The sequence below is a fragment of the Globicephala melas genome, chromosome 17 (assembly GCF_963455315.2).
Source record: "Globicephala melas chromosome 17, mGloMel1.2, whole genome shotgun sequence".
Classification (NCBI taxonomy): Eukaryota; Metazoa; Chordata; class Mammalia; order Artiodactyla; family Delphinidae; genus Globicephala; species Globicephala melas.
The window spans coordinates 35787912-35860000 of NC_083330.1; the positions used below are offsets into that span (position 1 = coordinate 35787912).

Below are 72089 nucleotides of genomic sequence, written 5' to 3' on the forward strand. Positions count from 1 at the left end.
ACATGCAGACTCTAAATAACCCCAAACTGACTGTCAAATGTGTTGTGTCACTTGGCTACAGGGAAAATCCTGAACTAAATTGGTCAAAAGTAGAGTTGTTATTAAAAACCTAAAGGTTCTGTTTGTCTTCACTATTCATCAAATAAGAGCTTCCTTTGGGAGCTTTAGAACAAACTGCTTTAAAACCTCGATTACCTGTATTATTTACACAAAAACATCTCCACAGTTTCCTCCAGTACTCACACTGATCCACTCACCAACAGCATGGAAGCTACTTGGAAAGTCATTTTTTTTTCTTTTTATTCTTTTTCATCTTGTGATTTTTTAAAAAAGAGTTTAACTATTCACTGTAGGCTATCCAGATGTTCTTCAGACTATCTATAAACTCATTTTAGAACTATGTCTTAAAATCTTCTTTTTGCTTTCATTTGTTTCTCTAACCAAACAATCTTCTCTTTTCTATGTTACTTTTTGTCTTGAATGAATATATCAGTAATAATCTCATTCTTAGTTGCATGAGCAGAAGAACTTATTAAATAATTCTTTGTGAAATTTCCAGTGGCTTCCCTCAGGCTTAGAAATAGTATTCTCCCTGACACATCTGCTACAGTATGCTTTAATCACTTTTTTTTCACACCATGAGTGCAATGTCATGTATCTCATTAAGTCAGAAGGTAGTAAAAACTAGCGTAGTGTGATGATCTAGTTGAACAGGGTAAAGAAAATTTGGGAGCAAAAAGTGAAGGGCAGAGAGTAAGCATGTTTGTTTCAAATATGCAAATAAAGATTAACCCACTCCCTGTCCTTTAGGAAGAAGTCCCTTTTAGATTATTTTAAAATTAGAATCAAATGAGCCAGGAGAGCATAAACTCAAGCCTGTACGAAAAGACACAGAAAGTTCTAGAATAAGCCCATCTCTTGTTTAATAAAGTGGCTCACTGACTTCACTTCTCTCTTTGCAGAAGCACTTTTGGAATCAACAACAACAGAGTAACTATAATAGAGAGACCAGAAATGCTCCAATGGAGTTCTCTCCCTAAATAGGTCAGAGGTTAAACAAGATGATCTCTCCAAAGAGGCCTCTTTGGATTTTTGCCCTCCCAGAAGATTAATTACTTTCCAGAAGTATATAATTATTTAATCTCTAAGGCAGATGTAGCACAGATCAAGAAATCAAGGAGGTGACTTTGTCAAATAAATTTTCTCTTTATCAGCCACTTGTAGCAAGAGTATGTTAAGAGAATTTGAAGTGAGAATCACAATAGTGAGATTATTAACTACTTAAAAGGTGGATGGAACTAAAACCATACTAAAGTAGCAAAACTACTTAACAACATTGCCTTAGTGCAACCAAGTTTCTGCAAGTGTCATCAGTTTATGTATTTTATGTAATTCATTATTATATAATGAACTCTGATACAGAACCAAATCAGATGTCACTGGCATTTGTCACTAAGTACTCCTGTCAGATCTTTGATTTCCTAGGAAGGTGCCAACTACCCCAATAAGAGACCCCAGAGTATCATATATGCTTATTCATCAATAAGTTTTTCCTTCCAGGTGTTGTTGCTATTTCAACAGGCATTCCAACAGCTGTTTCTAGGTTGACTCTCTTTGGGGTCATTTTCCCATTAGAGGTATTTGGAGTCTGGATAGTACCAAAGTCCTCTGTGGAGAAGAAGGGCACAGTGGACCTCCACTGGGTGCCACCATGTTCCCAGTCCTTTACAGGGCATTCTGTCTGTCCCTCCCAGGTAGAGTGCCAGATTAAAAAAAAAAAAAAGTCAACATTCTCCAGATTATAACAAGTCCTAGAGTCTACACAATATGAGTCACAAGGTTATATATGCTACCATTAACATACCAATAAATAAATAAACAAAACAAAACAAATGTGACAGATTCTCAAGAGAAAAGACAACCAACAGATACCAACCCTGAGATGACCTGGATGCTGGAGCTGTAATACAAGGATTTTATAGCAGCTATTACAACTATGCTCATTGAAGTAATAGAAAACACACTTGAATTTAATGAAGATAGAAACTCAGCTGAGACATGGAGACTATAAAAAAGGGATAAGTGCAGGTTTTAGGACAAAAAATACAATATCTGAAAATTTTAAAAAGTCTCACTGTGTGGACTTAATAACAGAATTAAAATGTCAGAAGGAATAGTGAGTGAAATTGAAGCCAGGTGAATAGAAATTATCCAATCTGTAAAACAGAGAAAAAATACTGAATAAATGGACAGAGCCTAAATAATGTGAAGGACAATATCAAATGTCTAATATGAATGTAATTAGAGTTTCATGTGAAAAAGAGAAAAACTAAGTCAGGAAAAGTATTTGAAAAATAATGGCTGAAATTATCCCAGATTTACTAAAAGACATAAATTTACAGACTCAAAACATTCAACAAACCCCAAACAAATGAGATCAAAGAAAATCACACCTCAACACATCATAAACAAACTGAGAGAAAATAAAAATACAGAAAAAATTAAGCAACTAGAGAGAAATTATAAGGTACTTACAGGGAAACAACAATTCTAATGACCCTGGATTTCTCATTAAAAACCACAGAGGCTATAAGGTAGAACATCTTCAAAGTGAAGAAATAAAGGAAATGTCAAACCATATTTCTATAGCCAGTGAAATTATCTTTCAAAAATAAAAATAAAGATATTTTCAGATAAAGAAAAATTAAAGACAAATTTCCTATGAATTGATCTACAAAAGATGCTAAAAGAAGTTCTTCAGGATGAATAAAACTGATACTAGAGGAAAATTATATCTTTGGGAATGGAGGACGAGCAATAGAAATGGTAAGTATTGGGGTGCTGTGAGTTGAATTATTGTGTGCCCCCCCAATAGTAAAGTCCTAACCTCTGTGAATGTTGGAACTTGCGTCTTTACAAATGTAAGTTAAGATGGGGTCATAATGGTGTTGAGGGAGTGCCTAATCTAATATTGCTGGTGTCCTTATAAGACAAGAAAGGCAAAGAGATCAAGGTGGCAGAGTAAGAGGACGTGGAGTTCACCTCCGCCCATGAACACATCAACAATGCATCTACATGTAGAACAATTCCCACAGAAAACTAACTGAAAGCTGGTAGAAAGACTCTTAAACAACTGAGGCTATTAAAAAAAATATACACATAATCAGGTAGGATGGGAAGAAAAGCATTGGGTCAGGACCTGTACCCCTGAGAGGGGACTAAGCGGAAAAAGATCACACTGGTGTACACTTGCACTAGAGAGTAAGTGGGTTGAGCTACATACTGGGCATCCCAGTTCTGGGTCCTATGCATAGGAAATAAGCCCCCTTGGCTGCTTGGAAACCCACTGGGACAGATAGAAAGACTGAAGAAGACTAGATTCCACTTGTGAGGAGCACATAGGTGCTGCCTTGCCTCCAGGCAGGCAGAAAGTGATCTGCCCTAGTAGCTGCTGCCTCACCACATTCTCCATTCCAAGCTGAGTGAACATCACTCTATGCCAGGACTTGGCACTGCATCTAGGGTAGAGATAACCTGGCAAAATACTTTATCTAGGGATGCAGAGGTGACCAGAAGCCTGAGACATAGTCCCAGTGGGGTAGCAGAAGCCACTGTCAGCACTTACTCAAGCAAAGCCCCAGAATTAGCTCATACTTCTGACTGTAGCACATCTGCCAGAATTCCTGCGACTGCCTTGCTGTAAGCCTCAGCCCAAGCTGAGGCAATGCACTATCCCCACCCACTGCACACCACAGCCTAGCACTAGAGCTGGGGCAGCCATGACAGGGGAAAAGATGCAACCATGTACTGCATCTCAGCAGAGCTGCAGATGCATACACAGGTAGTGCATCAGACTTAGTAAGTTCACAGGCTGCACTTTCTTCAGCACTCCCCTCCTTTGGGACAGAGGCCCCAGTGCAGGGAGAAGGAAAAACACATACTTAAAGGAAACAGAGCCAACTTCAGCTCAACCACCAGGGCTTCTGCTACAGCAACTTGGGAGCAGACCCCACCCCTGACAAGGTGGGGATGACCACTGAGCAGAGAAGTCCTGCCGCACACACTGTGTAGGCTCTAGCTCCTCCATCACCAGCCACAACCCCTACTGAAGTAATAGTGATCAGCACACCCTGAGGAAAGATGTGACTGGTGTCTACATCAAATCCTGCCCTCTTACCAAAGGCATTGGGCAAATGCAGTATACACAGGGGACACTCACACATAAGAAGCCCCCTTCAAGACCACAGTTGTTTTCACCTAAATTCATTGAGACAGAGAAAGTTAAATAAAATGAAAAGGCAGAGGAAGTACTCTCAATTGAAATAGTAAGAGAACACGAATGAAAATAAATTAATAATGAAACATAAATAAGCAATCTACGTGACAAAGAATTCAAACATTGGTAATAAAAATGAACTGAATTAGGGAAGAGAACTGATTTAAGAGAGCTCATTTTAACAAGGAACTCAAAACTACAACGAAGACCCAATCAAAAATAGATAATTCAATAGCTGAGATAAAAAGCACCCTAGAAGCAATGAATAGCAGACTAAATGACAAAGAATGCATAAATGATCAGGAAGACAGAATAATGAAAATCACCCAATCAGAACAGCAAACAGAAAGTCAGATTTAAAAAAAAAAAAAGAGTGCAACATACAAGATCTATCGGATAACATTAAACATGGCAGCAGTCACATTATAGTGGTTCCAGAAGGAGAATAGACAGAGAGAAGGGTATCAAAATATATGTGAAGAAATTATGGCTGAGAACTTCCCAAAACTAAAGAAGGAAACAGATATCCAGATTCAGTAAGCATGGAGGGTCCCAAACAAGATGAAGCATAACAGACTCACACTAAGACATATCATAATTAAAATAGCAAAATTTAAAGATATAGAGATAACTCTAAAGGCAGAAAGAGAAAAACAAGGAGTCATATATATACAAGGGAATCCCCCTAAGGCTATCAGCTAATTTATCTGCAGAAACATTGCAGGCTAGAGGAAGTGACATGATATATTCAAGGTGCTGAAAGGGAAAAACCTGCAATCTATGATACTCCATCCAGCAGGTTTATCATTTAGAATGGAAGGAGAGATAAAGAACTTCTCAGAAAAGCAAAAACTGAAAGAAATCAATAATACTAAACCATCCAAAAGGAAATTTTGGCGCTTCCCTGGTGGCACAGTGGTTGAGAGTCCGCCTGCTGATTCAGGGGACACGGGTTCTTGCCCTGGTCTGGGAAGATCCCACATGCCACGGAGCAGCTGGGCCCGTGAGCCATGGCCGCTGAGCCTGTGCATCCAGAGTCTGTGCTCCACAATGGGAGAGGCCACAACAGTGAGAGGCCCATGTACCACAAAAAAAAAATAAAGGAAATTTTGAAGGATCTTTTCTAAATGGAAAGGAGGAAGAACATATAGGAAAGGGAAAGTCCCAACAGGAAAGGCAAATATATAGCAAAGATTAAAGATCACATAAATAAGCCAGTACATAGACTAATAGACAAAAAATTGTAAAAGCAACTATAACTACAATAAACAGCAAAGGAATATACATGAAGATGTAAAATATATCAAAATTACAAAAATGTGGAAGAGTAGGGTAAAACATGTAGCTTTTAGAATGTATTTGAACTTAAATGACTATCAGTTTAAATTAAATAGATAAAACTATGGATCAGCATATATGAACCCAATGTAACCACAAATCAAGAATGTAGAATAGATATACAAAAGCCAAAAAGAAAGGAACTCAAACATACTAGAAAAGAAAATCATCAAATCACAACAATAGAAACAAAAACAAGAAATGAACAGAAAAGGACTACAAAAAAAAGCTGGAAAACAAGGAATAAAATGGCAATAAGTACATATCTATCAATAATTACTCTAAATACCAATGGACTAAGTGCCTCAATCAAAAGACATAAGGTGGCTAATTGGATTAAAAAGAAAGACCCTTCAATTTCTGCCTACAGGAGCCTCACTTCAGGATAAAAGACACACACAGACTAAAAGTGAAAGGATGGAAAAAGATATTTCATGTCAGTGGAAATGACAAGAAAGGGGGTAACAATACTCGTATCAGACAAAATAGATTTTAAAATAAAGGCTATTACAAGAGACAAAGGAGCATTATACAATGATAAAGGGATCTATATAAGAAGAGGATATTAGACTCACTAACATATATGCACCCAATACAGAATCACCTAAATATATAAAGCAAATAGTAGCAGATATAAAAACAGGAAATTGACAATAATACAATAGTAGTAGGAGACTTTAACATCCAACTGACATCAGTGGACAGATCATCCAGGCAGAAAAATAAAAAAAGGAAAGAGCGGACTTAAATGACACAATAGACCAGCTGGACTTACTTGATATCTGCAGGACATTTCATCCAAAAACATCAAAATACACATTCTTTTCAAGTGCACATGAAATGTTGTTGAGGAATAAGTCACAATCCTAAGTGACAAAACAAGCCTCAACAAATTTAAGAAGTTAGAAATTATAAAGTGTTGTTTCTGACCCCAAGAGTATGAAAATAGAAATCAACTACAGAAAGAAAAACAAGAAAAGAACCAAGACAAGGAGAGTAAACTACATACTGCTAAAACACCAATGGGTCAATGATGAAATCAAAGAAAAAAATCATAAAATACCTTGAAACAAATGAAAATGAAAACAAATTGATCCAAAATTTATGGGACACAGAAAAAGTAGTTTTAAGAGGGAAGTTCACAGTGATACAGGCCTTCCTCAAGAAACAAAAATATCTAAAATAAACAACATAACCTACCACCTAAAATTAGAAAAAGAATAACAAACAAAGCCCAAAGTCAGGAGAAGGAAGAAAATAATAAAGATTAGAGAGGAAATAAATAAAATAGAGAAAAAAGATAGAAAAGATCAATAAAACCAAGAGCTGGCTTTTTGAAAAGATAAACAAAATTGATAAACCTTTAGCCAAGGTCACCAAGAAGAAAACAGAAATCAACAAAGTAAGAAAGGAAATAGGAGGACGAGCAGTACGAGCACCCAAGATGGCATAGTAGAAAGACCCTGAGCTCACCTCCTCTCATGAACACACCAAAATCACAACTATCAGCAGAACAACTATTAATGAAAAAGACTGGATCATACCAGATAAGATCCTCTACAACTAAAGACATAAAGAAGGAACCACAATGAGATAGGTAGGAGGGGCAGACTCACAATATAATCAAATCCCATACCCCTCGGTGGGCAACCCACAACCTGGAAAATAATTATATTTCAGAGGTTCTCCCACAGGAGTGAGGGTTCTAAGCCTCACATTGGGCTCCCCAGTCCAGGGGTCCTGCACTGGGAAGACAATCCCCAAGAGCATTTGGCTTGGGAGACTAGCAGGGCTTCATTTCAGAAGCCCCATAGGACTGGGAAAAAACAGAGGCTTCACTCTTAAGAGGTGCAGACAAAATCTCACATGCACCAGGACCCAGAGCAATAGAAGTAATTAGATAGGAGCCTGGGCCAGACATAACTGCTCATCTTTGAGCGTCTCTGGAGAGGTAAGGTGAGGAAACAACTCACCCTAGAGACATAGACATTGGTGGCAGCCATATTTGAGAACATATTACATTGTGAACACTGCTGCTGGCAGCTGCCATCTTGACCCATTCTTGCCAAGCCCTGGCTTCACCCAATAGCCTCAGACCAAACAGTTAACTGGGCAGTCCACTCGTCAGCAGAAAGACTGCCTAAAGACTTACTGAGCCCATCTAGACATGCCTGTAGATGCAGCTCTTCCCACCAGAAAGCCAAGACCCAGCCCCACTTACCAGTGGACAGGCACCAGCCCCTCCCTCTAGGAAGCCTGCACTAGCCTCTAGACCAGCCTCATTCACCAGGGAGCAGACACTGGACACAAGAAAACTACAGTCCCACAGTGTACAGACCTAGCCTGCTCACAGCAGGCAAGACCCTATCCTAGAACCAACAGGGCCCTGGCCCTGTCCAACAAATGCCAACATAAGCTTCAGGACATCCTGGACCCCATACACTTCTGCGTCAGGAACTGGCCCCCCTCAACCAGCTATCTGACACAAGCTCTGGGATCCCTTGGCCCTACAGCCAGACTCCACAAACTGGCTCTCTTTGCCAGTAGTCCAGCACTAACCCCAGGATCTGACTTGATTGTCAGTTGGTGGACAACAGCTCCAGAGACTTCAGGACCTTGACTCCACCCACCAGTGAGCCAGCACTAACCCCAGGGGCCCATAGTGTTCTGCAGCCAGCCACCTCATGACCTGGCCCTGCTAAACAGCATCCAGCAGCATCCACACAAGGCAAGGCCTGGCACTCAACTGGGCTAGGAGCCAACCAATCCTACCAGACTGTGCACATAGCCCACCACAAGAGAAGGACACTCACAGCCCTTTAAGAGATAATCCCCAGAGCAAATAGCTTGTGTGACTAGAGGTGAATGCACTGCTAGGAAACATAGAACATCTACAGAAGGCCACTTCTCTGAGGTTGAGAAACATAATCAACCTACCACATATGTAAAATTACAAATATCAACTTAAGACAAAATGAGGTAGCAGAGGAACATGTTCCAGATAAAGGAATAAGATCAAACCCCAGAAGAAGAAATAAGTGAAATGGAGATAGGCAATCTATCTGAGAAAGAGTTTAGAGTAATGATTGCAAAGATGATCAAAGGACTTGGGAGAAGAATGGATGCACAGAGCGAGAAGTTAGAAGTTTTTAACAAAGAATTAGAAAATATAATAACCAAACAGATGAAAAATACAATAACTGAAATGAAAAATACACTAGAAGGAATCAATAGGAGATAAAATGATACAAAGGAGTGGATCAGGAAGACAGAATAATGGTAATCATTACCACTGGACAGAAAAAAAGGAATGAAAAGACATTAGGATAATTTATGAGTCCTCTGTGACAACATGAAGTACAGTAATATTCACATTATAGGGGTCCCTGAAGAAAAAGAGATAGAGAAAGGGACTGAGAATTCTTTCCAAATCTGGGAAATGAAACAGTCACTCAAGTCCAGGAAGTTCAGAGTCCCATACAGTTAGAACCCTAAGAGAACCACACCAAGACACAGTGTAATTAAAATTACAAAAACTAAAGATAAGGAGAAAATATCAAAAGCAGTAAGGGAAAATAAATAAATAATATACAAGGCTACCCACTGAATTTTCAGCAGAAATTCTGCAGTCCAAAAGGGAGTGACACAATATACTTAAAGTGATTAAAGGGAAAAATCTATGAACAAGAATATGCTACCCAGCAAGACTTTTGTTCAGATTTGATGGAGAAATCAAGAGTTTTATAGACAAGCAAAAGATGAAAGAGTTCAGTACCATTGAACCAGCTTTACGACAAATGTTAAAGGAACTTCTCTAGGTAAAAAAAAAAGAAAGGGCCACAACTAGAAAAAAGAAAATTATGAAATGAAAAAGCTCACAAGTAAAGGCAAATATATAGCAATGGTAGTAAATCATCAACTCACAAAGCTAGTAGGGAAGTTAAAAGACAAAAGTAGTAAAATTATCTATATACACAATAAGAAGTTAAGAGATACACAAGACAATTAGGTATAAAATATAATATCAAAAAGAATAATTGTGAGGGGATGAGAGTATAAATATATGGTTTTTGAAATGCATTTGAAATTAAGAAAGCAACAACTTAAAATAATCAAATATATAAAACATACTGGTCTACAAAAATCTCATGGTGACCAAAAACAAAAATCTATAATAGATATACACACAAAAAAGGAAAAGGAATCCAAACATAACACTAAAAATAGTCATAATATCACAAGAGAAGAGAAGAAAAGAAGAAGAAAGGGGGGAAAAAGACCTACAAAAACAAATCCAAAACAATTAACAAAATGGCAATAAGAACATACATATTGATAATTACCTTCAATGTAAACAAACAAAACGCTCCAACCAAAAGAAATAGAGTGACTGAATGAATACAAAATCAAGACTTGTATATATGTTGCCTACAAGAGACCCACTTCAGATCTAGAGACACATACAAACTGAAAGGGGTAGAAGAAGGTATTCCATGCAAAAGGAAACCAAAAGAAAGCTAGAGTAGCAATACTTATATCAGACAAAATATACTTTAAAATAAAGACTGTTAGAAGAGACAAAGAAGGACATTACATAATGATCAAGAAATCAGTCCAAGAAGAAGATATACAAATTGTGTATATATATAGAAGCACATCAATATATAAGGCAAATATTAACAGACATAAAAGGAGAACTCGACAGTAACACAATAATAGTAGAGGACTTTAACACCCCACTTACATGCAAGGACAAATCATCCAGAGAGAAAATCAATAAGGAAACACAGGCCTTAAATAACACATTAGACCAAATGGACTTAATGGATATAGAGAGAGCATTGCATCTGAAAGTAGTAGAATACACATTTCTTTAAAGTGCCTATGGAACATTCTCTAGGATAGATCACATACTAGGCCACAAAAGAAGTCTTGGTAAATTTATGAAAATTGAAATCATATCAAGCACCTTTTCTGACCACAACACAATGAAACTAGAAATAAACCACCAGAAAAAAAACTGCAGAAAACACAAACACATGGAGACTAAACAATATGCTACTAAATAACCAATGGATCACTGAAGAAAGCAAAGAGGAAATCAAAAAATACCTAGAGACAAATGAAAACCAAAACAGGATGATCCAAAACCTATGGGACGTGGCAAAAGCAGTTCTAAAAGAGAAGTTTAGGGCTTCCCTTGTGGCTCAGTGGTTGAGAGTCTGCCTGCTGATGCAGGGGACACGGGTTCATGCCCCAGTCTGGGAAGATCCCACATGCCATGGAGCGGTTGGGCCCATGAGCCATGGCTGCTGAGCCTGCACGTCCAGAGCCTGTGCTCCACAGTGGGAGAGGCCACAGCAGTGAGAGTCCCACATATCACAAAATAATAAATAAATAAAAAATAAATAAAAGGGAAGTTTACAGTGGAAAAAAGCCTACCTCAGGAAAGAAGAAAAATCTCAAATAAAAAAACCCTAAACTTACACCTAAAGCAACTAGAGAAAGAAGAACAAACAAAACCCAAAGTTAGTAGAAGGAAAGAAATCATAAAGATCAGAGCAGAAATAAATAAAATAGGACTAAAAAAAGAAAAAGTCCAATGAAACTAAAACTTGGTTCTTTGAAAAGAAAAACAAAATTGACAACCCTTTAGCCAGACTTATCAAGTAAAAAGGGAGAGGGCCCAAATCAATAAAATCAGAAATGAAAAAGGAGAAGTTACAACTGGCACAACAGAAATACAAAGGATCATAAGAGACCACTATGAACAATTATATACCAATAAAACAGACAACCAAGAAGAAATGGATAAATTCTTAAAAAGGTACAAGCTCCCAAGACTGAACCAGGAAGAAATAGAAAACATGAACTGACGAATTACCAGTAACAAAATTGAATCAGTAATTTTGCAATTCCCAGCAAACAAAAGTCCAGGACAAGATGGCTTCACAGGTGAATTCTACAAAACATTTAGAGAAGAGTTGACACCTAACCTTCTCAAAATATTTCAAAAAATTGCAGAGGAAGGAATATTTCCAAACACATTTTATGAGGCCACCAACACCCTGATACCAAAAACAAAGATATCACAAAAAAAGAAAATTACAGGGCAATATCACTGATGAACAATGATGCAAAAATCCTCAGCAAAATATTAGCAAACCAAACCCAACAATGCATTAAAAGGATTATATGCCGTGATCAAATGGGATTTATTTATAACAGGGATTTAAGAATGCTTCAAATAGCCACAAATCAGTCAATGTGATACATTGCATTAACAAATCGAAGAATAAAAACCATATGATTATCTCAATAGAAGCAGAGAAAGCTTTTGATAAAATTCAACATCCATTTATGATAAAACTCTCCAGAAAGCAGGTATAGAGGGAACATACCTAAATATAATAAAGGCCATATATGAAAAACTCATAGCTAATATCATACTCAATTGTGAACAGCTGAAAGTGTCTTCACTAAGATCAGGAATAAGCCAAGGATGTACATTTTCACCTCTTTTATTTAACATAGTTTTGGAAGTCCTTGCCAGAGCAATCAGAGAAGAAAAATAAATAAAAGAAAGTCAAATTGGAAACAGAGAAGTAAAACTGTCACTGTTGGGAGATGACATGATACTCAACATCAAATATCCTAAAAATGTTACCAAAAAACTAGTAGAGCTCACTGATGAATTTGGTAAAGTTGCAGGATACAAAATTAATATTCAGAAATCTTTTGCATTTCTATACACAAACAATGAAATATCAGAAAGAGAAATTAAGGAAACCACCCCCTTTACCATTGCATTAAAAAGAATAAAATACATAGGAATAAATCTATCTAAGGAGGCAAAAGACCTGTACTCTGAAAACTATGAGACACTAATGAAAGAAATTGAAGATGAGACAAACAGATAGAAAGATATACCGTGTTCTTGGATTGGGAGAATCAATATTGTTAAAATGACCATACTACCCAAGACAATCTACAGATTCAATGCAATCCCTAACAAAATGCCAATGGCATTTTTCACAGAACTAGAACAAATAATTTTAAAATTTGTATGGAAACACAAAAGACCCTAAATAGCCAAAACATTCTTGAGAAAGAAGAACAGAGCTGGAGGAATTACACTCCCAGACTTAAGACTATACTACAAAGCTACAGTAATCAAAACAATATAGTAATGGTACAAAAACAGGCACATAGATCAATGGAACAGGATAGACAGCTCACTCACTTATGGTCAATTAATTTATGTCAAAGAGGCAACAATATACAATGGTTATAAGACAGTCCCTTTCACAAGTGATGCTGGGAAATCTGGACAGCAACATGTAAAAGAGGGAAATTAGAATTTCTCTAACATCATACACAAAAATAAACTCAAATGGTTAAAGACCTAAATGTAAGACTGGCTACTATGAAACTACTAGGGAAAAAAATAGGAAAACACCCTTTGACCTAAATTGCAGCAATAAGTTTTTTGGATCCATCTCTTAAACTAAAGGAAATAAAAGCAAAAACAAACAAATGGGACCTAATTATACTTAAAAGGTTTTCACAGCAAAGGAAACCATAAACCAAATGAAAAGGCAACCTATTGAATGGCAGAAGATATTTGAAAATGATATGATCAATAAGGGGTTAATATCCAACATATATGAACAGCTCATATAACTCAACACAAAAAAACCCCAAACAATCCAATTAAAAAATGGGCATAAATAAACTATACTCCAATAAAAAATTTTAAAAAGCAATTTAAAAAAATGGCAGAACTAAATAGACATTTTCCAGAGGAGATGCAGATGACCAACAGGCACAAGAAAAGATGCTCAACATTGCTAATTGTCAGGGAAATGCAAATCAAAACCACAATGATATATCACCTGACACCTGTCAGAATGGCTGTCATCAAAAAGAACACAAATAGCAAATGTTGGTGAGGATGTAGAGAAAAGTGAACACTTGTACACTGTTGGTGGGAACGTAAATTGGTGCAGCCACTGTGGAAAACAGTATGGACGTTTCTCAAAAAACTAAAAATAGAACTACCATATGACTGGCAATTTCAATCCTGTGTACATATCTGAAAAAAACAGAAAAACTAATTGTAAAATATATATGCACCCCAATGTTCATAGCAGCATTATTTATAATTGCTAAGAAATGGAAGCAAACTAAGTGTCCATCAACAGATGAATGGATAAAGACAATATATATATATATATATACATATATACATATACATATATACACACACACACACATACATACAATAGAATACTGATCATCCATAAAAAAAGAATGACATTTTGCCATTTGCAGCAATGTGCTATTAAGTAGCAGACACGGGAGTCAAACCAATGGAGTCCAGCTTCAAAGTCTATATCTTAATTGCCTTACCTAGTCACTGTTGGTTCAGCTATTAAAAAAGATGAGTATCATGGAATTCTAAAAATTCTCTGAAGAAAATACTAGGCCTGAAGCAAATGTTGAAAGTATTACACTTATTTAGCATCTTTAGTTGAATTCATTCAGGTGTAATATAAAGGGAATTGAAATAATTTCTATCCGGAAAATATCAATATATATATAACAAGATCTATTCTTTGATTCTTAGGAAACCATAATTAGAGAATCATTACATTGCCATAAGGTTTCTTGTGCTTTATTATAAGGTAAGTATTCTTGAGAGTAACAAAACATTGATCTTAAACTTTGTGTTTTGTTACAATTCTATAAAATCCTCTCCTGAGTTTGGGGTTTGATTAAGAATGTGAAGAACTGTAGACAGTTTTGATACAGCAGGCAATTGAAGTGGGTTAGGAAAGAGTGAGAATACCATTGGGTAGGAAAATGGAAGAAAAAAATAAGTTGGGGATTTCCAGAAGTCTTTTCCTATTCAACAATTTATCCTAGACAGAACCAACTTTGAAGAAGTTTTTTTTAAATTTAAACATGGAAAATGAACTTTTTGTCATAAATATTGCAAATTCAATGCTTGATTAAAAGCAGTGGAAGCTAGATTACAGCTAGGATTACCAGGAGTTGCTAAGGATGCTTGAAATGATGACTACAGTAGGTATACAATTTGTTTCTGAACACTATCTGCTCTCTACATCCTGCCTTTAACCTATGAGCTATCTTTCGTAAATCTCAGAAAAGTGTGCAATATGCACGCAGTATTCATATGGCAGTCATGCTTCAGCCAGTCACAGTTTTGCCAAACTAATATTTTCTTGAATATTCAAAGATCTTCCCAGGCATTAAGTCACTATTCTCCACGATAACAATGGGTGGGCTAACCTATTGTACAGATGGAAAGATGGAGACTCAGGCTCTGATCTAAATGTTCCTGGCCAGAAACACAACGGGAAATCTTCCTGAAAATAAATGTAACTTTAAAAATTAACTGAAAAAGTAGTTTCAGATAGTTGAAAAGAGTTTAGTATATTTAAGAAGCTACCTATAGCTCAGCTCCGCATCTTAACATTTTTCACTTGTTATAATAGAAAACCTGAAAAAAAAAAAACAGGTATAAGAAAATAATTAGAATCAAGAGCCAAAAGTGAAAAGGAAAAAAGAAAATAGAGATTTAAACCTTCCTAGAATCCTGTGGGACAATCAGGTTAAAAAAAAAAAACATATAAGAGAAAATCTTAAAATGTATATGTCAATAGTTTTAGTACATTAAAAGAATAATAAGCTGTATTGTTTAAAGAGATGTTATCCAAGCAAGTCAGGAAGAGTATTGTTTCTGGCACAACAAATGGCTTATGCAAACCTCAGGGAAAAACTGGAGTGTATGAAGTATAGAATGTTCTTTAAATAGCCAGTTTATTAAAAATTGAGTAAAGCAAGCCTTTCAACACTACCCCTAAAATACATAGGAAAATAAGAAAGATGTATTTTTTTCCCAAATGACTTAGAGTTTGGAGGAAGAGTACTTAAATTTAAGTCGGTTCCATTCAACATGCATTTGAGCAACCCAATATACCTAGTAGCATGGGTTAGGAAACTTGGAAATACCTTTGTGATTTGCACTTTCCCCTAGAAAACACATATGTGAAAAAATCCAAGGGCGATACATGAAACGTGAAACAATATAGAATGCAATGTGGTACAAAAAGTAGAGGTTCAGAAAACTCTGTGCAGTGACATCAGAAAGGAAGGAGTAGCTTTGGACTGATACTCTCTGGGCTGGCTATGCAGAGAACAGGAGGTATCTTCCAGGTTCCATTGTGGTTGGAGGCTGCACTGAGGTTGGCCCAAGCCCAGAATGTCAGATGAATAACATGAGACTGGAAAGCCATGTGTAACTTTCTGGGAGGAAACAGAGGTTTGTACAGATTTTGAAACGAATCATGGTAATGAAAGAACAAAACCAAAGGGACATCAGTGCTGTTATGGAAAAAGTGCTGAACCAAGGTTGGGAAAACATGGGTCCTACCCATCATGCAGCCACTATTGCACTGCGTGATTCTAGTCCAAGGACTTAACCAATTGTGGTGGAGTGGCGGCACTGTTTCCTCGTCTATAACATAAAGGCATAGAGCCAAGTGGGCTTGAGATGTTCCTTCTCACTTCTAAGAGTGCTTTCCTCAGCTAAATTTAATTCTCAGCTGTAATAATCATTTTATACTAGATTCCTCTTATTTAAGTTGATACCTGAATGCCAGACTTATGCAGAGTGGGTAAAAAATAGCTGGTAGTTCTCTGAGTAGATTTCAAACAGATTAAAACAACAATCTCAATGGTTCTACAAAATGTAGAAGACTGCTGCTTCTTCAAAAAGTCTATGTTCATTTTATGCATGTCATAGAATAAGCCACACTCTTTTATTACTGTCTGGTTATGTGTGTTTTCCAACAGATCATGAAATTCTTGATGGCAGGAGCTGTGCTTTATGCATTTTTGTGTCTTCACTATCTAAGCTTAGAGCTTGGCTCCTAGAAATAGTTAATCATTAAGATGATGGTGATGATTATAATATGGCTAAATATTTTGAGTTATTAATATGTTATGGATACTTTTAAAATAATTTTGTTATTTAATCTGCCCACAAACCATGTAAGATAGGCATTATAATTATCCCCATTTCACAGAGGAGGAAACTGGAGCATACACAGAAGTTAAGCAAATTGCCCAAGTTCACATAACTACTAGATCAGTCAGAGAGCGCTCAAACCCAAGGCATACGGCCCCAGAACTCATGCTTTTAAGTACTTGAAGAGGCTTGATTGATGCTTGTTGAATAAATAAGTGGAGCATCTTTATTACAAAGGGTAAGAGCATCTAACCCAGGGTGGGAAGAGGTGGACTGGGGATGGCAGCCAGTAGAAAAAGCATGTCAGTCAGAGGGGAGGCCATTAAAAAAATGCATGGAGAGAAAAAAAGGCATGGTAGGAAAGAAGCAGCAAGCATTCTGGTGTTGTTGAAGATGGGTACAATGTTGTTGTTAAAGAGATAAACCATGGCCATATCACGGAGGGCCTTATACTTTGTGAGTTGTCTGGGAAACCAGGACTATTGAAGGATCTGACAAGTATAAGAATTCTTATGAGGACAATGAGACAAAATATTTGAGAAAAGAGATGCTCTGAAAAATCTTAGCTATGCCCAAATAGTTGCCCACAAAATTTTTTAAAATTCTTCCTTTTACTTTGTATCTTTGCTGTTTCCTCTGCCTCTAGCATCCTTCTTCCTATTTTTCCTTACTCGTTACTCCTGGGTTTTTGAAATGCAGCTCAAATGTTGTCTTCTCTAAGAAATTTCCTTTCTCTCCTTTTCCCCAGTTTCTGACCTACATAGCACCTTGTCATAACATTTATGACATTTCATTGTAATTATTTGTTCACTTGCTTTTTCAGTCTTTTCTCCCTGGCTGTGGACACTTTGCAAGCCAGCATCATACTTCATTCTCTTGTCTATAGGTTTTTGGAGCAAAATAAGGAGTAAGTAAATGCTGTTTAATGAATCAATTGTTAATCTGATTTTTAATAAATTTTTAATAATTGTTAATCTAATTTCAAATTTACAGTCACTTCACTATGATATTTGTATATAGCCTTGGTATAAGATATTCAAAATAATTTCCCTACATTATGTCTACCTCAAGACTACCCCTTATGATATCAAAAGGCCTACACAGCACAAAATAAAATTTCAACGGTAAGCAACTATATTGCAAGTGCATGGAACATCCCAATTCAGTTTGAACATTTAGCACAGGAGAAAATAGTCAGCCCAGCCATCTAAGCTTTACTGACCAATCTCTTCTTTCTTCTTTTCCAATAAAGGCTTATTTCTTGTCAAGACACTGCAGTTTAAAAAACCACCCTTCTCTTCTCCTTTTATTCAGCTCCCAATTGAGTTTACTCCTCAGTTCTTCTTAGCTCAGTCAGGGAGAAATGTCTCCAAGGATCAGAATGATCTCAACTCATCCCCTGTGGTCCTGATATCTTCCTGTGGTCATTCCCAACCATTTCTCCAGGTTGTTATTTATGTATTGTCCACATTATTTATTCGGTGTTCAACAAATATTTACTCTCACTGTGCCAAGAACTGGAGATATGAAGTGGACAAGATACCTACAGACCTTACCCTCATAGAATGTACACTCTCTAGGGTAATTACATAGACGGGAGAAATACAGTGCGACAAGGGCACTTTGCCCCATATTTATCTGTCAGGGAAAGTTCTAGCATCTGAATAATAAATTCAAACGAGTTAGAAGAAGGGAAGGAACGAGATGATAGGTTTGGGAAGAAAATGTGAGCAAAAGCAACCAATGCTTGAAGGTTCAGAGGTGGATAAGGGTTGGCAAAATGAGAAACTGAGGATAGCTGCAGTATCTAGAGCACAGATGCAGTTAGAGAGACAAGAGTAGAGGCTCAAGAGGTAGCCAGGCCAGAATACTCTGAGCTTTATACACCAGATTAAGGGATCTGGTCTTTGCCTTATTGCAACCACAGCGCAGGATTTAAACTGGATTTGACAGTTCAATTTTTGTTTAAAAAAAATCACTCTGGCCTCCCTCCAGAGATAGGATTGAAGAGGGACAAAACTGAGGCAGAGATACCAGTGAAGAGGCTATGGTAGTAATACAAATCAAAAATTTTTATTCACTAAAGTTATGTTCATAAGGATGGACAGGGCTTCCCTGGTGGCGCAGTGGTTGAGAGTCCGCCTGACGATGCAGGGGACATGGGTTCGTGCCCCGGTCCGGGAAGATCCCACATGCCGCAGAGCATCTGGGTCCGTGAGCCATGGCCGCTAAGCCTGCGCATCCGGGGCCTGTGCTCTGCAACGGGAGAGGCCACAACAGTAAGAGGCCCGCTACCGCAAAAAAAAAAAAAAGATGGACAAAATAGATCAAATGTCAGATATTTCATATATAGAACACACTGGAACTGGTGAATAATTGGGAGTGAAGAATGACAGAGAGGGGCTGGGGATGATGCTCTGGACCCCAATAAAATCTCTCCTGTCTGGTTGCCCCAGTCCAATCTGAATCTTCTCCCTTCTGGGTTTCTGGAAATACCTCACATGGTCTCCTCATTTGGTTTGTGTGCTAAATTCAATGCTTTCACTATACTTATCTGCATATGTATATATTGCTAATTCGGCCCTTAAAATCATATGAAATATGATAAGGACTATGGTTGGATTTATTGGTTATGCTTATTTTCTCTGTACTAGGATATTTAAAAACCTCTCTTTGTGCTGGTCACTTCCTCTGTGAAGCCAGCCCTCATTCTCCTGACAGACATTCCTCTAACCTCCCTCATTACAACATTTTGCTGCAATTGTCTGAGTCCCCACTAAATTATAAGGTTTTAAGGGATGATTTCTTTTTATCTTTACATGGCCATTGACTATAAGAGTGCTGGAGAAATAGGTGCAAATTTAATATTCATTCGTTGATTTAATATATTACTTTGTTTCACTGGTATTGCCATTGCAGTTTAGAAAAACTTTTTTCCTGATACTGTGAGGAGCTCTGCTAGAGCAAATAGCTGCCCTATGTCTCTTAAGTCTATTAAGCATTTGTATTAATTTAAAATGAAAAAAACCATCAGGGGAAATAGTCCTAAATTTTTTCCCCAGCTATTTATTGTGCATGCTGATGGAACCAATAATAAGAAGGGCAATGGGTATGAGTAGGTTATGGTTTCCTAATGTGCACACGAATCAGATAACTCTCAATATAGACCATTTATAATGTCCTTCACTTTGTGTGCAGGCATTGACAATCAGAAACTAAAGCTGAAAGGCAATGATTCATTCAAAGTAGATCCGACATCCAAACCTTTCCTGAGGTGCTCATCTACATAACTGTATGTGTTATTCGTTTTCTCTCTCAGTCACTCCTCACTCTCTACCATGAAAATGCCATGATAGTCCATTGGCCATCATGACCCCCAAAGCCTAAAAATCAGAGCTGGGGGGAGAGAGAACAACACAACTAAAAACACCCTGATAGCAGCATTCACATCTTCATGTCATTTCCTGCCAGGCTGGCCTTCCACTTATGTCTGGGTGCCAGTTCTATCAAACTTCTGCCTTGTCTCAATTTTTAGCAGCGTGGATAATTTATTGCATCTAGGATGATAGCAAACCAGCTTTATACATCATTCAGCTTGCAAAAGATGTGTAGCTTCAGTTCCTTAATGGTGTCATTTTGGCTGAATGCTATTAACAGATTACCCCTGCCTAGGGCAGTGGAGCATGTGCGGCAGAAAGATAACCTTGTGTTCATAATTTAATATTAACTGTTTTCTCCATAGTACCTCTTTCCAGTACATTAACAACAAACCAATATGGCCTTGTCCCCTGCGGTTGTATTCTTCAGCGAAAAAAAATGGATTACATGATAGCAAGTTCCTGAAGATTTCCAATGATGTATTACAAATCACTCAACACTCACTCTGCAGAAATGAAAAATAAACAGGCTTAGATTCAATCAAATTTAATTCCTCCAATTTAGCTTTACCACACTTCAAAGGGTGCTCTTATTAATGTCTTGGGGAACAAATTTAACAGTCATTTTTCCTCATTTTATACGAAAGATTTCAGTTGTATTCAACATATAGTGAGATCAAGAAACTATTTTATTTTATTTTTTTAGCAACTACTCTGCCACAGTTTGATATAAAAGTGTAAGCCATTTACAGAAAACTCTTTATGGAATTTCTATCCTATTCCATTCCCGGGAGCTAAATTTATATCCTGCATTAGCTATCATAGCACTAGAGTATTAGTCTTCTCCCTTTGCAAGCAGTTCAGGGCAGTCCGAGGCCCTATCACTCTCCACCACTCACATCCACAGGCATTATGAGTTTATCTCATCTTCTGCAGCAAGTACCAGCCCCAATTCATTCCTTTAGGCTACTTTACTAATAACCTATTCCTTATCAGGGCCTCTCCACCTCAGCTTGTGATCAAAGACCCAATTAATGGAATGGAGAAAGGTGAAGCATTCAAATAATGGAGACAGCTGTTTTTCTCTGTTAGAGAAAATCCATTTGTATTGTTATCACACACACAAGTTCTGCAGCTCCCATTTAATTCAGTCTCCCTCTATTTCTGCTGATGATAAAAAAAAGTCACAATGAACTCCGAAGAGAATGGCAGAAACATCATCGTGTTTCAACTCAGTCTGGGAGTTATCAACTTGAAAGTGAAAATACAAGCAGATAAGGGGGAAAAATGTCCAACGAAGACCATATCAAAAAAAATTTTAAGTTTTTCAAGCAGCATTCTCTATTCATCATTCTGATTTTTTTTGTTCATTTTCTGCCCTCTACTGTATTGCCCAACTGTCTACCTCAGTAAAGCAGAGGCTGATAATATCTTGAGTTCCACATCAGTTGAAAACTAATTAAAGGCAGAGAGTAATCACAATTGGTTGGTGGGGACTTTTTTATGAACTTCATGCACTTATGCGCCCAGGAACTGACTTGAAGTTGGATATTTCTCCACAAGTCATGTCATTTTCCCCTAAAATGGATTATTTTTCCTTTTTTTTTTTTGTGGTACGCGGGCCTCTCACTGTTGTGGCCTCTCCCGTTGCAGAGCACAGGCTCCGGATGCGCAGGCTCAGTGGCCATGGCTCACAGGCCCAGCCTCTCCGCGGCATGTGGGATCTTCTCAGACTGGGACACAAACCCGTGTCCCCTGCATCGTCAGGCGGACTCTCAACCACTGCGCCACCAGGGAAGCCCCCTAAACTTGAATTTTAAACAGTTTATCTTTTTTCCCTGTGCTCAAGGACATGGATACTTTTCTTAACTGAGCCCCAACATGAAAATATTATACAATTCTTAAACACAAAGTATGACCACGACCCCATCATGCCTCTGCTAAGAAATTTTACTTGTCTGTAAATGCTCTGTCCCTTCCACCTGGCAATTGAGCACAAAAGACCTCTTGATTTTAGAGTTAATGCTATGCTGCCTATATTTTCTCATAATAAAAGTCAATCAGTTTCAAAAGCTAGAAGAGAAACAACGATAGTCCTTCACTCTTACTTTGTGTGGAACATATTTCCTTGTAAGGGTCTAAATCCAGGATTGTTTTTGGTTTTGTCAAATAAGAAGAGAAACATGTACATTGTTTTTTCTCCCCTCAGGAGAATTCTCTTGAAAAGCAAGAATGAGAATCACGTATTTGAATTCCTGCCTGAACACATATAACTGAACACATGTTTACAAAATAAACATGTACAAAGCTATAGTATATGCAATGAACAGAGACAGCAAAACCTTAAAGGACTATATTCCCAGGCTGATAGCACACAGGGGATTCCAGGATGTGTGTGAGACTGAGTGGGAAAACAAGCATTATACATTTGCATGTAAGATGAACATATAAAAAAGATTTTAAGAAATAAAGAATATGGACTGGTAAACAAGTCAGGTTTTTCCATCATTTTTCCTTGACTTCAACCTTTAGAAACAAATTTTTTTTAATTGGCTTTTTACTTCTGTATTAGAATAAAGCAAACCTTCTTTTATTTGCATGTCATAGATCCTTATATCCTTTACTTAATGTTGAACCTAGAGCAAAGAAATATGAAATAAAAACAAATTGCAGGGGCTACCCTGGTGGCGCAGTCGTTGAGAGTCCACCTGCCGATGCAGGGGACACAGGTTCGTGCCCCAGTCCGGGAGGATCCCACATGCCGCGGAGCGGCTGGGCCTGTGAGACATGGCCGCTGAGCCTTCGCGTCCGGAGCCTGTGCTCTGCAACGGGAGAGGCCACAACAGGGAGAGGCCCACGTACCGCAAAAAAAAAAAAAAAAAAAAAATTGCAGGAGGACTTTCAAGATGGCAGAGGACTAAGATGTGGAGATCAACTTTCCCCCGACAAATACATCAAAAATACATCTACATGTGGAACAACTCTTACAGAACACCTACTGAATGCAGGCATAAAGCCTCAGACTTCCCAAAAAAGCAAGAAACGCCCCCACGTACCTGGGTAGGGCAAAAGAATAAAGAAAAAACAGAGACAAAAGAATAGGGATGGGACCAGCACCACTGGGAGGGAGCTGTGAAGGAGGAAAAGTTTCCACAGACTAGGAAGCCCCTTCGTGGGCAGAGACTGCGGGTGGCGGAGGGGAAAAGCTTCGAGCCACGGAGGAGAGCGCAGCAACAGGGGTGCGGAGGGCAAAGCGGAGAGATTCCCGCACAGAGGATCGGTGCCGACCAGCACTCACCAGCCCGAGAGGCTTGTCTGCTCACCCGCTGGGGCGGGCGGGGGGCTGGGAGCTGAGGCTCAGGCTTTGGTTGGATTGCAGGGAGAGGACTGGCAGCGTGAACACAGCCTGAAGGGGTTAGTGCGCCACGGCTAGCCAGGAGGGAGTCCGGGAAAAAGTCTGGACCTGCCTAAGATGCAAGAGACTTTTTCTTCCCTCTTTGTCTCCTGGTGAGCGAGGAGAGGGGATTAACAGTGCTGCTTAAAAGAGCTCCAGAGACTGGCGCGAGCCGCGGCTATCAGCACAGACCCCAGAGACCGGCATGAGACGCTAAGACCTCTGCTGCCGCCACTAAGAAGCATGTGTGCGAGCACAGGTCACTATCCGCATACCCCCTCCTGGGAGCCTGTGCAGCCCGCCACTGCCAGGGTCCCGGAATCCAGGGACAACTTACCCAGGAGAATGCACGGTGTGCCTCAGGCTGGTGCAACGTCATGCCAGCCTCTGCCGCTGCGGGCTCGCCCCACATCCGTGCCCCTCCCTCCCCCGGGCCTGAGTGAGCCAGAGCCCCCGAATCAGCGGCTCCTTTAACCCCGTCCTGTCTGAGCGAAGAACAGACGCCCTCCAGCGACCTACACGTAGCGGTGGGACCAAATCCAAAACTGAGCCCAGGGAGCTGTGTGAACAAAGAAGAGTAAAGGGAAATCTCTCCCAGCAGCCTCAGGAGCAGCGGATTAAAGCTCCACAATCAACTTGATGTACCTGCATCTGTGGAATACCTGAATAGACAATGAATCATCCCAAATTCAGGAGGTGGACTTTGAGAGCAAGATATATTATTTTTTTCCCTTTTCTTGCTTTTGTGAGTGTGTATGTGTATGTTTCTGTGTGAGATTTTGTCTCTATAGCATTGCTTTCACCATTTGTCCTAGGCTTCTCTACATCCATTTTTTGTTTTCTTACTTAAAAATTTTCTTTTTCTTAATAATTTTTATTTTAATAACTTTATTTTATTTCATCTTACTTTATTTTATTTTATCCTCCTTCTTTCTACTTTTTCTCCCTTTTATTCTGAGCCGTGTGGATGAAAGGCTCTTGGTGCTGCAAATAGGAGTCAGTGCTGTGCCTCTGACGTGGGAGAGCCAACTTCAGGACACTGGTCTACAAGAGACCTCCCAGCTCCACGTAATATCAAATGACAAAAATTTCCCAGAGATCTCCATCTCGACACCAACACCCAGCTTCACTCAATGACCAGCAAGCTACAGTGCTGGACACCCTATGCCAAACAACTAGCAAGACAGGAACACAACCCCACCCATTAGCAGAGAGGCTGCTTAAAATAATAATAAGGCCACAGACACCCCAAAACACACCACCAGAGGTGGACCTACCCACCAGAAAGACAAGATCCAGCCTCATCCACCAGACCATAGGCACTAGTCCCCGCCACCAGGAAGCCCACACAACCCACTGAACCAACTTTAGCCACTGGAGACAGACACCAAAAACAATGGGAAATATGGACCTACAGCCTGCAAAAAGGAGACCCCAAACACAGTAAGATAAGCAAAATGAGAAGACAGAAAAACACACAGCAGATGAAGGAGTAAGATAAAAACCCACCAGACCTAACAAATGAAGAGGAAATAGGCAGTCTACCTGAAAAAGAATTCAGAAAAAAGATAGTAAAGATGATCCAAAATCTTAGAAATAGAATAGAGAAAATGCAAGAAACATTGAAAAGAGGAATAAGCAATGATGAGCAACACAATAAATGAAATTAAAAATACACTAGAAGGGATCAATAGCAGAATAACGGCGGCAGATGAACGGATAAGTGACCTGAAAAACAAAACAGTGGAAATAACTACTGCAGTGCAGAATAAAGAAAAAAGAATGAAAAGAACTGAGGACAGTCTCAGAGACATCTGGGACAACATTAAATGCACCAACATTCGAATTATAGGGGTCACAGAAGCAGAAGAAAAAAAGAAAGGGACTGAGAAAATATTTGAAGAGATGATAGTTGAAAACTTCCCTAATATGGGAAAGAAAATAGTTAATCAAGTCCAGGAAGCACAGAGAGTCCCACACAGGATAAATCCAAGGAGAAACATGCCAAGACACATGTTAATCAAACTATCAAAAATTAAATACAAAGAAAACATATTAAAAGCAGCAAGGGAAAAACAACAAATAACACACAAGGGAATCCCCATAAGGTTAACAGCTGATCTTTCAGCAGAAACTCTGCAAGCCAGAAGGGAGTGGCAGGACATATTTAAAGTGATGAAGGAGAAAAACCAACAATCAAGATTACTCTACCCAGCAAGGATCTCATTCAGATTTGATGAAGAAATTAAAACCTTTACAGACAAGGAAAAGCTGAGAGAGTTCAGCACTACCAAACCAGCTTTACAACAAATGCTAAAGGAACTTCTCTAGGCAAGAAACAAAAGACAAGGAACAGACCTACAATAACAAACCCAAAACAGTTAAGAAAAGGGGAATAGGAACATACATATCGATAATTACCTTAATAGTAATTAGATTAAATGTTCCCACCAAAAGACACAGACTGGCTGAATGTATACAAAAACAAGACCCATATATATGCTGTCTACAAGAGACCCACTTCAGACTTAGGGACACATACAGACTGAAAGTAAGGGGATGGAAAAAGATATTCCATGCAAATGGAAATCAAAAGAAAGCTGGAGTAGCAATCCTCATATCAGAAAAAATAGAGTTTAAAATAAACACTATTACAAGAGACAAAGAAGGACACTACATAATGATCAAGGGATCGATCCAAGAAGAAGATATAACAATTGTAAATATTTATGCACCCAACAGAGGAGCAACTCAATACATAAGGCAAATACTAACCGCCATAAAAGGGGAGATCAAAAGTAACACAATCATAGTAGGGGATTTTAACACCCCACTTTCAGCAATGGACAGATCATCCAAAATGAAAATAAATAAGGAAACACAGCTTTAAATGATACATTAAGCAAGATGGACTTAATTGATATTTATAGGACATTCCATCCAAAATCAACAGAATACACATTTTTCTCAAGTGCTCATGGAACATTCTCCAGGATAGATCATATCTTGGGTCACAAATCAAGACTTGGTAAATTTAAGAAAATTGAAATCATATCAAGTATCTTTTCTGACCAAAACGCTATGAGACTAGATATCACTTACAGGAAAATATCTGTAAAAAATACAAACACATGGAGGCTAAAGAGTACACTACTTAATAATAGTGATCACTGAAGAAATCAAAGAGGAAATCAAAAAATACTTAGAAAAAATGACAGTGGAGACATGACGACCCAAAACCTATGGGATGCAGCAAAAGCAGTTCTAAGAGGGAAGTTTATAGCAATACAATCCTACCTTAAGAAACAGGAAACATCTCGAATAAACAACCTAACCTTGCACCTAAAGCAATTAGAGAAAGAAGAACAAAAAACCCCAACGTTAGCAGAAGGAAAGAAATCATAAAGATCAGATAAGAAATAAATGAAAAAGAAATGCAGGAAACGATAGCAAAGATCAATAAAACTAAAAGATGGTTCTTTGAGAAGATAAACAAAATTGAAAAACCATTAGTCAGACTCATCAAGAAAAAAAGAGAGAAGACTCAAATCAATAGAATTAGAAATGAAAAAGGAGAAGTAACAACTGACACTGCAGAAATACAAAAGATCATGAGAGATTACTACAAGCAACTATATGCAAAAAACATGGACAACCTGGAATAAATGAACAAGTTCTAGAAATGCACAACCTGCCAAGACTGAATCAGGAAGAAATAGAAAATACGAACAGGCCAATCACAAGCACTGAAATTGAAACTGTGATTAAAAATCTTCCAACAAACAAAAGCCCAGGACCAGATGGCTTCACAGGCGAATCTATCAAACATTTAGAGAAGAGTGAACACTTACCCTTCTCAAAGTCTTCCAAAATGTAGCAAAAGGAAGAACAATCCCAAACTCATTCTACGAGGCCACCATCACCCTGATACCAAAACCAGACAAGGATGTCACAAAGAAAGAAAACTACAGGCCAATATCACTGATGAACATAAATGCAAAAATTGTCAACAAAATACCAGCAAACAGAATCCAACAGCACATTAAAAGGATCATACACTATGATCAAGTGGGGTTTAACCCAGGAATGCAAGGATACTTCAATATATGCAAATCAATCAACTTGATACACCATATTAAAAAATTGAAGGAGAAAAACCATATATTCATCTCAACAGATGCAGAGAAAGCTTTGGAGAAAATTTAACACCCATTTATGATAAAAAGCCCTGCAGAAAGTAGGCATAGAGGGAACTTTCGTCAACATAATAAAGGCCATATATGACAAACCCACAGCCAACATCATCTTCAACGGTCAAAAACTGAAAGCATTTCCACTAAGTTCAGGAACAAGACAAGGTTGCCCACACTCACCACTCTTATTCAAGATAGTTTTGGAAGTTTTAGCCACAGCAAATGGAGAAGAAAATAAAATAAAAGGAATCCAAATAGGAAAAGAAGAAGTAAAGCTGTCATGTTTTCAGATGGCATGATACTATACATAGAGAATCCTAAAGATGCTACCAGAAAAATACTAGAGCTAATCAATGAACTTGGTGAAGTAGCAGGATACAAAATTAATGCACAGAAATCTCTGGCATTCCTATACACTAATGATGAAAAATCTTAAAGTGAAATTAAGAAAACACTCCCATTTACCATTGCAATGAAAAGAATAAAATACCTAGGAATAAACCTACCTAAGGAGACAAAATACCTGTATGCAGAAAATTATACAAAACTGTTGAAAGAAATTAAAGATGATACAAATAGATGGAGAGATATACCATGTTCTTGGATTGGAAGAATCAACATTGCGAAAATGACTCTACTACCCAAAACAATCTACAGATTCAATGCAAGCCCTATCAAACTACCACTGGCATTTTTCACAGAACTACAACAAAAAATTTCACAATTTGTATGGAAACACCAAAGATCCCGAATAGCCAAAGCAACCTTGAGAACGAAAAATGGAGCTGGAGGAATCAGGCTCCCTAACTTCAGACTATACTACAAAGCTACAGTAATCAAGACAGTATGATACTGGCACAAAAACAGAAAGAGAGATCAACGGAAGAGGATAGAAAGCCCAGAGATAAACCCACACACATATGGTCACCTTATCTTTGATAAAGGAGGCAGGAATGTACAGTGGAGAAAGGACAGTCTCTTCAATAAGTGGTGCTGGGAAAACTGGACAGGTACATGTAAAAGTATGAGATTAGATCACTTCTAACACCATACACAAAAATAAGCTCAAAATGGATTAAAGACCAAAATGTAAGGCCAGACACTATAGGCAGAACACTCTATTACATAAATCACAGCAAGATCCTTTTTGACCCACCTTCTAGAGAAATGGAAATAAAACCAAAAATAAACAAAGGGAACCTAATGAAACTTCAAAGCATTTGCACAGCAAAGGAAACCATAAACAAGACCAAAAGACAACCCTCGGAATGGAAGAAAATATTTGCAAATGCATCCAACTAACAAAGGATTAATCTCCAGAATTTATAAGCAGCTCATGCAGCTCAATAACAAAAGACAACCCAATCCAACAATGGGCAGAAGACCTAAAAAGACATTTCTCCAAAGAAGATATACAGACTGCCAACAAACACATGAAAGAATGCTAACCATCATTAATCATTAGAGAAATGCAAATCAAAACTACAATGAGATATCATCTCACACCAGTCAGAATAGCCATCATCAAAAAATCTAGAAACAATAAATGCCAGAGAGGGTGTAGAGAAAAGGGAACCCTCTTGCACTGTTGGTGGGAATGTAAATTGATACAGCCACTATGGAGAACAGTATGGAGGTTCCTTAAAAACTAAAAATAGGGCTTCCCTGGTGGTGCAGTGGTTAAGAATCTGCCTTTCAAGGCAGGGGACACGGGTTCGAGCCCTGGTCCGGGAAGATCCCACATGCCGCGGAGCAGCTGAGCTTGTGCGCCACAACTGCTGAGCCTGCACTCTAGAGCCCGCGAGCCACAACTACTGAGCCCGTGTGCCACAACTGCTGAGGCCCGCGTGCCTAGAGCCCGTGCTCCACAAAAAGAGAAGCCACCGCAATGAGAAGCCTGCACACCACAACGAAGACCCAACACAACCAAAAATAAAAACAAATAAATTAATTAATTAAAAAAAATTTAAAAAATGGAGACAAAAAAAACTAAAAATAGAACTACCATATGACCCAGCAATCCCATTACTGGGCATATACCTGGAGAAAACCATAATTCAAAAAGAGTCATGTACCAAAATGTGCACTGCAGCTCTATTTACAATAGCCCGGAGATGGAAGCAACCTAAGTGTCCATTGAGAGATGAATGGATAAAGAAGATATGGCACATATATACAATGGAATATTACTCAGCCATAAAAAGAAACAAAATTGAGTTATTTGTAGTGAGGTGGGTGGACCTAGAGTCTGTCATACAGAGTGAAGTAAGTCAGAAAGAGGAAAACAAATACCGTATGCTAACACATATATATGGAATCTTAAAAAAAAAATGGTTCTGATGAACCTAGGGGCAAGACAGGAGTAAATACACAGACGTAGAGAATGGACTTGAGGGCACGGGGAGGGGGAAGGGGAAGCTGGGATGAAGTGAGAGAGTGTCATGCACATATATGCACTACCAAATGTAAAATAGATAGCTAGTGGGAAGCAGCCGCATAGCACAGGGAGATCAGCTTGGTGCTTTGTGACCACCTAGAGGGTGGGATAGGGTGGAGAGAGAGGCTCAAGAGGGAAGGGATATGGGGATATATGTATACATATAGCTGATTCACTTTGTTAGACAGCAGAAACTAAAGCAACATTGTAAAGCAATTATACTCCAATAAAGTTGCAAAAAATTAAAAGAGTATGTAGCTCATAGGATTAAATGGATTAATTCAAGTAAAGTTCTCAGCACAGTTCCTGGACCAATAGACATTAGCAGGAGCCAGATCTTATAGGCCATGGTGAGGGGTTCAGATTGTATGAGAGACAGTTCTAGTGGTAGTATGGAGAAATAAGTAGAAGACAGGCAAGAAGCAGGGATACTAGCTAGAGAGCTTTCGCAAATATTCGGTCAAGAGCTGGTGATAGAACACGGACCTGGTTAACGGAATCGGAGGTAGTTCAAGTTTGGAGAAACTAGAGCAGGGTTCATGGAGGGAAAATATTTAAGCTGAGCCTTGAAGGAAAATATTTCCAAGGGAACCTTGGAGAAAAACACAGATGACATGTCTTGAGCAGTAAATAGTCAATGTGGTAATGGAAAAAGAAATGGAAGAGGAAGTTGAAAGATTGAGACCAGAAAGGTGAGTACTTTCAGAGCCTTACTTAACCTGTTTATTTGATGCATAAAAGAGCAGTGAGAGAAATTAATAGAACAGAAAGACATGGCTATGTCTTAGGAGTGACAGAGGAAGACCAATCAGATAAGAGGATCAAAGAAAAAGGGGTTATCAACCATGTAAATATTTTGGTAGGATAAAGATTAATGCCACTGATGACTTGAGGCAGATTCAAACTGTAGTGGCTGAAGACAGAATGCAAGCAACTAAGCAGGTGGGGAAAACTGCAAGTCTTCATTTCACTACAGGCTCTTTCTTGGATTTCAGCAGTTAAATGTAAAGAACTTTAGCTTGAAAAAAGTACTAGGAGTCTAGGAGGGAGTGGAAGTGGTGGAGGTTGACAAAGGGAAAACCAGAACATGACTGTAGGAGAATGCTTGAAGATTAAGATGCAGGGCAAGAGAAAAAGCAAAAAAAAAAAAAAAAAAAAAAAGCTGCTGGAGCTCTGTACCAGAGAATGAACATAAGGTACAGTGTGATCCAAGACAATGATGGAAACCATGCTTTGTGAAAAGAAGGCTATCAAGCTTCAAAATGTGTTTTTGCCATGGCAATTTTAGAGACTCATGTTTTTATATAAACACCACACTAAAGAAGGAATATCACAAGTGACTTCATGAATCATCAGAATGAGAATTTGCTCTTGAATGTGAACACTTTACTGAATATAAAATCTCTAGATAAAGTTTCACTTTTGTAGCAAGGTCTCTTTGATTATAAGATCACTTATAGAAATTAAATCATTTCACATTATTTTACCTTTTTATTTTCTAAAAATATGTTAGGTAACATGCAGAAAATATGTGAATTTGGGGGCTACCTAAAGTCTTAAATTTCTTTGAGTAAATAGGAAATAGACTCTGGAAGTACCTATAATGAATACCTGTTATATGGCTGTCCAGTATCTATTTTTCTTCCTTCTTGGAGTAATAGCCTGAATTTCTTTTCAGTACCTACCCCGTCCCTCCATTCTCACCGTTGTGATTTAGATGGAAAATGGGCCTCACCTGCCCCAGAGAAAGGCCCTGATTCATAGAGCCAATCTGAATGTGTCATCTCTGAATGTTTTGGAATTGGCACGATTACCTAAGTTGGTCCAATCAGTAACTCTTAGACACTTTCGCTGAATATATGATATAGATTCTCTTTGTTTCACAAAAAGGATTCATGTAATTCTTAGAGTTCCTCAAAGTCAGTTTAGGATTATGAACTGGGGGGTGGGGGGAGGGAGGGAGTTTGTCCAAAAACAGTCAACACCAGGGAAGGGACAGTTAAAAACTGAAAGAAACTAGGTTCTAAGTCACATTATGTGAGCTTCTAGTTTCACTCCTAGCAACATGTATCTCTGTAGTTTCAAAGGAAGTTAATTGGTTCACTCTATGTAAGCCATTCTCAGTTGGGTTTTTCTATTACTTGCTGTACTTGAAAGCTTCCTAGGTGACAGAATCTGTGATCTAGACCCTAAAGCCTAAGTGTCACTTTTCCATCAGCTGTCAGGATGTTGATGAACTCGTCTATGGAAATAGATGTCATTTTTATGAAAAGTGAGCATTTTGAGACCCTTATGTATGTTGTATATGTTCTTTAAAACGTTTAGTTTTACAGAGAAACCTTTTTTTTATAATAAAGATATTCAACTCACCATGAAAAGCATAAGAAACTTAGAAAAATAACTAAAACCTGCTTATAGTTGAAGGCCCAACTACACAAAAGTTGGATTTGAAGGTTGTCCCTTATCTATTTTCTGACAGCAAATATTGCAGGATTGTCTGTTTATATTAATGTAAGTTTCAATATATGTTAATTATGAATAGAACAAGCCTAGGAAGTGATAAAACCAATTCACACTCAACTTGTCAAAAGAAATAGTAATAAGATTTTTCCCTTAAGTGAAGCATGTTAACCTCTTCCTCACCCAGGTTCTAAAGTAATTCATAAGTAGACAAGAGGTATGTGGAACATGATGTATTGTCTTTATTACTAATAATGCTCATTCTCTAATTTCAGCCTTATATCTGTGTAAAAGAGGGCTTCCTTACACTGAGGCCCATAATGATACAGACATATGCATCCAGCCACAGACAGCACTGGACACAGACTATTTTGCCACCTGCCCTTGTAATATTTATGGAGAAATGGGGCCCAATGCATGCTTTCTGTGTGCAGCTTATTCCCAAAGAGAGGGGAGAAAGTGCTACTCATGCTCACTTCTTTGTCCCAAACTCAAACAAGTCATCACACCTCTACCAATCTAGGTCCAACCAGGAGACAGACCACGGTAAATTTAACCAGAAATGTTAAGCTATAATAGAGTGAAATAAATACAATTACCCCGCTGTATCCATGGGTTCTGCACCCCGGATTCAACCAACCGTAAATTGAATTGCAGTAGATTGAATCCTTGGATGCAGAATCCTCCAATGTGGAGCCCCGGGGTACTGAGGGCAGACTGTATTACTCCATTTTATATAAGAGATTTCAGCAATCACAGGGGACTGGGGGGGGCAGGGGGAGCCTTAGAACCAATTCCTTGCTCATGCTGAGGGATGACTGCATGTTGAGAACTCTTAACAGTACCCTAGGGCAGAGGGAGAGCACCCAAAAAAGGCAAGCTTGGAAGAGGATCCCCCTCTGGCATTCATACCTCTGCTGGAATAAAATTTAAAGGCAGGACAAAAAAAATTAAACACAGAATTCTGTTCGGGCCTTCTCCCTCCCTAATGTCCAGTGTGCATCTGCATTACACATTAAGCAGAGCTCCTCAAATCTTCACAATCTAAAACAGAGAGAGATGATAAATATTTTAGCTACTCAAAACTTGAAAGAGATACTTGTTATATATCTTCTCGCTGTAGACCAGAGAGAGAGCGAAGGTAGAGCAGGTTTCGTTTTAGATCTGACAGAGGTTCTAGAACTACTTCACCCTATTCTCGGTCAGAACGATCCCATTATGACGACTCTCATTATGATGGTCGTTACCATAGGAGTTCCCCTTATCGAGAGAGGGCACGCTAGTCTCTTCCATATACAGATAACAGGTCAAGACAAAGTTCTGACTCGGATGGTTAGTATAAGAAGACATACTCAAGGCACACCTTGTCTCCTCCTTGCTCTTACAGAGACATAAGACGCCATCCTCCTATTCTAAATCTGATGGAGACTGTAAAACTGAGTCCTCTTACTTAGAGATGGAAAAAAGAGGAAAGCCTTCTTCAAAATTAGAAGGAGAATCCAAAAGGACTTCAGAAAATGAAGCAATGAAAATATGTTATTCTCCCACTAATGAACAGGGATTCCAACACGGGTCATCATATTCCAAGCACAGTAAGAGTGCTTCCCATTATAAGTCTGCCCTTCAAAACCTGCAACCAAGTCTGATAAATTTAAAAATTCTTTATGTTGTACAGAATTGAATGAGGAAATCAAACAGTCTCATTCTTTTAGTTTACAGACTCCTTGTTCAAAAGGTAGTGAATTAAGAGTGATTAGTAAAGTTCCTGAAAGAGAGAAGATTGGGTCGCCATCTCCATCAAATCGATTAAATGATTCACCTACTTTTAAAAAGCTAGATGAATCACCTGTTTTTAAGTCTGAATTTATAGGACATGATAGCTATGACAGTATTAAGGAATTAGACTCTTTATGTAAAGTGAAGAATGATCAATTAAGAAGTTATTGTCCCACCGAATTTAATATAAATGGATCTCCTGGGGCAGAATCTGATTTGGCAACATTTTGCACTTCTAAACGTGACACTGTTTTGATGTCTTCTGATGATAGTGTGAATGGATCAGAGGTATCCCCTTTGGTCAAAACGTGCATGCTTTCATCAAATGGATTTCAAAACATTAATAGATGTAAAGAAAAAAACTTGGATGATACTCGCATGCAGCATAGTAAGTCAGAAAGCCCATTTAGAGAAACAGAACCTCCAGTGTCACCACACCAGGATCAATTCATATCTTTGCCAGTTATGACTATAGATTATTCCAAAACAATAGTTAAAGAACCAGTTGATGTGAGAGTTTCTTGATGTAAAACCAAAGATTCAGATATATACTGTACTTTAAACGACAACTGCCCTTCTTTGTGTCATTCGGAGCTGAAAATACTGAGCCTTTAGTAACGAAGATTTCTTCAAATAGCTTTATGAATGTGCATTTGAAATCAAAAACAGTTATATGTGATAATGGAAGTCTGACAGATCAGCACTCAAAATTTGCATGTGGAGAATATATGCAGAGTGTTGGTAGTACTAGTTCAGCTTCTGTTAATCATTTTGATGATTTATTTCCACCTACAGGGAGCTCATGTATTGCTTCATCTCTTCAGAGTCTTACACGAGGGACAAACGTAGACAGTTTAACTCTCTTGCAATGTGGAGAGAATACATCTCCAGTTTTGGATGCTGTGCTGAAGAGTAAAAGCTCAGAGTTTTTTAAAGCATGCAGAGAAAGAAATAATAGAAGTAGCTAGTGGTCTTCCTCATTCAGGAAGAGGATTTACTTCCTGGGAAAACAGGCATAATAATGGACTATCTGGGAAATGTGTGCAAAAGACTCAAGAAAAAGGGAACTCCATACTGCCTGATAGAAGAGGAAGACCAGAAATCTCTTTAGATGAAGAAGGTGGAAGAGGACATGCACGTACTTCTGATGACTCAGAAGTTGTATTTTCTTCTTGAGATTTGAATTTAATCATGGAGGACAGTGATGGTGTAACATATACCTTAAAATGTGACAGTAGTGGTCATGCCTCAGAGGTTGTATCCACTGTCCATGAAGATTATTCTGGTTCTTCCAAAAGTTCAAGTGATGAAAGTGATTCGGAAGATACAGATTTTGATGATAGCAGTATCCCAAGAAACTGTCTTCAGTCTGTTGTGGTTGTGCCAAAGAATTCTACTTTCCCATGGAAGAAACAAGTCCTTGTTCTTCTCGGAGCAGTCAAAGTTACAGACACTATTCTGACCACTGGGAAGATGAGCGATTGGAGCCAAGGAGGCATTCATATGAGGAAAAATTTGAGAGTATAGCAAGTAAAGCCTGTCCTCAAACTGAGAAGTTCTTCTTTCATGAAGCAACAGAGAAGAATTCAGAAATCTCTTTTACACAGCCCAGCCAAAAACAGATAGATAATCACCTGTCTGAAATTGCTCATCCTCAGAGTGATGGGGTTGATATTACAGTCATACAGACATAAAATATGATCCTCTAGGTCATCCAAACTCTGAGGAAGCAGTGAAAGCCAAAATAACTTCTAGGCAGAAAGAAGAGCTGCCAGTTTATTCTTCTGATGATTTTGAAGATGTCTCAAGTAAGTCTCGGCAACAGACCACTTTCCCTAACAGGCCAGATAGTAGACTGGGAAAAACAGAGTCAAATTTTTCTTCTTGTGAGATCTCCCAAGTGGATGGTTTCCGTTCATCATCAGAAGAGCTCAGAAATCTAGAGTGGGACTTCTCTCAACAAGAAAAGCCTACTATCACATATCAGCAACCTGACAGCAGCTATGGAGCCTGTGGTGGACACAAGTATCAGCAAAGTGCAGAACAGTATAGTGGGACTGGTAATTACTGGCAAGGCAATGGCTACTGGGATCCAAGATCAGCAGGTAGACCACCTGGAACTGGGGTTGTGTATGACCGAATTCAAGGGCAGGTACCAGATTCCTTAACAGATGACCGTGAAGAGGAGGAGAATTGGGATCAATGTGGAGGATCTCACTCTTCAGGCCAGCCCAATATTTTTTTTCTGTCCCTTCAGAAGGACAAGGGGTCAGTGCAAGCACCTGAAATAAGCAGCAATTCCATTAAGGACTCTTTAGCTGTGAATGAGGAGAAAGATCTTTTGAAAAACTTAGAAAAAAATGATATGAAAGATAGAGGGCCTCTTAAAAAAAGGAGACAGGAATTGGGGAGTGATTCTGAAAGTGATGGTGAGCTTCAGGACAGAAAGAAAGTTAGAGTGGAGGTAGAGCAGGGAGAGACAGCAGTGCCTCTAAGCTCAGCATTGGTTGGGCCTTTGTGTGTCATGAAGGACTTCAGGGACCCAGAGTGGTGGAAGGAGTGTGCCAAACAAGGGAAGATGCCTTCTTACTTTGATCTGATTGAATAAAATGTTTATTTAACAGAAAGAAAGAAGAATAAATCCCATCGGGATATTAAGCGAATGCAGTGTGAGTGTACACCTCTTTCTAAAGATGAAAGAGCTCAAGGTGAAATAGCATGTGGGAAAGATTGTCTTCATCATCTTCTCATGATTGAATGTTCTTCTCGTTGTCCAAATGGGGATTATTGTTCCAATAGACGGTTTCAAAGAAAACAGCATGCAGATGTGGAAGTCATACTCACAGAAAAGAAAGGCTGGGGCTTGAGACCTGCTAAAGACCTTCCTTCGAACACCTTTGTCCTGGAATATTGTGGAGAGGTACTTGATCATAAAGAGTTTAAAGCCCGGGTAAAGGAGTATGCACGAAACAAAAACATCCACTACTATTTCATGGCCCTGAAGAATGATGAGATAATAGATGCCCCTCAAAAAGGAAATTGCTCCCGTTCATGAATCACAGCTATGAACCAAACTGTGAGACTCGAAAATGGATGGTGAACGGACAACTGAGAGTTGGGATTTTTACCACCAAACTGGTTCCTTCAGGCTCAGAGTTAACATTTGACTATCAGTTCAGGAAGGAAGCACAGAGATGTTTCTGTGGGTTGGCTAATTGCCGGGGTTACCTGGGAGGAGAGAACAGAGTCAACATCAGAGCAGCAGGAGGGAAAATGAAGAAAGAACGATCTCGGAAGAAGGATTCGGTGGATGGAGAGCTAGAAGCTCTGATGGAGAATGGTGAGGGTCTCTCTGATAAAAACCAGGTGCTCAGCTTATCCTGGCTAATGGTTAGAATTGAAACTTTGGAACAGAAACTTACCCGTCTCAAGCTCATACAGAACACACATTCACAGTCTTGCCTGAAGTCCTTTCTGGAACGTCATGGGCTGCCTTTGTTGTGGATCTGGATGGAAGAACTATGTGATGGCCGGGAAAGTAACCAGAAGTTTCAGGAAGAGATTATAAAGACTTTGGAACATTTACCCATTCCTACTAAAAATATGTTGGAGGAAAGCAAAGTACTTCCTATTACTCAATGTTGGTCTCAAACCAAGACTGCTGTCCCTCAGCTGAGAGAAGGAGATGGGTATTCTACCGAGAATACATCACGTGCTCACACACGTTCTCTAAGCTGAGCATAGAAGCTGACACAGACACCCTCAAGAAGCTAATGTTTCGCAGACTTAAAATTATAAGTGAAAATGGCATGGACAGTGCGATCTCTGATGCTATCAGTGAGCTAGAAGGCAAGGATGGCAAAAAGGACCTTGACCAGTTAGAAAACGTCTCTATAGAAGAAGAGGAACAACAGCTACTCACACAACAGCTGCCTGAATCAAAGTTGATAGTGAAATTGCTGTGGAGGCCATTAAGCTACCCACATCTGAACCAGAGGCTGACACTGAAATAGAGCCTAAACAGAGCAATGGCACAAAACTAGCCGAACCTATTGCTGAGGAAACACCATCCCAAGATGAAGAGGAGGGTGTACCTGATGTGGAGAGTGAGAAGAGCCAGGAACAGCCACATAAAACAGTAAATATAAGTGATTTGGCCACCAAGCTCCTGGACAGTTGGAAAGACCTAAAGGAGGTATATCGAATTCCAAAGAAAAGGCAAACTGAAAAGGAGAGCACAATAACCGAACAAGGAAGGGATGCTGTTGGCTTCAGAGATCAAAGTTGCCCCAAAAACTCCTAACAGGTCAAGAAAGAGAGACCCAGACAAACAAACTCAAAATAAAGAGAAAAGGAAATGAAGGGGCTCCCTCTCACCACCTTCTTCTGCCTATGAGCGGGGAACAAAAAGGCCAGGTGGCAGATATGATACACCAACTTCTAAAAAGAAAGTATGAATTCAAGATCGCAATCAACTTTCTACAGAGGAGCATCGAAAGTTGTTTGAGCAGGAGGTAGCTCAGCGGGAGGCTCAAAAACAACAGCAGCAGATGCAGAACCTGGGAATGACGTCTCCACTGCCCTATGACTCTCTTGGCTACCATGCCCCTCATCACCACTTTGCTGGCTACCCACCAGGTTACCCCATGCAGGCCTATGTGGATCCCAGCAATCCTAATGCTGGTAAGGTGCTCCTCCCCACACCCAGCATGGATCCTGTGTGTTCTCCTTCTCCTTAAGATTATTCTCAGCCCTTGGTGGGACATTCTACAGAACCCCTTGCTGCCCCTCCACCTGTGCCAGTGGTGCCACATGTGGCAGCCCCTGTGGAAGTTTCCAGTTCACAGTGTGTGGCCCAAAGTGATGGTGTGGTACACCAAGACCCCAGTGTCACCATCCTGCCAGTGCCAGCCCCAGGCCCAGTCCAGGGACAGAATTATGGTGTTTGGGATTCAAACCAACAGTCCATGAGTGTACAGCAGCAGTACTCTGCTGCACAGTCTCAAGCAACCATATATTATCAAGGACAGGCTTGTCCAACTGTCTATGGTGTGATGTCACCCTATTCACAGACAACTCCACCAATTGTACAGAGTTATGCCCAGCCAAGTCTTCAGTACATCCAGGGACAACAGATTCTCACAACTCACCCACGAGGAGTGGTGGTACAGCTAGCCACAGCCGTGACTACAATAGTTGCACCAGGGTAGCCTCAGCCCTTACAGCCACCTGAAATGGTTGTGACAAATAACCTCTTGGATTTACCACCCGCATCTCCTCCCAAACCAAAAACCATTGTCTTACCTCCCAACTGGAAGACAGCCCGAGACCCAGAAGGGAAGATTTACTACTACCATGTGATCACAAGGCAGACTCAGTGGGATCCTCCTCCTTGGGAAAGCCCAGGAGATGATGCCAGCCTTGAGCATGAAGCTGAGATGGACCTGGGAACCCCAACATATGATGAAAATCCCATGAAGACCTCAAAGAAGCCTAAGACAGCAGAAGCAGATGCCCCCAGTGAGCTGGCTAAGAAAAGCAAAGAAGTATTCAGAAAAGAGATATCCCAGTTCATCGTCCAGTGCCTGAACCCTTACTGGAAACCTGACTGCAAAGTGGGAAGAATTACCACAACTGAAGATTTCAAACACCTAGCTTGCAAGCTACTCACGGCATAATGAATAAGGAGCTGAAGTACTGTAAGAACCCCGAGGACATGGAGTGCAATGAGAATGTGAGACACAAAACCAAGGAGTACATTAAGAAGTACATGCAGAAGTTTGGGGCTGTTTACATACCCAAATGGGACACTGAATTAGAGTGACCTTCAGGGCCAGGGTGGGAGGATGGGCAAGCTGGTAGGAGAGACTCTGAGGAGAAGAAATCCCGTGGGCCCTCTCTCCCCACCCCACTGTCAGGGCTGTGCTACTGATGACACATCACCCTGGGGAATTCAAACCTGCAGAATGAGCTTACAAAAATGAGCTCCATCTACAACAAGTGGTCCCTGGTTGTGAGCTGTTGGTAGAGGCCATCTGATGCAAGGGTTTAGGCCCTTGAGACCTTCCCTTCTGAGACCCCGGCCAGGCCTGACCCCACTCTCAAGGCTGGGTCTCCTCTTTGGCAGTGCTGTCAGCGCACAGACTCATGTGCATCCTCACCCACGACCCCTTACCCTGACGATCTGTATTATATTTTAAGGTATATGTGAATGTATTGAAAATAATTTGTCTTTCCTGGTTTTTGGCTTTTGTTTTGCTTTTAAGCCTCTGCTTGCTAGGATCACAGAAGACTTTTAAGTAAGGTTTAAGTTCTCCTGCAAGGTTTAATGTGTTATCATGTAAATATTCCAGAGCAGGCTGCCTTGTGGTTTCAGCCAGCCTTGTGCTATGTTGATAAGATTGATTTACTGCTTAAAATCACTTTACTTGGGCTTCCCTGGTGGCGCAGTTGTTGAGAGTCCACCTGCAGATGCAGGGGACACGGGTTCATGCCCCGGTCTGAGAAGATCCCACATGCTGCAGAGCAGCTGGGCCCGTGAGCCATGGCCGCTGAGCCTGTGCATCCAGAGCCTGTGCTCTGCAACGGGAGAGGCCACAACAGTGCACTTTACTTTATCCAATTTTTACTGAACTTTTTATGTAAAACATAGAATCAATTAAAGAAAAAATAAAAAGGATGTCTATGCCTTCAACTTCTAACAGGTAGAAGAGTTCTCAGTGCTTTCTGAGAATCTGCTTCCCAGGTTATAATAATCAGTTTGGCTCCAACAGAATCCCTTTTTTCTTAACTTGATAGTTAATTGAATTTTGGAGAAGGTGCAGTTGCAGACAACCACTGGCTGGTGAGAAAATTTGCTGGGTTGCCTGTGCCAGAACTGGTTTATGGTCATGTGATAAAGAGGAAACAATCACCTAAGACACAGGCAAGCCAAGGCAGGTAAGCAGGTTGCTGAGGAAGCTGGGATGTTTCTGCAGATGCCAAGCCAGAGTGGACATTGCCCACCTTGGAAAGGTCTCAGGAACAGCCCTGCAGGGAGAAGGAAAGTCAGGCCTGGTCATGCTTGGGAGTGTGCATGGTGAGGGCTGTGGGTTGCTACAGCATGAAGCCAGAAGCACGCGGTGTGCCTCTTAAGACCGCAGCAAGGTGATCACCAAGGCTCCCGGGCTGGGGCTACAAGGTGGTCAAAGGACTGAGCACTCTGGGTGTGCAATTGGAGAATGAATTTGGAGCTGGGAAGCAATAAGTTCATAAGCAGCTCAGTCGACACCTTTGACTTCTCAGCTTTCATATGCACCATTCTACACACATTTCAATGCCTGCCCAGCAAAGAAACTACATTTTAGCAAGAAACAGCTAACCCTCTGATAAGTGAAGTTCTTGCCCTTCCCCCAGGTAAAACACAAAGCCCCAACGGTCATTGAATCCATTTCTGCCTATATTAATTAGGCCTCAATTTCAGTCTTAGGTCCCACCAAAGACTACATTGTAAAGTTGACCTCCACCTAGTGTTATATAAAATTAAAATGGGAAGGAGAAGTTAGAATAAACACATATATATAACAGAAAATATGCAAAGCTACCAGTCCTGGTTTCTGTAGTTATTCACGAGGTCAGAGTTGACGTCTATAGCTTCCACCTTCACCCACTTATTCCCTGTTTTCCTTGCCCACAGCCAGAACCCACAGCTCCATCCAGATTCCTTACTGGTAGAATGATTCAATCCTTCCCTTCTGAATGGTCTGAATCCTCAATTATCCTGCCTTTTTCCAGTTCCTGTAGCTTTCCATTGATCTTTACTGTTGGCATGGAAGTGTTGAAGGGAACCTCAGAAAATCTCCTGGGTTCCAGAGAAAATCTCCTGGGTTCCAGAAAAAATCCTCCTTGCTTCCATTATAAAGGCAACCAATTTCCTATAGTAACTGAGTTCATAACACCAGTAGATTAACCTTTTTCACCTGTTGGCTCAGTGGTATAAGAAGTGTAAGATGGCCAGGGGGCAGTCTGTGGTAGGCAGAATTCTAAGATGGCTCCCACAATTCCTTCCCCCTGGGGTAAACACCAGTGTAATTTCCTTTGAGCATTGTAGGGATGTGTAAATACAATTGGATATCACCTTCATAATTATACAACAATATGGCAAAAGGAATTTTGCAGATGAAATTAGGGTCCCTAATAAGCTGACTACAATTCAAAGGGAGATTATCCTGGGTGGGTCCAACTTATCTAATCAGGCAAGTCTTTTAAAAGCAAAAGTTCTATTCTCCAGGATAGATCACATGCTAGGCCACAAGACAAGTCCCAGTAAATTGAAGATTAAAATCATATGTTGGGCTGCACCCCACAGGCCTGCAAGGCTTGTAGTTTCCAGCCTCAAGCCTGAAGAAAGAGCCTAGAGACAGCAAGAGACATCAGTGACTTATTGGACAAGGGATCTTACACACCTGAAGCAAGGTCCTGGAGCAACACCTCACTGTTTGTGGCAGACAGCAAGCAGGACATGGCAGCAGTCTTTGCTACCCAGGGGAGGAGGAGGCTACCATTTATAGGGGGAATTAATGGTCAGGTTGGCTCATAAATCACCAGAGAGACCAGCAGCTGGGGCAGGAAGCAAGCACATAGGCAGTTACTAATTAAGCCCTATAATTAAGAAGATTGGATAATCATGTGAGTGAAGCAGGTACTGGCTGAACAGGGGATATACGGAGCAAGAGGACAGTCATCTTGAATGGCGTGGTCAAACACTCCACCCTTACATACCCTGTATGACCTCTATGATCTTGGCCCATACTTCTTCTGCTATATTCCCGAGGACAGGTAGGTAGAAGTGCAACTGCAACCAAACACCACAAATGCAATAGAGACAGTCCAACAGGTGGGCTTTGGAACCAGGAGCTTATCAAGTCAATTTTTCATGGACTCTCAGAGGTTGACAATGGCATTTTGCTGTAAAGCCGGCAATCAAACTCATTTCTCAGTGAGGCCACCATTGTCACCCAGTCCACAAACAGATTCCCTTCACTCAGAGTAGGGCAAGCTGCAAGATGTCTAACAGGCACAATATATGGAAGATCATGACCATTAAGCAAAATACAAGCAGTAATATCATTCTGAGGTAATGCCACCCCTGTCTATGCGTTTTGTCCTGGCCTGCAATACCATACCACCTGCCCATCCTCAGTCTCCACAGCCAGTGCCGAATACTGGAGAGGTGGTGTAACAGTACACAGAGTTAGTATAATGGTGCCTTTCTACAGTAGAGGCCTGGATTAACTACCTTAGTAATCTGAGGTGGGGCTGGGTAGAAGACAGATGAAATCTGTAAATCCCTTTCTGATCCTATTCCCCAATAGGACAGCAAACCCAAACCACTGAGGACTTACCTGCCAGTCCTAAGGGCTATTTATAATATGTCCCCCTGGGGATAGATCCTGTGAAGGGCAAAAATGAGTTGCTGTCCTGACCTGTAGTTGGCAACAGTCCTTTGGTGGTCAACAGTTGAACTCAAACAGTGTTGACTAGGTACCTCTGGGTTAACATGGCGTCGGCACTGGGATAACTGCTCCTGGGATGTGTCCATGTGTTAAGAGTGAGTTTCCCACCTCAACTGTTGTTTAAGTAGTCTCTTCATAGCCCAGCAGCAGTGGGGTTGTAAGGCAGGTGGAAATGCCCCTGTATGTCCTTTGTATCAGCCCATTCCTGAACTTCATGGTCAATAAAGTAGATTCCTTAGTCACTATTGATGTCCACAGGGATCCTATATGTTGCATACAAATGAATAGTGGTTTTTTGCATGCTCAAAGAATCGGGTAGATTTTTTTGTAATGTCTTCCACCTGTTGTAATGTATCGTAAACTGCATATAGCTGTTGTTCCATCACACTCTATCATTGCTCTGCCCCCTTCCATAGTTGGGACCAGAAGCCCAAGAGCACTCTTATTATGTTGCTGTTGCCACAGATCTCAACCAAACACTCCCGGGTAACAGGCTATGTTAATTCACAAGTCTGTCTCTGAATTCATATCCCTAAAGCCTGTGTCTCTAATTGTTTAGGGGTGGTAGGTCAGGAGTATGCTTGTATTTTGTAGATAATCCAGGTCCTTGAGTTTTGTCTCTATTCACCAGCCACCCTGTACAGTCAGATGAATGAGGAGCACTGGGCTGCTACTTTTAAACTGGGAAAAGACTGAGGTTAACAGGATATCATCAACATAATGGAAGAAAAAGACATCTCTCGTGGTACACAGCTACCACAAGGCCCCACATGCTAGTAGACGATCTCCTCCCGATCAACTCCACAATTTTCTGTTTCCCATCCTTATGTTCTGACATCTCAGCTCCCAGGAGTTTTTTCACCCAGAGACAGCAACAGAGACATCAGAGATTTATTGGACAAGAGAAACTTACACATGAAACAAGGTCCTGGAGCAACATCTCACATGGCAGCACTCTTCCACTCCAGGGAGAAGGTGGCTACCATTTATAGGGTGAATTGAGCCAGATTAGCTCATCAATTACCAGGGAAACCAGCAGCTGCGGCAGGGGGCAAGGAGGTAGGCAGTTACTAATTAAGCTCTATAATTAAGAGGATTAGAGAGTCATGTGAGTAAAGCAGGGACTGGTTGATCAGGGGAGGTACAGACAGCAAGAAAACAGCCATCTTGGGGGCCTGACCATACATCATAGCAAGCATCTTTTCTGACCACAGGGCTATGAGACTAGAAATCAACTACAAGGAAAAAACTACCCAAAACACAAACACGTGGAAGCTAAACAATATGCTACTAAACAACAAATCAGCCATTGAAGACATCAAAGAGGAAATAAGAAAGTACCTGGAGACAAATGAAAATGAAAACACAATCCAAAATCTATGGAATGCAGCAAAAGCTGTTCTAAGAGAGAATTTTATAGTGATACGTCTACCTCAGAAAGCAAGAAAAATATCAAATCAACAATCTAACCTTACATCTAAAGGAACAACAAACAATGCCCAAAGTTAGTTAAGGAAAGATATCAAGATCAGAGCAGAAATAAATGAAATCGTGACTAAAAAAAAAATAGAAAAGAAAAATGAAATTAAGAACTGGTTCTTTGAAAAGATAAACAAAATTGATAAACCTTTAGCCAGACTCATCAAGAAGAAAAGAGAAAGCCCCCCAAAATAAAATCATAAACAAAAAGGGGCAGTTACAACAAACACTACAGAAGTACAAAGGATCATAAGAGATTACAATGAACAACTATATGTCAATAAAGTGGACAAACTAGAAGAAGAGGACAAATTCCAATAAAGTACAATCTCCTGGCTGAATCAGGAAGAAGTAGAAAATATGAGCAGATGAATGACCAGGAATGAAATTGAGTCTGCAGTAAAAAATCTCCCAACAAAAAAAAATCCCAGACCAGATGGCTTCACAGGTGAATTCTACCAAACATTTAAAGAAGAGTTAACATCTATCCTTCTCAAACTAGTTCAAAAAATTGCAGAGGAAGGAACTCTTCTGAACTTATTCTATGAGGCCAGCATCACCCTGATAGCAAAACTAGACAAAGAGAGCGCAAGAAAACAAAATTACAGGCCAATATCACTGATGAACGCAGATGCAAAAATCCTCAACAAAATATTAGCAAACTGAATTCAACAACACATTAAGAGGATCATACACCATGATCAAGTGGGATTTATTCCAGGGATGAAAGAGATTCAATATCTACCAACCAATCAGTGTGACACACCACATTAACAAACTGAAGCATAGAAATCATATGATCAGCTCAATAGATGAAGAAAAATCTTTTGACAAAATTCAACATCTATTCACGAAAAAAAAAGGCCACCTACTGAATGAAAGAAGATATTTACAAAGACAAATATTGTTTGGTTTCACTTATATGTGGAATCTAAAAAACAAAACAAATGAGCAAGTACAACAAAACAGAAACAGAGTCATAGATTCAGAAAACAAACAGCTGGTTGCCAACCAGATTTATCATGGCGATTATTTTGAAATGTATAGAAATATCAAATCACTATATTGTACAAAAGGAACTAACATAGTGTTGTAGGTCAATTAGGTTTCAAAAAGAAACAGACAAACTTATGGAAAAAGAGATCAGATTTGTGGTTACTAGAGGTGGGGATTGAGGGAAGGGGAAGTGGATGAAAATAGTCAAAAGATACAAACTTCCAGTTATAGAAATAAGTACTAGGTATGTAATGTACATGATAAATGTAATTAACACTGCTGCATGTTATCTGTGAAGGCTGTTAAGAAAGTAAGTAAGTTCTCATCAGAAGGAGAAAAAAAATTTTTTTCTATTTCTTTTATTCTGTATCTATTTGAGATGATGGAGGTTCACTAAACTTATTGCGATAATCATTTCAAGATGTACTTAAGCCCAATCATTATGCCATGCACCTTAAACTTATACAGTGCTGTATGTCAGTTATATCTCAAGGAAACTGGAAGGGAAAAAAACAGTTTCATAATATCCCATGCTGGCTAGGGTAGGGAGAATAGAAATTCTCCAACACTATTGGCAGGAGTGAAAATTGTCATAATAATTGATGGTAAGTCAGTAATATATCAAAATTTGAAACATGCTTCCTCTTGGACCCAGGGATAATTTGCCCTACAGGCACTCTTGCAGAAATGCACCAGGACATACTGTGTGTGCAAGGAAATTTCACTGCAGCATTGTTTGAAACAGTGGGAATAGAAAACAATGTTAACAGTCAGTCAGTCACTAGGGTCTAGCTAAATAAATGATGATCTATTACTACAATGGAATGCTGTGCTGCTGTTTACGAGGATGAGGTAAACATTCATTTGTCTACATGAAAAGACATTCTTGGGACTTCCCTGGTGATCTAGTGGTTAAGACTCTGTGCTTCCACTGCAGGGGAGAATGGATTTGATCCCTGGTCGGGGAACTAAGACCCTGCATGCTGCATTAGCAGCCAAACAAAACAAAACAAAACAAAAAATCCCACCAAAACAACAACAACAACAACAAAAATTTCTTAATGTTAAATGAAAGATAAAAACAGAACAGATGGTTCAGAACAATACAAAAGCAGAAGAGTTCTCTTGCTAGTCTGGAAGCAAAACAGCCATGTTGAGATAGGAGGCGCCGCATGGCAAGGCCCTGAGAATGACCTTCATGTGCTGAGAGCCATCCCCAGCTGACAACAAGAGAACAGGGACGTTAATCATGTAGCTGCAAGGCACTGAGTTCTGTTAACAACCACATGACCTGTGCAGAGGACCCAGAGCCCCAGATGAGATTGCAGAGAGTCCCATACAGGTTACATCCAAGGAGGAACATAATAAGACAGATATTAATCAAACTATCAAAAATTAAATACAAAGAAAAAACATTAAAAGCAGCAAGGGAAAAGCAACAAATAACATACAAGGGAATCCCCATAAGGTTAGCAGCTGATCTTTCAGCAGAAACTCTGAAAGTCAGAAGCAGTGGCAGGACATATTTAAAGTGATGAAAGGGAAAAACCTACAACCAAGATTACTCTATCCAGCAAGAATCTCATTCACATTCGAATGAGAAACTAAAACCTTTACAAACAAGCAAAACATAAGTGATGAAAGGGGAAAACCTACAACCAAGATTACTCTACCCAGGAGGGATCTCATTCAGATTTGACAAAGTATTAAAACCTTTACAGACAAGCAAAAGCTAAGCGAATTCAGAGCCACCAAACCAGGTTTACAACAAACGCTAAAGGAAATTCTCTAGGCAGGAAATAAAAGAAGGAAAGGACCTACAAAACAAACCCAAAACAATTAAGATAATGGTAATAGAAACATACATATCAATAATTACTTTAAATGTAAATGGATCAAATACTGCAAACAAAAGATATAGACTGGTTGAATGAATAAAAAAACAAGACCCATATATATATAGTCTGCAAGAGACCCACTTCAGACCAAGGGACACACACAGACTAAAAGTGAGGGGATGGAAAAAGATATTCCATACAAATGGAAATCAAAAGAAAGCTGGACTAGCAATTCTCATATCAGAAAAAAATAGACTTTCAAGTAAAGACTATCACAAGAGACAAAGAAGGACACTATATAATGATAATGGGATCAATCCAAGAAGATATAAAAATTGTAAACATTTATGCACCCAACATAGGAGCAACTCAATACATAAGGCAAATACTAATAGCCATAAAAGAGGAAATCAACAGTAACACAATAATAGTGGGGGACATTAAAACCCACTTTCACCAATAGACAGATCAAGCAAAATGAAATAAATAAGGAAACACAAGCTTCAAATGACACATTAAACAAGATGGAGTTAACTGATATTTATAGGACATTCTATCCAAAACAACAGAATACACTTTCTTCTCAAGTGCTCATTGAACATTTTCCAGGATAGACCAATCTTGGAGAACAAATCAAGCCTTGGTAAACTTAAGAAAATTGAAACTGTATCAAGTATCTTTTCTGACCACAATGCAAAGAGACTACATATCAATTACAGGGGGGGAAAAAGTATAAAATACACACATATGGAGGTTAAACAATATGCTACTAAATAACAAAAGATCACTGAAGAAATTTTTAAAAACCTAGAAAAAAATGACAATGAAAACACACCAGCCCAAAACCTATGGGATACAGCAAAAGCAGTTCTAAGAGGGAACATTATACCAGTATAATCCTACCTCAAGAAACAAGAAAAATCTCAAATAAACAACCTAACCTTACACCTAAGGCAATTAAAGAAAGAAGAACAAATAAAAACAAAAGTTAGCAGAAGGAAAGAAATCATAAAATCAGAACAGAAATAAATGAAAAAGAAATGAAGGAAATGATAGCAAAGATTAATAAAAAAAGAAGCTGGTTCTTTGAGAAGATAAACTTTATAAATCATTAGCCAGACTCATCATGAAAAAAAGGGAGAAGACTCAAATCAACAGAATTGGAAATGAAAAAGGAGACGTAAAAACTAACACTAAGCAACTATATGCCAATACAATGGACAAATTCTTAGAAAAGCACAATATTCCGAGACTGAACCAGGAATAAATAGAATATATAAACAGACCAATCACAGACACTGAAATTCAAATTCTGATTAAAAAGTTTTCCAACAAACAAAAAGCCCAGACCAGATGGCTTCACAGGCAAATTCTATCAAACAGTTAGAGAAGAGCTAATACCTATCCTTCTCAAACTCTTCCAAAATATAGCAGAGGGAGGAACACTCCCAAACTCATTCTACAAGGCCACCATCACCCTGATACCAATACCAGACAAAGATTTCATGAAAAAAAGAAAACTATAGGGCAATATCACTGATCAATATAGATGTGAAAATCCTCAAGAAAATACAAGTAAACAAAGTCCAGAAGCTCACTAAAAGGATCATAAACCATGATGAAGAGGAGTTTATCCCAGGAATGCAAGGATTCTTCAATATATGCTAATCAATCAATGTGTTACTACATATTAACAAATTGAAGAATAAAAAACACATGATCATCTCAATAGATGCAGAAAAAGATTTCAACAAATTCAACACAATTTACGAGAAAAAGTCTCTAGAAATTAGGCATAGAGGGAACTGAACTCAACATAATAAAGGCCATATATGACAAACCCACAGGCAACATCATTCTCAATGGCGAAAAACTGAAACCTCTTTCACTAAGATCAGGAACAAGACCAGTCTGCCCACTCTCACCACTACTATTCAACATAATTTTGGAAGTTTTAGCCACAGCAATCAGAGAAGAAAATGAAATAAAAGGAATCAAAATCAGAAAAGAAGTAAAACTGTCACTGTTTGCATATGACATGATACTATACATAGAGAATCCTAAAGATGTTACCAGAAAAATACTAGAGCTAATCAGTGAATTTGGTAAAGTAGCAGGATACAAAATTAATGCACAGAAATCTCTTGCATTCCTATACACGAGGGATGAAAACTCTGAAAATGAAATTAAGAAAACACTCTCATTTATCATTGCAACACAAAGAATAAAATACCTAGGAATAAACCTACGTAAGGAGACAAAAGACCTGTATGCAGACAACTCTAAGACACTGATGAAAGAAATTAATGATGATACAAAGAGATGGAGAGATATACTATGTTTTGGATTGGAAGAATCAACATTATGAAAATGACTATACTACCCAAAGCAATCTACAGATTCAATGCAATCCCTATCAAACTACCAATGACATTTTTCACAGAACTAGAACAAAAAATTTCACAATTGGTATGGAAACACAAAAGACCCCACATAGCAAAAACAGGCTTGAGAAAGAAAAACGGAGCAGGAGAAATTAGGCTCCCTGACATCAGACTATACTACAAAGTTACAGTAATCAAGACAGTATGGTTCTGGCACAAAATAGAAATATAGATGAATGGAACAGGATACAAGGCCGAGAAGTAAACCCACACTCATATGGTCATCTTATGTTCGATAAAAGAGGCAAGAATATACAATGGAGAAAAGACAGCCTCTTCAATATGTGGTTCTGGGAAAGCTGGACAGCTACATGTAAAAGAATGAAATTAGAACACTTCCTAACAACATACACAAAAATAAACTCAAAATGGATTAACGACCTAGATGTAATGCCAGACACTATAAAACTCTTAGAGGAAAATAAAGGCAGAACACTCTGTGACATAAATCACATTAAGATCTTTTTTGACTCACCTCCTAGAGAAATGGAAATAAAAACAAAAATAAACAAATGGGACCTAATGAAACTTAAAAGCTTTTGCACAGTCAAGGAAACCATAAACAAGACAAAAAGACAACCCTCAAAGTGGGAGAAAATATTTGCAAACAAAGAAATGGACAAAGGATTCATCTCCAAAATATACAAGCAGCTCATGCAGCTCAACATCAAAAAAACAAACAACCCAATCCAAAAATGGGCAGAAGACCTACAGAGAGATTTCTCCAAAGAAGATATACAGATTGTCAACAAACACATGAAAGGAAGCTCAATGTTACTAATTTTTAGAGAAATGCAAATCAAAACTACAATGAGATATCATCTCTTACCAATCAGAATGGCCGTCATCAAAATATCTACATAGAATAAATGCTGGAGAGTGTGTGGAGAGAAGGGAACCCTCTTGCACTCTTGTAGGGAATGTAAATTGACACAGCCACTGTGGAGAACTGTATGGAGGTTTCTTAAAAAACTACAAGTAGAACGACCATATGACCCAGCAAACCCACTACTGGGCATATACCCTGAGAAAACCGTAATTTAAAAAGAGTCATGTAGAACAATGTTCGTTGCAGCTCTATTTACAATAGCCAGGACATGGAAGCAACTTAAGTATCCATCAACAGATGAATGGATAAAGAAGATGTGGCACATATATACAATGGAATATTACTCTGCCATAAAAAGAAATGAAATTGAGTTATTTGTAGTGAGGTGGATGGACTTAGTGTGTATCATACAAAGTGAAGTAAGTCAGAAAAAGAAAAACAAATACTGTATGCTAACACATATATATGGAATGTAAAAAAAAAAAGAAAAGAAAAAGGTTCCAAAGAGCCTAGGGGCAGGACCGGAATAAAGACACAGATGTAGAGAAGGAACTTGAGTACACGGGGAGGGGGAAGGGTAAGCTGGGATGAAGTGAGAGAGTGGCATTGACATTATGTACACTACCAAATGTAAAATTGATAGCTACTGGGGAGCAGCTGCATAGCACAGGGAGATCAGCTCGGTGCTTTGTGACCACCAAGAGGGATGGGATAGGGAGGGTTGGAGGGACACAAAAGAGGGAGGTGATATGGGGATATATGTATACATAAAGCTGATTCACCTTGTTATACAGCAGTAACTAGCACAACAATGTAAAGCAGTTATACTCCAGTAAAAATGTTAAAAAATGAAAACAAAAAAAAATTGCAAGAATACATAAAATTGTAAAAGCAGAACTATCAATTACCTCCCTTACACAACATTGTAAAGCAACTATATGCCAATAGAAATTAATAAAAAATTAAGAAAATAAAATAACAAAACATTGTAAAGTATACTCCAATAAATATTAATAAAAGATAAATAAAATAAAAATAATCTCCCTTAGGCATACTAAAAATATAGATACCCTATTGGTGTCATTGGAGTATAAAAAAATAAAACAGATTATGAAATGTGGTGTTAATCCTTCACTCACAAAAGGAAAGTTCTATAAGGCTTTTAGTTGTTAATATATTTTAACTTTATCTATGTAAGGGCAATAACATAGTCTTATAGTAACTTTTTCCAAACAATTTCAGAATTATGGGAAAAAATGCCCTTTTTTAAAAAGTACATGGACTTATTCAGGATATCCTGGATTATATTGTTCTAATAATCAACCACAAAAATTTCAGTAGTTTAAAACATTTATTTCTCATTCACACTGTATCCAGTAGGGATCAGCTGGGTGAGCTGCCATCACAGGTGTTCAGGGACATAAAATGACAAAGGTTCCATTATCTTATGTTGCTGCATTTTCAGAATGATGCTTCAGAATCTACCTAGGAACAGATTAAAGCATGAAAATCATGGCCACCAACCATTACAGACTTTGGCCTAGAAGTGATCTTCCTCACTTCCATCTAAATTTCATTCACCAAAGCAAGTCAGAAGACCAGACTTGATTCCAAGAGTGTATGTTCCCAGGAGAACTAGGAATCGTGGTGCGCACTCATGTCTACCACAGCAACTATTTGTATTTGCTCCAATGTTTAAGAATGGGGAGGATAGTTAAGGCAAGGTATGTTTTCTGTAAATCCCCCTGTTATAAAAGATGCTACAATAATATGAGGTATGGGAACCAGATTCCAAGTTTGCTTTATTTTTTTAAGATATATGTTATATATATTATGTATAAGAAACGAGATCCTACCAAAGTACAACTAAGGTTGTAATATAAAAAAGTCTTTCAGCTCTACTATCCACCAGTCCCTCCCAACAGGAAACTTCCACAAACCTCTTACACAGACTCATCCATCAGACGGCAGACAGCAAAAGCAAGAAGAACTACAACCCTGCAACCTGTGGAACAAAAACCACATTCATAGAAAGATAGACAAGATGAAAAGGCAGATGGCTATGTACTAGATGAAGAAACAAGATAAAACCCAGAAAAACAACTAAAAGAAATGCAGATAGGCAATCTTCCAGAAAAAAAATTCAAAATAATGATAGTGAAGATGATACAGGACCTCAGAAAAAAAATGGAGGCAAGGATCGAGAAGATGCAAGAAATGGTTAACAAAGACAGAGAAGAATTAAAGAACAAGCAATCAGAGATGAACAACAAATAACTGACATGAAAAATACAGTAGAAGGAATCAATAGCAGAATAACTGAGGCAGAAGAACACATAAGTGACCTGGAAGGCAGAATGGTGGAATTCATGGCTGCAGAACAGAATAAAGAAAAAAGAATGAAAAGAAATGAAAACAGCCTAAGAGACCTCTGGAACAACATTAAACGCAACAACATTCACATTATAGGGGTCCCAGAAGGAGAAGAGAGAGAGAAAGGACCCATGAAAATATTTGAAGAGATTATAGTCAAAAACTTCCCTAACATGGGAAAGGAAATAGCCACCCAAGTCCAGGAAGCACAGAGAGTCCCATATAGAATAAACCCAAGGAGAAACACGCTGACACACAGAGTAATCAAATTGGCAAAAATTAAAGACAAAGAAAAATTATTGAAAGCAACAACAGAAAAATGACAAATAACATACAAGGGAACTCCCATCAGGTTAACAGCTGATTTCTCAGCAGAAACTCTACAAGCCAGAGGGAGTGGCATGACATATTTAAAGTGATGAAAGGGAAGAAACTACAACCAAGATTACGCTACCTGGCAAGAATCTCATTCAGATTCGAAGGAGAAAACAAAAGCTAGGAAAATTCAGTACCACTAAACCAGCTCTACAACAAATGCTAAAGGAATTTCTCTAAGTGGGAAACACAAGAGAAGAAAAGGACCTACAAAAACAAAAACCCCCAAAATTAAGAAAATGGTAATAGGAACATACATATCAATAATGACCTTAAATGTGAATGGATTAAAATCTCCAACCAAAAGACACAGGCTTACTGAATGGATACAAAAACAAGACCCATATTTATGCTGTCTACTAGAGACTCACTTCAGACCTAGGGACACATACAGACTGAAGGTGAGGGGATGGAAAAAGATATTCCATGCAAATGGAAATCAAAAGAAAGCTGGAGTAGCAATACTCATATCAGATAAAATAGACTTTAAAATAAAGAATCTTATAAGAGATAAGGAAGGACACTACATAATGATCAAGGGATCAATCCAAGAAAAACATAAAACAATTATCAATATATATGCACTCAACATAGGAGCACCTCAATACAGAAGGCAACTGCTAACAGATCTAAAAGAGGAAGTTGACAGTAACACAATAATAGTGGGGGATTTTAACACCTTACTTACACCAATGGACAGATCATCCAAACAGAAAATTAATAAGGAAACACAAACTTTAAATGACACAATAAAACAAGTAGATTTAATTGATATTTATAGGACATTCCATCCAAACACAGCAGATTACAATTCCTTCTCAAGTATGCATGGAACATTCTCCAGGACAGATCACATCTTGGGTCACAAATCAAGCCTCAGTAAATTGAAGAAAATTGAAATCATACCAAGCATCTTTTCTGACTACAACGCTATGAGATTAGAAATCAATTACAGGGAAAAACTCGTAAAAAAACAAACACATGGAGGCTAAACAACACATTACTAAATAACCAAGAGGTCACTAAAGAAACCAAACAGGAAATCAAAAAATACCTAGACACAAGTGACAATGAAAACACGACGATCCAAAACCTACGGGATGCAGCAAAAGCAGTTCTAAGAGGGAAGTTTATAGCTGTACAAGCCTACCTCACGAAACAAGAAAAATCTCAAATAAACAATCTAAACTTACACCTAAAGGAACTAGAGAAAGAAGAACAAACAAAACCCAAAGTTAGCAGAAGGAAAGAAATCATAAAGATCAGAGCAGAAATGAAAGAAATGGAAACAAAGAAAACAATACCAAAGAACAATAAAACTAAAAGGTGGTTCTTTCAAAATATAAACAAAATTGATAAACCATTAGCCAGACTCATCAAGAAAAAGAGGGAAAGGACTCAAATCAATAAAATTAGTAATGAAAAAGGAGAAGTTACAAGAGACAACGTAGAAATACAAAGCATCCTATGAGACTACTACAAGCAACTCTATGCCAATAAAATGGACAACCTGGAAGAAATGGACAAATTCTTAGAAAGGTATAACCTTCCAAGACTGAACCAGGAAGAAATAGAAAATGTGAACAGACTAATCACAAGTAATGAAATTGAAACTCTGATTAAAAAGCTTACAACAAACAAAAGTCCAGGACCAGATGGCTTCACAGGTGGATTCTATCAAACATTTAGAGAAGAGCTAACACCCATCCTTCTCAAACTCTTCCAAAAAAATTGCAGAGGAAAGAACACTCCCAAACTCATTTTATGAGGCCACCATCACCCTGACACCAAAGTCAGACAAAGATAATACCAAAAAAACCCAAAATTACAGACCAATATCACTGCATTTAGATGCAAAAATCCTCAACAAAATACTAGCAAACAGAATCCAACGACACATTAAAAGGATCATACACCACGATCAAGTGGGATTTATCCCAAGGATGCAAGGATTCTTCAATATATGCAAATCAATCAATATGATACACCATATTAACAAATTGAAGTATAAAAAACATATGATCATCTCAATAGATGCAGAAAAAGCTTTCAATCAACTACAACATCCATTTATGATAAGAACTCTCCAGAAAGTGGCCATATAGGGGGAACCTACCTCAACATAATAAAGGGCATATATGACAAACCCACAGCAAACATCATTCTCAATGGTGAAAAACTGAAAGCATTTACTCTAAGATCAGGAACAAAACAAGGATGTCCATTCCCACCACTGTTATTCAACATAGTTTTGGAAGTACTAAGCATGGCAACAAGAGAAGAAAAATAAATAAAAGGAATCCAAATTGGAAAAGAAGAAGTAACCCTGTCACTGTTTGCAGATGACATGATACTATATAGAGAGAATCCTAAAGTTGCCAGCAGAAAACTACTAGAGCTAATCAATGAATTGGTAAAGTCACAGGATACAAAATTAATGCACAGAAATCTCTCACATTCCTATACACTAATGATGAAAAATCTGAAAGAGAAGTTAAGAAAACACTCCTATTTACCATTGCAACAAAAAGAATAGAATACCTAGGAATAAACCTACCTGAGGATACAAAAGACCTGTATGCAGAAAACTATAAGACACTGATGAAAGAAATTAAAGATGACACAAACAGATGGAGAGGTACACCGTGTTCTTGGATTGGAAGAATCAATATTGTGAAAATGACTATACTACCCAAAGCAATCTACAGATTCAATGTAATCCCTATCAAATTACCAATATCATTTTTTACAGAACTAGAACAAAAAGTCTTAAAATTTGTATGGAGACACAAAAGACTCCCAATACCCAAAGCAGTCTTGAGGGAAGAGAAAAGGAGCTGGAGGAATCAGACACCCTGACTTCAGACTCTACTACAAAGCTATCGTAATCAAGACAATATGATACTGGCACAAAAACAGAAATATAGATTAATGGAATAGCATAGAAAGCCCAGAGATAAACCCACGCACCTATGGTCAACTAATCTATGACAAAGGAGGCAAGGATATACAATGGAGAAAAGACAGTCTCTTCAATAAGTGGTGCTGGGAAAACTGGACAGCTACATGTAAAAGAATGAAATTAGAACTCTCCCTGACACCATACACAAAAATAAACTCAAAATAGATTAGAGACCTAAATGTAAGTCCAGGCACTACAAAACTCTTAGAGGAAAACATAGTAGGAGCACTCTTTGACATAAATCACAGCAAGATCTTTTTTGATCCACCTCCTAGGGTAATGGAAATTAAAACAAAAATAAACAAATGAGACCTAATGCAACTTAAAAGCTTTTGCAAAGCAAAGGAAACTACAAAAAAAACGAAAAGACAATCCTCAGAGTGGGAGAAAATATTTGCCAATGAATCAACGGACAAAGGAGTAATCTCCAAAATATATAAATAGCTCATGCAGCTCAATATTAAAAAAACACAGTACCCAATCAAAAAATGGGCAGAAGACCTAAATAGACATTTCTCCATAGAAGACATACAGATGGCCGAGAAGTACATGAAAAGCTGCACAAAATCACTAATTATTAGAGAAATGCAAATCAAAACTACAATGAGGTATCACCTCACACCAGTTAGAATGGGCATCATCAGAAAATCTACACACAACCAATCCTGGAGAAGGTGTGGAGAAAAGGGAACCCTCTTGCACTGTTGGTGGGAATGTAAATTGATACAACCACTATGAAGACCAGTATGGAGTTTTCTTAAAGAACTAAAAATAGAATTACCATATGACCCAGGAATCCCACTACTGGGCATATACCCAGAGAAAACCATAAATCAGAAAGACACATTCAGGGCTTCCCTGGTGGCGCAGTGGTTGAGAGTCCACCTGCCAATGCTGGGGACGCGGGTTCGTGTCCCGGTCCGGGAAGATCCCACATGCCGTGGAGTGGCTGGGCCCGTGAGCCATGGCCGCTGAGCCTGCGCGTCCGGAGCCTGTGCTCCGCAAGGGGAGAGGCCACAACAGTGAGAGGCCCGCGTTCTGCAAAAAAAAAAAAAAAAGACACATGCACCCCAGTGTTCATTGCAGCACTATTTACAATAGCCAGGTCATGGAAGCAAACTAAATGCCCATCAACAGACAAATGGATAAAGAAGATGTGGTACATATATATAATGGAATATTACCAGCTATAAAAAGGAATGAACTTGGGTCATTTGTAGAGACGTGGCTGCATCTAAAGACTGTCATACAGAGTGAAGTAAGTCAGAAAGAGTAAAACAAATATCGTATATTAACACATATATGTGGAACCTAGAAAATGGTACAGATGAACTGGTTTGCAGAGTAGAAATTGAGGCACAGAAGTAGAGAACAAACATAAGGACACCAAGAGGGAAAGCAGCGGGTGGTGGGGATTGTGGTGTGACGAATTGGACAATTGGGATTGACATGTATACATCGATATGTATAAAATGGATGACTAATAAGAAAAATAATTAATTAAAAGTCTTTATGCTGGAGTTTCAACTCATTTTATAATATAAAGTTCTTGAGGGCATACATGTAGAAATTTCCTGATTCAAATCTAGTTTTGCTGAATAAAAGCACTTTTATGCCCTCTCCGATTTGTAGTTAGATTACAGTTGATCCTTGAACAACATGAGTTTGAACCACGTGTCCACTTATATGCACAGTTTTTTTCAATAAATACAGTACTACCTGATCCATGGTGGATTTGGAAGCTCAGATAGGAATAAGGGACTCAGCTAGCTGAATGTGGGATTTGAGCATCCACAAATTTTGTTATCCCCAGTGGGTCTTGGAAACAACCCCTCACAGATACTGAGGGAAGACTGTATATCATCTTGCTGAATAGTTTCTAAGATAGAGTATTCTTGCATAGAATATTTAAATCTATATTATTTTCCTTCCTCCCTTCTGCCATTCATACATTTATCTGTTCATATTTATTCCATAAATATGATTGATAACCAGATACTTATTAATTTTTCATATCCAAGGATCAGAAAGAAAACAGGTTCTTTAGTCCTCCAGAAACCCAGTTTAGGGAAGGAATCAGAATATAAACTACATCTATATCATATGAGGAGAAAAGAAAGGAGCCATTATTTTTTTTAATAACTTACTAGTACTAATAGCTAAAAATTGTAAACATTTAATGTCAGGCTACTCACTGTATTTTTATTAAAAAGTGGATAGCAACTTGATTACCTTGAGAAAATATGGGTAGCCACCTCTTCCAACTAAGGTCTATTTGTTCTTCTTCCTGCTTCTCTGGGTTGCTCTACAACCAAGCACTTATCTAATGTTCCCTCACTTACTGCCAGCACCACTGCTCACAGGGTTTGCCTTCGGTGCTTGTCTTCCTTTGACTTTGTAAATGTCCTCTGTTTCTCTACTTCTTCAGTACTCTACTCTAGAATCCCCTCTCTTCAGTCCCATTATGAGCTCTGAGCTCTAAAGTTTATTAAAATTTTGCTATTTGACTATTATATACATAAAAAAATGTCTCTATGCACTGACCAGACTTTATAATAATCTTGATTGTCTGGGAGGCCAAAAGTCCTTTGCCTCTTATTCACACCATGGCATAACACTTAATCCCAGCCCCATGCCCAAGTTGTATATTGTGCCTCATGTTGTCTATATCTGAGCTTGAATATATGAAATTCCTCAAAAGTGTAGTCTTCCCTCAAAATTCTCGTTTTTGCTAATGCTACATCCAGGGCATAAAACTTTTGACTCACTTCTTTACCTCCAAGTCAATCACCAAATACTTTGAGATCCTTCCTATAAAATACATCCTTGACTTTTATTACTTAACTTCTATAGCTCTACAAGAGCATGTTAACAGTGTGTTAACATTGCTTCTCATCTGCCTTGCCTCTAACCAGTTAACCCACTACTACAACTCAATATTTCTAAAGGGAAGGTTTTTTTAAAAAATATGTTATATTGTTCCATATTCAACAATTGTGATGATTAGTTTTATGTGACCTGACTGGGCCACAGGCTGTCCAGATATCTGGTTAAATATACTTTCTGAGTGTGTCTGTGAGAATGTTTCTGGAAGAGATTAGCATTTGAATCAATAAACTGAATAAGGCAGATAGCTTCCCCAGTGTAGTGGGCAACATCCGATCTGTTGAGGATCTGAATAGAACAAAAAGGTGGAGGAAGGTTAAATTGGCTCCCTCTACCTGACTTTGAGCTGAGACATCGGTCTGCTCTTGACCTCGGACTAAAACTTACACCATTAGCACTTTCGGTTCTCGGGCCTTTGAACTTGGACTAGAATTTACACCACCAACTTTCCTGGGTCTCCAGCTTTCAGACAACAGATTATAGGACTCCTCAGCCCCCATAATCACATAAGCCAATTCCTTATAATAAATCTCATTATGTTTTATTTATATATGTAATATTATGGATATAGATTAGATATAGATAGGTTCTGTTTCTCTAGATAACCCTGACTAATACAACAAATGACAAAAATTTCTCATTGTCTGCAGTTAAGATCAATGCCTTTGCCCAGATTTTAAGGCATTCCATAGTCTGGCACCTCTAATGCTCCCTCCATCCTCTCCCTCCAAGCTATCCAAACTTTACAATACACAAATCCTCTGCTCCATTTGAGTTCTCAGCTTTTTATAGAAATGGAGTCCATGCTTATTTCAGTTTACAAGTCACTGCTCACGATGTTTAATGAATTGAAAAATCCTACCTAGTCTAAAATATAGCTCAAAGAGGGAGGGGATATGTGGATATATGTATAAATATAGCTGATTCACTTTGTTATACAGCAGAAACTAACACAACATTGTAAGACAATTATACTCCAATAAAGATGTTTAAAAAATATCTGAACACAAAAAAATAAATAAAATAAAATATAGCTCAAATTCTATTTCTTCCAAGAAATCTTCTCTACAGTTCAATTCATATCTGTTTCTTCTGTACCACTTGTAGACTATACTACTCACTGTGGCCCAGGCAATACGTTGGTGCTTTGCTATTTAACTCCTCATTCTCCTGTTATTTCCATGTAAGCATGCCTCATCTTTCCTATTGATTTACATGTTTCAAGTGAACTTTGGGCCACACCTCCCATTTTTTTTCTAACTTTTACAATAGCTCACAAAATGCTTCACATATGAGGTACTTAATAAGTCCCTGTTGAACAGATGAGTAAAAAAATCTAAGATCTTTTTCAGCACTTGACCCATATTCTCTTAAGTCATAATAACTTCTGTTATTTTCAGTTTTAGCCCAAGATCATGCCTTTAAATCATTTTACAATCCTCTTGCATATTTTCCTAAGTATCACTTACAACACCATTCTTTAATGTTAGTTGAGCACATTAATTTAGAATAACAAATAAGGGATACAACTACAGTGTAGTTTTAGAAGTTCTTGTAGACAGTGCTAGTATCACTTATAACATATTTAGGCAGGGGAATGCATTCCAAAGCACATATTAATAAGGGAACCAGTCTTCTCTGGATATAGCCAAAAGCTGAGTAAGTTTTTCCTGTGGGATTGGCTCCAATTATTTGGATGTTTAGAGCTTCAAAAGTACCTCTCCGTTCCAATGGTGACAAGAGGAGTCTTCTCCTCACACTGGTATAGCATCAATCAGGCATTTGGTTATACAGAAAGTTGACAAGCCAGGGGACTTGGGGATGTGGACATTAAGGCCCACTTTGATCTAAAAAATAAGAATTTGTGTACTCCAGTAATTATGTTCGTCTTGGTTCCAATCTGACCCAAGTTTCCTTTTATTGTCTAGTTATTACATATAGTTATTTTGTTTCTTCTATTTCTAAGCAAAGTCTTTTTCTTTTGAAGAACCTGAATTTGTTCCAGAGAATTCTATACCTGACATACATTTCCACACACTTATCCAGAGCCACACGTAATAAAGATACCATGAATTTACAAATCGCTTGAATTTATCAAACAATATTATATCACATGTATACAAACGTATGTCCATTTTATCTCAGCTGATAACAGGTGCTGGGAGAGTTCCTTCCTATGTCTGTGGTATCAAGGATCTCAATTTCTGTTTTTCTGTTTAAAGATGCTTCAGTATGCTCTGGGCAGGTAAAGTGATAGATTTCAACAAATCTCAGAGTCTGGACAAGTCTCACTTCTGCCAGATGATCTTCACCTGTCAATTGACAGGCAGCTGTCAGTGGCTGGTCCTCACTAGATTGCAATGAGAAAACTGACCTTGTGTCTTATCAGCCCAGACCACATACAGAACTCACTCTAATGGCAATGGATAATCTGTTGCTTCTTTGGCTCCATTCAGCTCCTGACATAGTGGATGGGCTGAGCTGGGCCATCATTCGATGCTGTCTTTCAGAGCCACCACTAGCCCATTTTGTACCTTTGAGCAAATTAGAATAAGTACTCTTCCTCAAAACATTTTCCTTTCATCTGTCAGAAAATTGTCATAATATCCTGATTTTGTTGGAACAAGATGGTTTCCTGCTATCTCCAGAAAATTATCATATCAAATACACAAATCTGTACTGTCTATCATGTGAATGGCACTCTGTTGTGCCCCCTTGTGCACTCCATGCCTGCACATCTGTATGTGGAATGCCCTATTGACCCTGATCACTCAACCCATCATCCCATGCCTCATCAACCATCTCCAAAGTCCTGCTCCATCCAACTCTTTTGTCTTCAGTGAGCATCTTTGCCTTGTTCTTAATATAAATGGAAATTCTTCTAGTGTTCATCAAGCCTGAGGCTGGCTTTTCATTTGAACTACGTGTATTTCATCATGAATTTGGAATATCCGTCTAGGCCTATTTGGTAACAAGTCATTTTAAAAACTCAGAAATAGGATTTTTTAAGTCAGTAAAAGAATACAAATCTGTATAAATACTTTTGGGGGCAACTTGGTGATATATATACCAAAAATTTAAGTATATATTCTTTAACCCAGCAATTCTAGTTCTAGATATTTAACCTACAGATATGCAGATGTACAAAGATGTACACATAAGGATATTCAATACAGGAAGATACACGTAATAGAAGATTGATTAAATAAATTGTGGTACATACCTATGACAAAATATTAAGCAGGCCTTAAGAAGAATGAATTATAGCAAGATGTGTAAATAAGAATAGATTTTTGTTTCATTCACACATTCATTTATTCATCCATTTATTATTTCAACAAATATTTATTGAGTACCTACTAAATGATAGGCACTGTTCTCAGTATGGCCATTCCACAGTGAATGAGATAAACATGACCCCTTCCCCATGGACCTTATATAGTAGGAAAAAACAGAAAATAAATTAATAAATAGTATAATATTATATAGTGATAAGTGCTAAAAGGAAAAATAATGCAGAACAAGAGAATAAGGTGATGGAGGCAGTACTGGTTTGAATAGGGTCAGCAAGTTGTTTTCTATGAAATTTACACTGATTTAAACATCTACCTGTAAGTATCCCCATGACAGTGTAAACTCACTGACATGAAGGATTACAATTTTTGAAGTAATTGATTACTTGTGCTGCCTTTTGTTGACTTAATTTGCATCTTTAAATTTAAAACAAAAAAAAGCTAAATTTTGATATTCCTTGCTCCCTTTTACATATTTTTCATGTCTTAAACCATAATGAGACCATATTTATGTTATATACTGGCTCACAAGATCCAATTATAAAATTTTCAGGAGTTTTGAGAGCCAGTTGTTAAACCATTGGTATCATGAAATTGACCATGGTGGAAGTATTTACACCATGTAAACTGACAAATGCTACAAATCAGGACTTTTTAAAAATAGAGACAGCTTACCAGCACACCATTGGTTTAAGCAATCTCTTAAGTTACAAAATAAGTAAGACAGAATTATTCTCTCAGAATTATTTGAGGCATTTAAACTTTCACAAAGAGTTCAATTCTTCCCTCTAATTGCTCTGAAAGGGATTCAGCCCATAATTAGCCATGATGATAGTGGTACTTTCCACAGAGTAGCAAAGAGGTTAAAAGATCTTGATGCAGTACATAGTTCCCTTTTGAGGAATTCATTCCCTCTCTCTCTCTCTGTCTCTGTCTGTCTCTCTCTCCCCCCCATCATTGCCATTTATGTATATGTTGCCTCTTTTGATTTTGTCTCTCAGTGTCTTTTAGAACCAGAATGGGACTCAATGCCCAAAAAAAAAAAAAATGTATAATGGACAAGACACTGAGTCTGCCCCTAATCTAAGCCAAAGGATCACTCAAGCCCCCAACCAGGTCACCAGAATGGGAGAGCAATCAGATATTGAATCCCACTGCCCAGATTATACTTATCATGTAATGTGTCTTCCAAAATTCATATGTTGAAATCCTAAACCCCAGTGTATGAACCCCTCATGAATGGGATGAGTGCCATTATAAAAGAGACACCAGAGAACTTTCTAGTCCTCTTTTTGCTATGTGAGGACACAGAGTGAAGACGGTCATCTAAGAACCAGGAAGTGGGCTCTCAGCAGACACTGAATCTTCCAGTGCCTCGATATTCGTCTTACCAGCCTCCAGAACTGTGAGAAAGAGATGTTTGTTGTTTGAGCCACCCAGTCTGTGGTATTCTATTATAGCAGGCCAAATGGACTAAGACAACCTTTCTGGTATTTTCAGCACAGTAACTGGCCAAAGATTCAGAGGTTTGGGAACTTGGATGTCATGAATGGAATTGTGTTCTCCAGAAAGATATGTTTAAGTCCTAACCCCTAGTACCTGTGAATATGACTTTATTATTACTATCATAAGGTCTTTGCAGATGTCATCAAGTTCAGATGAGGTCATACTGGATTAAGGTAGGACTGAAATCCAATGACTGATTTATTTATAAGAGAAGGGAGAGGGATATTTGAATAGAGAGACCCAGAGGAGACACAGGGAAGGTCACAGAACAATACAGACAGAGAATAGAGTGAGGCAGCTATAAGACAAGGATTGTCAGTAACCACCACAAACTAGGATGAGGCAAGAAAGGATTCTTTCGTAGAGCCTTCAGAAGGAGGCTAGCCTGTGAACACCTTGATTTTGAGCTTCGGGCATCCAAAACTATGAAAGAATAAATTTATGGTGTTTTAAGACACCTAATTTGTCATACTTTGTTATGGTAGCCTAGGAAACTAATACACTGACCATCTCTCTATGTCTTTTCTTCATGATGAAGCTAGTAAATTCATAGCCATTCTCTTGCTTGCACTTCATAAAACAAAGCATTGTCTTCTAGGGGAGTGTTTCTGTGATTTTATATTTTTATGAATAAATTTATTTGGAAAACTTCATTATTATAAGTAACTAATAATGTAGATACACATACATTTGTCAGAGGAACTGCTTAATCATTTCTTATTAAATGTCATTTTTAAATCAGTAAGAACTGAGATAGAACCAAGAAATACAAAAATAGTATTAACTTCTTGAAAAACAAACTGTGATCAAGGTTTAGTAATAATCTACTGAAATAGTGGAAACATACTGAAAAGTATTTCTGTAAAATGCAGAGGAACATAAAATAAGCAATAAACAGCATGAGTTTATAACAACCAACCCATGCCAAAGGAACTTGATTGATTTCCTTTCAATTTCATTATAAAATTAGAGCACAACGGGAATCCTGTAGTAGACACTGTGTATTTGAGCATGAGAAAAATGTTTAATTGGATCTCAAGAAATTCTACTTTAAAACTGAAGTAAAATTGACCTGCACACAGCCATATTCACATAAGTGGAAAATGAATGAGGAATATGAACAAGGAATAACAATAAACAGCAACAGACTGAGTGTGTGAAAGAGGTATCCAGTGGTGAGTCAAAAATGGATTGCAGGGCTTCCCTGGTGGCGCAGTGGTTGAGAGTCCGCCTGCCGATGCAGGGGACACGGGTTCGTGCCCCGGTTCGGGAAGATACCACATGCCGCGGAGCGGCTGGGCCCGTGAGCCATGGCCGCTGAGCCTGCGCGTCCGGAGCCTGTGCTCCACAACGGGAGAGGCCACAACAGTGAGAGGCCCGCGTACCGCAAAAAAAAAAAAAAAAAGGATTGCATTCCATGTGGTCATTAAAATAGTAGAGGATACCGATTAGTGGAGTCCTTGAACCCTGTGGAGACTAGCAATCCAGTGGGGCCACCAGAGCACAAAAATGTAAGCAAAATGTAAAATGAATTTTGCTATGAAAGGAATGAAAGATGGAGTGCTGAGCAGTAGGGATGATGGTAGGAGGGGTTAGAATATCTAGAGACTAACTACACAATTATGAGTAAAACATAACACAATGGTGATAAAACCTAACAAAAGACGTCATATTGATTTAGAGATTGGAGTTTGCTCTATTGTAGAAAAGCTCATTTGAGTCCAAGACTTTGTAAATAAATGAAGTCAATTAAAAATAAGGACGTTCTTCCCCCCCACCCCCACTGATTTGTGTCATGAAATTTAAAATCACTAAGAACATTTATCATCTCCCCGGTAGAGATTCTTCAGCAGATTATAGAAGTAATTCTTACTGACATATGTCTTAAAGTAATAGATCTCCCTCCTGGCATATGAGGGTACTGTTTACAATAAGTGAGATTGTGTGGAATGAATGAAATGCAAGTAAATATTTATTCATTCCAAAAACATTTACTGAGCACTGGGATAAATCTCATATTTCCAGTTATGAGTATGTGATAGACACTTATCCTAGATGCATGTCATTTATTAGAGAATAAAAGTGAGGTCTGCTCTCATACAGCTTACCTTCTTATGGAAATAAACAGAAAATAAACACAATGCAGAAAAAAAAAAAGGAGAGTACAATGGAGTATGATGGAGCAGGGAATGTGCTATTTTGGATAGAGTGGTCAGAGTGGCAACTCTGACATGGAACTCTTGAAGGAAAACCAAATTGAGGTAGCAAACCATACAAATAAATATATAGTGAAAATTTTCCAGGTAGATGAAGTAATTATTGCAATGGCCATGAGGCAGGAGAATATTCATTGTGTTCAGGAAGTGGCAAGGAGGTCAGCAGGACAGGAGCAGATAAGCTAGCAGGACTGTGGTTGATGATACGGCAAAGAAGTAGCCAGAGACTAGATCTTATACGGTCTTATGGCTGCAGCAGTCATGGAAAGACACTGCTTAGATCTCCTGCTGCCTGGAGCATGGCTGCCTGGCAGATCCAGCTGCTGTCCCTCTGGATTCACCTCTACATTTGTGCCAAGACCATTCTTCCCCTAGGCTGGCCCCAGTCAGTGTCTGAGCACAGCAGGGGTACCAGTACAGGCCCATTCCTGCCCAGTGCAGGCCTCCTCTGAAAGTAGTCTTTGGCTTGAAGACTTATAAACCTGTCACTACACTGTCTAAAGCTGTCTTCCATCTGTGGCCACTATCACCACTGCCATCCTCCTAGCCTCCAGGGAGAAGACACTACTCACCTCTAGTCAACTTCTTCCCAAGTATGGGATGGGTCCTTCCCGTGAAATCATCAAAACCCCTCATAAAATAAATTGGACAGTAGTATCATATGTGCAGTTAACTTTCATGAATTATGAATCACATGCTATCACCCAGCAACAAGAAAAGAGAGAGTGGGTAGAGGGAGAGAGAGAGATAATTGAAATAATGAAGTGTGAGGCATTCTGCCCACAGTTTTTTTCAGTGCAACTATTCACCAAAGGTTGATCTCAGGCCCTTATGCCACCTATTGTGAGAAGATTTTGCAGCTCAAAGTATAATTTAAAGACAGACATTTTTGGTATATGTTATGCAAGCAGATCATGGATACACATCAATAGTGCCACATAATACAAGCATAATATAGGGTTTATTGGGGACAAAACTTAGAAAGAGAAAAGCAAAAGAACATATGTATTGCACTGACATTATTCACAGCATAGGCCAGGCATAGGTGGTCATAACACACTATGGCCAAGATTCCAGGAGAGAGGGGCCTGCACAGGCCAGTGGACTACACATGTGACAGTGAGCAGGCCAAGAGAGCATGGGCCCTGCCACACATCTCAGTACATAATTATGGGTTAAGCCTAAGAGGGGCTAGGGAACACCTAGTTTCTCTGAGTACAAAAAATATTTTGATAGATCTTCAGGCCCAAGAACAATGCTGTTGGTTTCACATACTTAAGGGCAAAGTCTATACATGAAGGCCCTAGGAAGATCCTTAACCGGCAGTAATACTGACTACCTGGGTCAGTCCAGCTGAGCCAGCTGTCTGCTAAACCACCAGAAGGAGGGAGAAACTGTCAGAGTCATTTAAATTTGTCTCTCATCAATACACATGACCCCTAAATATAAGTCAAGTACTTTACCTGATAAAGAATCAAATAATTTCTGTTCTACTCATTTCTTTGTCTTTCCTGAATTGAAATAACTCTCTTAGCTACTTTAATACTATGTATATAAATACTATAATTTCCATAAGTCTTGATATATATAGCAGAAAATTGAAACTCAGAGATAAATTGGGTTTTCCTAACTTACTGCACTAATAAGTGGTAATATTTTTAACAGCCACCATTGTAGTCCCTAGTCTATGACAAGTTTTGTCATAAAAAATAATTCATTTAATTATAGGAGTTATTTTTCTCATTTCTCCAATAAGAATTGAGAATAAAGTTATTAAATGGTATGTTCAAGATCTAAAAGACGGAGGCAGGATTTGAATCCAGGAATGTTTGAACACCAAAATCAAGCTCTTTTTTATAAAACCCAAGACAGACACCCCAGCCCTTCTCATCCCAAGGCCCTCCTCCCTTGTCGCCACCAAGAACCTCAATATTCCACCTGAGATGAAACATGTTTTAGAACTAGGAGGCATTCTTTTTTTTTTTTTTTTTTTTTTTTTTTGCGATACGCGGGCCTCTCACTGTTGTGGCCTCTCGCGTTGCGGGGCACAGGCTCCGGACGCGCAGGCTCAGTGGCCATGTCTCACGGGCCCAGCCGCTCCGCAGTATGTGGGATCTTCCCGGACTGGGGCACAAACCCGTATCCCCTGCATCGGCAGGCGGACTTTCAACCACTGAGCCACCAGGGAAGCCCCTAGGAGGCATTCTTAAGCAAAGCCATTTGTGATTAACTCTCCCAAAGAAGAATTTCTGCTGATATTTTTGGTATTATAACTTTTTCAAATTTATTTATTTAATACTTGTGTAGTGTGTGCTAAGTGTAAATGTTTTACAGAGATAAGCTCATTTAATTCAGTTCCCATAATGAGCCTATGAGGTAGAAATCTTTATCTCCATTTTACATAATCTTGCCTAAGGTTGCATAGCTCCAAAGCTGTGAGCGAAGGTTTCACCCCAGCAAGCTCCATGTCAATGCTCTTTACCACAAGGCTGTGCAGCCTCTCACAGGAAGCCCAGCAACAATTTTCATCTGGACTTCCCTCGGTGGAAATATGAGATTTATCCCAGTGGGAGAGAAAAGAACAGGCAGTCCCTAGCTAGCCATTTTCTCACGGAAGAATTTCCCCTTTTCCTCAGCAAGGCCAGACCTGGGCCCCATCTCTGTGTTCCTTAACTGCCCTCCTCTCTCCCAGACAGTGTAACAGAGAGCTTAAATCACAGTCTCTGGAGCCACACAAAGCTGAGTTTGCATCTCCACTCTTCCACTTACCAGATGATTAAACTGAGGGACATATATAGACTGCTTGGGCCTCAGTTTCTTCATCTGCAAAATGGGGCAACAATAGTAATTTTAATAGTTATAGTAATAGAAATAGTAAACTTTACAAAAAATGCCCTAGGTTTTTATGAAGTTTAAATTAAATAAGATAGAAATGCATTTAACATGCTAGTAAATAAATGATCAATAAATATTAACATTTTTATTATTGCTATCACATATTTCATAATTACATCTTTACTGTCTATATCCCCCCAATATACAAGGAACTTCTTACAGCCTCAGTGTTTGACACAGAGTAAACATTCAGAAAATGTTCATTAAATGATATCCTCATTCCTCTTTCTGAGAACTTCCTTCTTTTAGAAGTTCATGTCTCCCTCTGGGCTCACAATGCCACTCTTAATTATCCCAGTGGAAACATCAACACAAAGATGTCCCCAGTATGCATTGTGCCATGACCGATCACATACCATGCTGTGTCTGCACTTTTGTGAACTCCAGACTTGCTTTCTCCACAATTTCTCTCTAACTGCTGATGTTTCCTGCACAATGTGCCTGTTGAGTACAGTCTGAAAATGGAGAGTGAATACAGATAATTTGGTATATTATTTTGTGGAATATAAAAGATAATTCCTGCACTCCATTCCAGATGTCTACACAAAGTGAAGTTCTTTCTTTTTTTTTCATGATCTGCTTGTCAATAAATGTAATTTTAGGGAGAAAATGCTATTTTTCACTGCATATATATTTAAATGTTTTCAAAGTTGTTTTTCAAAGAGAAGTGATATTGCCCCCAAGGAAAATCATGTGAGCTACTAGGTCTAGAGCTTTTTATAAAAAGTTGAGAACAGTTAAAGTCACCATCATAATGTAGTATCTTAGGCTAGTTTTAAACCAAGTGGGACAAGAAGATCTAAAAAAGAGTTCTTTTAGCCACTCACCGTTTCATTTCTCTCGATTGACTCAATGTCTTTTGCCATGGTTCAGTTACTCACCTCTTCTTGGCCTCTGATGACCTCTAAAGAATGAAAAACGCAGTCCTCTTAAACTCTACTCATGTGCTGATTGACCTGCTCTCATTCTGGATCTCAAACAAGCATTGAAGGACAAGGTGTTTGCTAGAGCACAGATAATTAACCTACCAGTGACTTCACCTGGAGAAAGCAGTAAAGCTTCCAGTCTACATTCCAATTTGCTCACTAGACTTATTGTTTCTATCTATGTGTATCCTTAGCTTTATGGTGAAAAATAATTTTTTAAGAAACATTTATACACTGATGTGTATAAAATTGATGACTAATAAGAACTTGCAGTATAAAAAACAAACAAACAAAAAACAACTAATACTAAACTTTCTTTGGATTATTTGTACGGAAATGTTAATATAAATGTTTCAGACATTACATGAAATTCCTAAAAATCTTATATGTTCTGGTAAATGTTATAAGTCATAATTCTAGTTATTACTTTAAAATGTATATCTCAGAAATAACTAAATTTCCTTGTCAATTGCATTATTATGAACTTTCATCAAATCTTTAACCGTGGTCGTTTTTAAGTCTTTTTTCATTTACAGACAGTTCTGGGTGTACGCTGATGCTTTCACAAAAATGTTCCTATAAAAGATTTCATCTTCAAGGAATTCATGGAAAAGACTGACAAGTACAGGTTTCTGGTAACTGACTATACTACTGAACTGAATGAATAAGCATTTTCAGAACTCTAATGGAAAACTGATGAATTCATAAAACTGCTAACAAAAGATCAAGATGAAAAAAGAAATTAATTATATGGGACTGAGTGAACTGATGAGGATGATTATAATTTTTGTGACTTTCTGTTTGAATAAAAAAAAATCCCACAAGGACTCAGAGGCAAAAAATATACAAATCAATTTTCATTGCAAAGTAAAGGAGCTGTTACAGTGGAGGACTACAGGACTGAATGTCAATATTATGACATAGTATGAGTGTGTTTCGTGTTTGGTAATTGCAATCATTGTTGTTTTTGTTGTGGTCATCCATTTACAACGTTTGGTGTCAGTTTATTTATCTCTTGTAAAAATAAAATACACTGTGTGTGTGTGTGTGAGTTGTGAAAAAAAAGAAAAGAAAATCATCTGTCAAGTTCAAAAAAAAAATCTATTCCTGCTAATCATCATAGTATTCCTTTTTAGCAATTTTAATAGGTAGTATTTGTAAGGTCTCCTTTAAAATTGCATTGTTTCTGTCATGCTGTCCTTATTTACAAAGTTAGTATAAACCTTAGGCTTGATATAACCTGATTTAATTATTTCAAACTTTTGTACCT

At 38.6% G+C, this 72089-nt stretch overlaps 1 pseudogene; it reads left to right on the forward strand.

Moving 5' to 3' along the window:
- The first annotated feature begins 33972 nt into the window (after positions 1–33972).
- LOC115856674 (histone-lysine N-methyltransferase SETD2 pseudogene) lies at positions 33973–40131 on the forward strand (annotated as a pseudogene).
- The last annotated feature ends 31958 nt before the right edge of the window (positions 40132–72089 follow it).